Here is a 71,625-nt window from a genome sequence, read left to right on the forward strand (position 1 = left end):
AAGGGTCTCTCACTCTTTTGACTCCTCAATCACTATTTTAGCCCTTTTTCAATCCTCAATATTCACTTTTCACCTATGGATATGACTACTTTCCGTCCTAGACTTCCGGATTCCCAAAGGTGATTTAGAAAACTAGACCTTTTCCAGTGATGGTATTTGATTGTTGTGGATTGGACGTTGTTCCTTAGCTACATGGTCATCTTGCCCCCCCCCCGGTATCTAAGAACGAATTTGCTTGCGGTGCACTATTTATAAAATTTAATAAAGGAAAAGGGTCAAATATACCCCTCTATTTTGTTTAATTGCTTGGTTTGAGCAGACCAGAGAATTGACTATTTTTTTTTTAAACGGATAATAAGGGGATTTGTCATTTTCCATCGAAAATAGGGGTAGGAGAGCTTAAGGTACCTTGATATATGACATAGGACACTCTGCCTGCATCCAAAATTCGACCATGTTGTCTAGATTTCCATTTCTTGAGTTCCTTCCAAATTCGGAGTGTGTTGTGTAGATTTCGATGTTTTAAGTTCCACTTTAATTAGGAAATAACACCTGTTTTCCTCTCTAACGTAGCGGATGTGTCCGTTCATCATATTGACAAGTTTCCGGAAAACATTTAAAGCGATTCCTTCTTATGTTGTCCATCTATTTCTTCCTCCAGACATATCATCGATTAGAGCAAACGAGTAGTCTTTGGCGAGAATGAGCCATTCTAGAGAATAAAGTGTGTTAACTTTACATTAGCATTTATCAACAACAAGCCATTACAATACATACATATAGTTATTACTAGAACCGGGGAGGAAGTAATGTGCATTTAACGGACCTTTCGGCTATAGGGAAACAACACAAAGAAACAAAGAGGCAAGTATCAACATACATATATTATGGGGCTTATTGTTTGCACTAGCAAATACAAAGGGTAGTTATAGTAGAATTTTGAAGAAAACTATAAACTTTTAGGGGTTTGCGATGCCTTTTGGGTACTTCTCTCTTTTCCTTTGGTACTCAAACCGATTGCACTCCTTTGAAAAGCCATTTCTTAACAGTTAATGAGTAGTAGCTACTCAAAACTGTGATACTGTGTCCAAACATAGCTTATCAAAGGAAGAACTATCAAGAGAGGCCAAACAAGTAGGAAACGAGTAAATTGCATAACCTAGAAAACTTGAAGAAAATTGCTTTATAGTTCAAATGACACAAATTAATATAAGCCATGATAAGGGAAGAGCCAATCAAGATCATGTAGAAGAAGCATTACCCGTCCTCTATACCTCCAAAGTCAATATTGTCAATAACAGACAGTATTTGTCCCGCATTAGCAGGTCCCCGCACTCTGAGGAGTATGATATTGACTGCCTAACCTAATGCAATCATTAGTGGCTGCTACCACAACTCGATAATTTAGGCAGTGTGAGCAGGACCAAACCTTAGGAGCATATTCATCTGCAAGAGTAACTTCTTCTTCCAGCTAGATGCTCCTCAATGAAGGAGCTCCGACATCAACTGAAATGCTATTCCTTCGGGGAAGGATCGTATCTGATTCGCTTACAAGCTCTTTTATTCTATTGAGACAACTCCAAAAAATTCTATCAACAAAATTTCTATTTTAAATCAAAGCATCCCTACTAATGTTGAGTTAGGGGTTGAAAAAAGTAGAAGACCCCACTGAAATTATGATGGCTACTGAATCTGTTTTGTTTTTTTTTCTTTTTTTCTTTGACTTAAGATGTTTAACTGAAAAATACTTCCTGGTTTTGTCCTGATATGTTGCAATCAACTGTAAGCTATGTTAAATTTGAAACACAGATGATGCTATTCCATTCCAGATTTGATATTTATACTGAATAACTTTTGATTCTTTTGGTAAATGTAAATTCATGATAATAAGTAGTAATAATTCTAAAGACCTGCAATTTTGTCTTTTCTGAGCTTTAAAGTGTTGATTTAAGTCTGGCTTTAGACAATACACTCAAGACATAGTACTTTGCACAATTACTTTTCTTCGAGCTAATACTCACTTTTTTCCTTTTTTTAAAAACGTTTGTAGATTTGCCCAAATGACTACTAAACTTAATATAACTTCATTTTCTCTTTCAAGGATTATAATCGTTTCTTGATGTTGGATGCACAAAACTGTTTAAAGTAAGAAAGGCGTTCCAAATAAGGAGTCAGCATTGTACATGTAAGCTTCTAACTTAACAATGATTTGCTCTTCTTTATATTGAGTTGTGTTCATGTTGATGACACATTTATATGTCTTCTATGTGCATGTATTATGATCCATCTATATTCTTCTTTCTATCATGTCACTTACATTTATACTTGTGTGCTCTTTATGCCTACAGAACAAAATTCACTATATCACTTAAAGATTTAAGAATAGTTTGAAAAATCTCTTTTCTCAAAGAAAGGTAGTTTTGATGGAACGTGGAAAACAAAATAAGCACTCTGCCTCAGTTACAAATAGAAACATCAAACGACGTGAAAAATACAATAACATGACAATTGAGGAAAAAGAAGCTTTAACATTACAACCTAAATCCAAATACCAAGAATCAAAAAGACGTAGACTTCTTGAAAATGCAACTTCCCATAGCCCAATTGGGATGCCGCTGTACACCTATGAAAAAGGTGAGTTTATAATATATTAGTCATGTCTTTGGCTAATATTTGGTCTTGATTAATAAGCATCTTTTTTATTTTTATTTTAGGCTCCACTTCAAATGCATTTGATGAGCAGCCACAATCAAATTATGTCCAACAAAAAAAAAGTTCCAAACTGTAAATTTTGTTCTGCAAAGAGATTTGAATATGAACCACTGCGTTTTGTTGTGCACTTGTCAAAGCTATCTTCACATAAGATGCCAACAAAATTATGGAATCTATGTTTTGGAGATAATGAACAATCCAAACACTTTCGGACATATATAAGAACGTATAATAACCTATTCGCATTTACATCACTTGGTGCAAAGTATGATAAAGATTTGGCTAAAAGAAATTGTGGTGTATATACCTTTAAAGTTCAAGGACAAATGTATCATTTGATAAATGATTTGTATCCTCAAGATGGAAAACCAAAAAACCTATAATTGTACTTCTACGATAATAGTAACGAATCAGCATATAGGATGGCTTGTTCCAACAAAGTTCATGAATCAGTAGTGAAGGAACTGATGGACATATTATCAAATAATCCATATTCTATCTTTCTTCCATCTTTGGTAAATATTTCAAACCTGAAGAATTTCATATCGGTCTTAGATGTGATGCGGGTTTAGACCAACGAGTATATAACCTGCCTACCTCCTCTGAAGTTGCAGCAATATGGGTTGAAGAAAATGATGGTAGTGCTATTCGGGCACCTCACATTCAAATCTATACTCACAGCAATTCTACAAAAAGAGTAAATTATTATTATGGATGTTATGATGCTTTACAATATCCGTTACTGTTTCCATACGGTCAAAGTGGATGGCATTGTGGTATTAAGAAAATTTGTGGGATAGAGAACATTTGTAGACATCCTAGAACTTATGAAAATGAAGAGATACCAAACATACGAAACATTTGCTCTCTTGACGGATATCTTGAAATAGAGGATGATATTCTGAACAAGGGAAAGCGAAAACGGAATACGGTGTCCGTTCATGAATATTATTGTTACAAACTGCAAATGAGAAATGATGAAGAAGATGAAATCTTACACCTTTGGAAGAATATTTCAACAATATTCGGTTGACGAATATATAAAACTTGAAACACAAAGATTGGATTTTTATTCATTTAATCAGGATTTATTCAGAACGGATGTACTACAAGGACTCATTGATATTTTAAGATTGGGTGAGAGAGATGCTTCAAATATCGGTAAGAGAAGATTTATCTCAAATATTTTCATTTGAGGCCCTAGAGATATGCGTCAACGCTACATGGATGCTATTGCATTAGTCCAGCGTTTTGGTAAACTTGATTTATTTATAACCATGACGTGTAATCCATCTTGGCCAGAAATGAAGGAATATTTAGCATCTGTTGATGAAGCACAAAATAGACCTGATCTAATTAGCAGAGTGTTTAGAGCAAAAATAGAAGAACTAAAAACGGATATCCTAAAACGAAATATTTTTGGAAAAGTTGCAGCTTTTATGTATACCGTAGAATTTCAAAAACGAGGTTTACCACTTGCTGATTTCCTTCTAATACTTACTACTGAATACAAGTTGTTAACACCGGAATCTTATGATAATATCATTAGCGCTGAATTACCTGATCAAGATACAAAACCATATTTATATTCATGTGTTCTTAAACACATGATGCATGGTCCTTGTGGTAATCTTAATCCTACAAATCCTTGCATGAAGAAGATGGGTTCTTGCAAGTTTAATTATCCAAAAAGCTTTGTCGATCATACTTCAAAAAGAGCTGATTCTTATCCAATTTATAGAAGACGAAATACAGTAATAACAATAAAGATAAGAGATCACTACTTGGATAATTCGTGGGTTGTTCCATACAACCCTTTTTTACTTGGAAAATTTAATTGTCATATGAATGTTGAAGTATGCTCTGACATTAAAGTTGTAAAGTATCTATATAAATATATTTGTAAAGGACATGATAAAATTTATTTTTTGTACATGCTAATGAGAAAAACGTAGAAATTGATGAAATAAAAAATATCGATGTTTAGATGGGTATCACCACCGGAAGTTACATGGCGCTTGTTTGGTTTCTCTATCAGTGAAATGTCACCAAGTGTGTGTTCCTTACAAATTCATCTTGAGGGACAACAGTATGTTTCATTTAAAAACAATGCTAATATACGTGTAGTTGTAAATAATCCGATGATTAAGTTGACCATGCTAACTGAATTTTTTTACATGAATAAAACTAACATAGATGCTATAGAACTTAATTTGTTGTATAAAGAATTTCCTGAATATTTTGTGTGGTCGCCTAAAGACAGGAAGTGGTCACGCCGACAAAAAGGGCATACTATTGGACGTGTTGTAATGTGTCATCCTACAGAAAGTGAACGCTATTATCTAAGATTGTTGTTAATGAATGTTAGAGGACCGAAATCATATGAAGATTTACGAATTGTTGATGGAGTACTATGTAGTAGCTTTAGAATGTCGAAAAGCGAGGTCTTCTACATTGTGATAACAATTTGATTGAATGCATGTTAGAAGCAACAAGTTATCAAATGCCACATAGTTTAAGAAGCTTGTTTGCTACATTATTAGTATATTGTAATCTAGTGAACCCAAGAGAATTGTGGGAACAATTGAACAACCCATGTCTGAAGATTACAAGTTACTACCCAATATTGGAAGAAACGAAATTCGATTTCAAGTTTTAAGTCATATTAATGACATATTGCATTATATGGGAGCTGACATAAACGAATTTAAACTTGTTCAGCAAACAATCCGACCTTCCAAAACAGCAAAAGAGGCAAAGGAAGTTCATTTTGAGAGAACAATCGTCGTTAGTGAAGAAGACATCTCACAATGCAAAAAGCTTAATAGGGATCAACTTAAAGCTTATAATATAATTATTGAGAGAATATTTTCACATAGAGCGGGAGCATTTTTCATTGATGGTCCAGGAGGAACAGGAAAAACATTCTTATATCGTGCTTTACTCGCAACTATACGGTCTAAAGGATATATAGCATTGGCAACAACTACGGCGTGTGGTACTTCCATTCTTCCTGGTGGACGAACTGCACATTCACGCTTTAAAATTCCAATAAATGTGGATGATATGTTTAGTTGCAATATTAGCCAAAGTGCACTAGCATGCTTAATTAGAGATGCAAAATTAATCGTATGGGATAAAGTGTCAATGGCAAAAAAAAAAAAAAATGATTGAAGCTTTTGATTTACTCTTAAAAGACCTCATGGATACAAATATACGTTTTGGTGGAAAAGTTGTGGTTTTTGGAGGTGATTTCAGACAAACGCTTCCTATTGTGCGAAACGGAAAAAAAGAAGATTTTATTAATGAAAGTTTATTATATTCTGACATTTGGGAAGAACTTGAAAGATTGCCCTTATCCGAAAATATGAGAGCAAAAGCAGATCCTCAATTCTGTGATTATTTAATGAGAATTGGAAATAGACAAGAGAAAGACAATTCTACAAATAAGATTGAAATTCCAGATTCTTTTATTATTCCTTTTACAACTGAAAGAGAATCTTTAGATAAATTGTTCACAATAACGTATCCAAATATGCACACATTTTTCTCAATAACATCTTCCTCAAATTTCCGTGTTATTCTAACAACAAAAAATGATTTCATAAACGAAATAAATGACATGCTTATAGCTAAATTTCCAGGAACATCAAAAACATTTGTCGGTATTGATGAAACCATTGAACCTAATGATCAGGTAAAATTTGAGGACCTAACATACTCTTAATCCTATTTGGCTTGCCGCTGTATAAGTTATCATTAAAAGAGAATTGTCCAATTATATTATTACGAAATCTAAATCCATGTGAGGGGTTATGTAATGGTACGCGGTTGACTTGCTGTGACTTTAAAACACATGTTATAAGTGCTAAGATTTCATCGGGTGACTTCAAAGACACACGTCTTTATCCCAAGAATACCATTAATAGCATCTCAAGATGAAAAAATGCCAGTTCCTTTCAAAAGGACACAATTTCCTATACGACTATGTTTTGCTATGACCATAAATAAAGCACAAAGTCAAACATTGGATTTTGTTGGAATTTATTTGCGAGAACCAGTCTTTTCACATGGTCACCTTTACGTTGTTTTATCAAGAGTAAAGAGTTCAAACTGTATAAAAATGCTAATTCGGCCCCCAAAAGCAACTGATCATGATGATCGCTTGACATATAATGTAGTTTATGATGACATCATTCAAAAAACAATTCTGCAAAAATAATATAGCATAACCAAGTACTGAGTTATTCTTTCTCCATTTTATTTTACATTATTTACTTTTATCACTCAGTATACTAACCATATCTTCTTTTTTCTTTTCATTGTTTTACAGTATCTATTACAGAATATGGAGTATAGACATAATATTAATGAGATAACTCCGCAAACAAGAGAGTGGACATGCAAAGTACAGCTTATTGAAAAAGCTAGAGCAAGACATAGTAAGGATGGGCGGATACGATTTCAGATCATGATTGCACAAGATGAGACAGTAATCTTGCTACTTTCATGTTTACTATTCCAATAATTTATAATTTCTTTCTTATTTTAATCTATAGTATTTTCAATATGTTTTGATGTTAGATTTGGTATTTCTTTCACATGAGAATTAGAGAGTGTTTCTTGATATATCGTGGGTATTCACAGCGTTTAATCAAGAGCTAGATAATTATTATGGAGAACAAGTTTTTGTGTTTCGATTTATATGATTTTCTTTGGAGTATTTTGGAAGATGAAGTTTGTTCGGTAACAATCTATTTGGTTATTTGTTATATATACATCTCTCCTTACCCTTGAATTGTTAAAAATTGCTTCATCTTATTTGTTTTTGATAAAAAAGTTTAACTAAGCATGGATATTAAGAAATATATAATTTATTAGTAATAATTAAATTTCATATAAGTATATTTTCAATATATAAAAAAAAATATCATTTGCGGAGCCCTTATTAATAATCTTTCTTTTACTGGTGTTTCCTTATTAATAATCTTTCTTTTATTGGTGTTTTTACCGCTCCGAAGCTATTTTGCGTATGCTGTTGTGAATATTTTGTCTTGTGGGACATAAAAGCCAACATAGTTTAGTGTTTCATTACCATTCATTTTCTTGTGTCAAGTTTGCTGTTATTAGCATGTCATGCTATGCACATCCTCCTACTATGTACATGATAGCTTTTGTCCACTAAAATTAGGCTTAAGCAGATGAAAGAAATGATGTAAACATTTTCCATTCTTTGAAAGATGTTTCCTATAATTTTATTCCAACTTTATTGCCCATTAGAATCTTCGTACCAATCCGTCGATAAGGATGCATTAGCTTTCTTTTAGGTCGAGGAGAAGAAATCTCAATGGATTTCATGTATTGTATCACCATTAGTTGATTTACAAACAACCGAATCAAGAAAACGTTGAACATCAATAACCAATATAAAATTGATTTGACTCTTATTAATGTTGGATAGATGCCTTTAAACATAAACATACACTTACTTTAGAAGGCGGCATATAGATAAAATGGGATAAGATAAGTAAACCTTTTAGAAAAACTTATGAGCATGGCTTCGAAAAGCTTTGGTGCCCATGTGTTGTGAATTTTAAATAATCCATTCATTTTATTAGATGTTTACCTCTTATGCGTTACCATGCCCTACCATGAATCTTTAATATCTATTTAACTGATTATTTGTAAATACAGGAAGAACAAGTTGCAATTGTTTTGTATGGAAATGACATAGGAAAATATGAAAAGAAGTTATATCACATATTTGATATCAAAAAAAGTTAGACCACCTCTACCCTATGGAATTCCGTCAATAGGTTTGAATGGGTTCTAGATAGATTTTCTTATTGAACAAGTAAAGGGAGACAATGTAGGATCCACCATTGCTTCCAACAAGATTTTGTTGATATCTTTATCGAACTGGACCAAGATCCACGGCATGTGGAATTTGGTAAGTGAGTACTTTTCGTGTATTTTAAGTATACTTATATGTCGTTTCATGAAATAGTATTCACGGCACCTAAAAACGTTGACATACTTCCGTTGTTGTGAGTTGTGGTGCAATAAAGATTGTTGGCGTCCATGGAAACAAATGTCAACAAATCATTGTCATGGATACAAAGTAAGTCCACTAACATTAAAAATAATTAATTTCATCATAGTTCTTATTTCTAGTATCATTAATGTTATATCCCGCATTTCTGTACATTGGGACAATCTGGATTAATTGTGATAAATTGGGGACAAAACCATTCCGGGATACAAAGTCGGGATTTTTGACCTTCGATTTTATTTTGAAACATAAGTTGTGCATGAATTTGTTGGTATGGAACAATTAGGAAAATTTGGGACCAAAATTGGAATAAATGGAACTTGCAAATCATGCAATTTGTATGCATTTGGCCGTGTGGTTTTTGGGATTGGCCCACCCATTTTGTGTTCATTTTTAATTGGAACAACACATGGTGTGGGCCAAGGTACTTGAATAAGTCTTATACTTGCATAAAAGATGACTACTAGTTCATTATATTCATCACTTAGAAAAAAAATAAGATCAAGAAGTGAAGAGAAGGGAGGCTCTCGATTACCCTTGGAAATTTCAACTTTCATTCAAGCCCTTCTAAAATTATTTTGTTGATGCAAACCCACTATTTTGAGGTCCCTAAGTAGCGTGGAAGCATTGTTCGGGTCATCCAAACACCCGTTGTGTAGATCGCAAACCCTAGGCAAGTTGGGGAGTTGAAGAAGAAAGGTGAGATTTCATTATGTTTTATGTGTTATAAAGGTTGTATGTATGTTGTAGTATGTTAATATGGATGAAAATCATGAAAAATAGTATGTTGGAAGTGAGTGGTGTGCATGGGTTCTAGCCGTGCGAAGTGGGTGTGTGTTGTGTTGTGTTGAAGCTATGAATTAATGTCTAGTTAGTATATTATGATCATTGTAAGGTGAAGAACGATTGAGAATCATCCTTATATATATATGTGTAGTGTTGGTCGAAAATGGGTCATGTTATATGACAAAGAACGCCTTAATGTCGCTTAATGTTTTAGTCGTCGTCGTCGTTATGAATCTTATGTTGGAAATGAATGTTTAATGACTCAAATTGATGTGGTAGTTGTTGCGGACTGATTTGGAGGTTTTTGTACCTTTAATGTAATTTGTATGTTGATGAGAATAGCATTGTAGAATGTGAATTGTTGATGCAATCATGGTTTGGAAATGAGGAATGGTGATAGGGGTGTCTCGGGTTTGCGTGAATTCGGGTAAATAGGAGCAATTTTTGGATTGTTGGAAATGTTATATGAATTGCTTAGAATGTCTTTAAATATGGTTGGTATGGGTTCGGGTTAATATTTGAATGTATAAGTATCGATGTTGGCTTGAAGGTAAGCCGTTGAATTGAATTTATGAATGTTGTTGAATGATGGAAAAGAGAGTTATTATTGTCGTATTGCCTTCCGGATTGGTTTTTGATGTTGCTAGGTTGGTTGTTGTTGTTGATTGATTTGGCCGAGTTAAATTCTCGGGGTAGCCTAATTATAGGGGAAATGCTGTCGAAATTTCTGTAGACAAGCATTTTTTCCAACTTGTATTCTTAAGGCTTACAAATGACATTTGGTAATTGTGACCAATTGCAGATTTTGGAGGAAACGGGAGTTGAATTTAGATAAGCCTAAGAAGCGAATAAGGTATGTGAAGCTTGCTCTTTCCTTCCCTTGACATGTCCTAGGTATGTTAGGCTAAGATACGAGCTTTGGGGACGACTCTACTCCTCGGAATCCGAGCTTCATTTTGCCCTTTCTCATTTAGTAGAATTGAATTAAGCATGTCTGTTTGTTGAAACATTTGTTCAAACATCCGTAGTTCGCCCAAATGATATTGGAGGGCCTAGAATCCTTTGTATATGACCTCGTAAGGCCTAACGACCATAGTTTGGGGTACGCCGCCTCAATTTGACCGAGGTGGGGCTCGCGCATTCGGGATCTCCCTATGTCGCTTTCGTTTGGTATATTTGCGAGATTTTGAAAGAGAACTTTTGACCATCGCTCCGATTACTATAAAATAGTTATTTTAACTACTTTATTGAGTTTGATAATACATTTTGACACATAAGAACGATTTCGAAGGTTGTAACTTTTGTATACTAATTAGATAAATCTGAAACTTGTTTCTGCATTTTCCGATGTTAGCAAATATATTTGGTCATCGGATTTTGAAAGGTAACTTAATTATTTATTTGCTCATATGCATGTGATTTTGATACGGGATTATGATTTCTGAAGTTCGGTTTGATATGTTTTCGAGTGACATTCGGAGAAAATTTGATTTGACTATTTTCTTGGTTTGGAAATAATAATACGCTTTGGTTATTCTATTGGGTTTGTAATAATGATTTGTATGCCGGTACGTGATATTACCGTATGGGTATTCGGCCGCGGTATGTTACGTGATATAGCCGTTGGTATTTGGCCGCGGTATGCTATGTGATATTTCTTGTTGGGTATTTGGCCGCGGTATGTTATCATATTGCCGTGGGTATTTGGCGGTATGTTATGTGATATGATAGTGCATTTTGGATTTTGACCGCGGTATATGGTGTGATACTGAGTTCTATAAATACTTTGTTATTCTTGAGGAAAAAAATAATAATAATAACATGATAAATAAACATTTTGGTATTTTTGGATATGTACTTACTTTCCGTACTTCCGTTTCGATTATGACCCAGATTTGATTATTGTATATTTCTGCTTTGCATACTCAGTACATATTCGTGCGACCCCTTTCTTCGGGGGGCTGCGTTTCATGCCCCAAGCACGGACGTCCGGTTCGACGATCCGCCGGTCTAGGACACCCATTCTGCAGTTGGATTGCTCCCTTTATTTAGGAGCCCACATCTTGGTATATACTCGTCCGTTGTATATGTATGAGTTTGTTCAGGGGTACGGCGAGGCCCTATCCCGTCATATGATTTTGTCCTTCTGTTTAGAGGTCTGTGGATATATACGTGTGGGTTGTGCCCAGTCTGTTCGGTTAGACTTGTGTGATATGTGTTTTAGGCGATTCTGTTCGCCATGGCAGCCTTGTCGACTTGCATATATATAAATGTCGATCTGTTGGCCCTGTGTGGCCTTTGTTGGTATTTTCTGCGTCCAGGGTTATTTTGGATAGTCAGAAAAACAAAGAAAAACTCTGCCGAAATTTTTCCGGAAATAATATAAGTTGAAACATAGCTATTTTATAGTAATCGGAGCGATATATCGGCGTTTGTGTACGCAATAGTTTGACACTATATATGATATTTGTATACGTGTAGATCATTTAATATGATTCCGTTGAATATGTGTGTTCGGGTGCCCAGTTCGGGCGCTAGTCGCGGCCTACGGGGTTGGGTCGCGACAATTAAAATACTGCATCACCTGAAACTGCATTTGGAATACAGCTTTGATCTTCTCCTGAAAATTAATTTGTTTGTCCTTTCTTTGCTATCTGAGAAAGCTGCCTACTTCACTTTAACCTGTTACAGATTAAAAAATAAAGTTAAAAGATATTAATAATTTTTTTTTACCATGGTCGTGATCGACAGAAACTTCATGCATGGTCTTAAGATTGCTAGAGTCTAAAAGAACACAGAAGAGCTTCAAAAAAATATAATGCATGAAGGTAAATTTGAAAGAATGAATGAGATTAGAGTTGTTTTTCAAAAATACAGACAGATTTGATGTTCCCTTCCAGTAATGATTCCCCTTTAATTCATGGGGTTACTATATTTTCTTGTTCCAGAACTTTTCCTTAAATAGCTACAAGAGGATCTGCTAACGAAGGCGCTGAAAAGAAAATAAAAGAAAGAAGAAAGGGGAAATGAAGAAATCCCAGAGTAAAAAACAATAGATAGCAAATTATGCGGATCTTCATCTTAATGAAGAACTAAGGCAATCCTAATAAAGAACTAAGGCAACAGGATCTTCATCTTGTGAGATATCAGCTTTCTACAAATAAAATGTCCCGCTAATTCTTTTTTCACACCATCTAAGACCTTTATGATGGATAATGGTGTAACGTTAGGGAAATAATTTTCACCTAAATGAACAAGATTTCATCTTTATGAATTTTTTGTTAGTTTTTATGAGTAACAAATTTTCGAAACACCGGATAGGGAATGGATATAGAGGATTTATATAAGGTATCAACTAATAAATTTCCAACTAATGAACAAGATTTCATTTTTCTAAAATGTTGGAAATTTTTCTCCCTTACCCTTTTTGTTTATAGGTTGAAGGCCTGTTGTAGTATTGTTCTTCACTTTTCAACTAATGACTTGGCATGTTGCAGTAGGTTAACACTCAATGTGAAAAGATAATCAATTTTCTAAATCCTGAATTGGAAATGGATATAGAGGATTTATACAAACAAACTAAACTAATTTAGGATTTGAGGCATATTTATTCATTTATAAATTTCTAGCTAAATGAACAAGATAGTCATCTGATTTTTTGATAGTTTTTCTCTTTTATCCTTAAACTTAATAGCTTGATACTCCGTTGTTAACTAATACAGGACTACAATAATTTGTATGATAGGCAAGTTAAAAATTAAAGTTAAAAGATATTAATAAATGTTTTACTAGGTTCGTGATCCACAGAAACTTTATGCATGGTCTGAAAATTGCTAGAGTCTAAAAGAACACAGAATAGCTTCAAGAAAATATAATGCATGGAGGTAAATTTGGAAGAATAAATGATATTAGAGTTGTTTCTCCAAAATACAGGCAGATTTTATATTCCGTTATATATATGATTCTATTTAATTCATAGGGTTGCTATATTTTCTTGTTCCAGAAATCATAGAGTAGAAAACAATAGATAACAGATTATGCAAATCTTCATCTTAATGAAGAACTAAAGCATCTTAATGAAGAACTAAGGCAACAGGATCTTCATCTTGAGAGAATACCAGCTTTCTACAGATAAAATGTCCCGCTAATTCTTTTTTCACACCATCTAAGACCTTTATGATGGATAATGGTGTAACGTTAGGGAAATGAACAAGATAAATTTAATAGCTTGATGTTCTGTTACATATTGTTCTATTCGTAGCTTCACTTGTTAACTAATACAGGACTGCAGTAGTTTGTATGGTAGGCATCTATAAACGGTGTGTGACTTGCTCCTTCAGGATGATCAGTAAATTAGTAGAATAAATTTTTTTCCATTAAGGTCAAACTATTTTTCGTCTTCATTTTCCTTTGTTCTACTGTCATTAGTGAATTGAGATGCCACCTCTGCATCTCAAATGAATGGTATTTTTCATTCTGTTTTAAGCTTTTTCTTGTTTAAGCTGAAAAGCTCAGATATAGTTTATAGTTACATAAACGTTGTTTGGATTATAATCCTATTGACTTCTTAGCCTATACCATCCTTGTGTTTGTTGCATAACAAAGTAACAACAATACTCTCTTTTTTTATTCTCTCATTCTTGCAACTGTGATCTATAAATGCGGTTTTCCATGTGATATAACTTGGCATCCCTGCTTCTTCTCTACAGTATGCACCATTGTATTTTTACCTTGTGGGAGGATTTTGCTGAGATTGATGGAAGCGACCTAGCTGCACAAATTGAAGAACATCCAGTAATCCTAGCAAAACGAATTGCACGGTCTTCATATCTTTGGTATGAACTAGATTTTAATTTTTCCTGTGTCTATTAAAAACATTATTTTTTTTTACTTAGACTATGTGCAACACAGGAACATCCTTGACAACAAGATATAATTCTGTAATATTGATAAATCCATCCTATCCACAGGCTGCAGAATTGATGAACTGGTATGACATAAATATGTGACAAATAGTACAATCATATACAAAAAGCTAACTGTGTATATGACCCAAAATAATATAACTATGTTCATTTACAGGGCAAAAGAGAATGAAGAAATGTCGAGCACATATACGCAAAGAAGTTCTCTAGAAACAGCTTCATCACCAATTTTTATATCACTAAATGATGAGGCTATACCTATAGGAGATATCCAAGCACAACCAGCGGTATATGTCCAACAAATGCTACTATATATTTTGATGCGATACCATTACCAGCAAAACAACTAATCTTATGCACTTCTCTTTTTTGAATAGATGCAATCTTTTCACGTTGAAGGTAAAATATCGTTCTTTGGATGATGAGCAGCTGTTTTATGAGTTAATGTGTTCAAAATGCAAGAACTTTGTTAGGACCAAAATAATGAAGGCTATTGACTGTGTAAACTGTGATCAGCAAGCAATGTTAACACCCAGGTAACCAAGCGTTCCATAATCCAAATTTGTTTTCTCATATAATTTATGAATATAAAATAACATGTAATAATATTATATAACAGGTGCCGCTTTCAAGTCCAAATTGCAGATGGAAGTGGATCGACAATTGCAACATTAGTAGGTGAACTTGGAGAGAATCTTCTTTCAATGAAAGCTGAACAAATCTATGAAACAATTAACATAAAGGTACAAATCAATTAGAATTCTTTCTTAAGTAACTTCTGGACAATAAATTTTCTAGACCATCTTAAGTTTATAATTGTTTTCTGTTTCTTTTAGTGAGCTTGCTGGCTATGTTTTTTTAATGTGGATATTACCTTGACTGGTGTTGCAATGTCTGATTTATCTGCTGATGATTTGTAAATACCTAGCATTAAAGAACGGTTTATGTAAGATTTTTGGAATTTCCAAGTGGTTATTTGGTTGGGATTTACGATTAAGGTTAATGTGAGTCTAATTTTTAACAGGTCTTGAGTAGTAGGTATGATTAGTAGAGTTGTTCAATCTGTAATGAACATAATGAAGGACTATCCACTAAAAATTGAAATGATTAGAATAGTAATGAATTTGATCCGAGAAAAGTGGAATGAATTTAGAGGATTAATATAGTATATCCTAACTATTTGGAATTTAGCATAGTTGATTGATAGTGAATGAATGAATTGTTGTTTGGGGAATTGGGATTACTAAAGACCTACTGAAACCAATAAGGAATCTGAGGAAAAGTATGCCTGCATTTTAATCCATGATTTTTTTAGAAATGCTCCTCAATTTATCACTTTACCTCACTCTCAGGTCAACTATTTTCATTTTGTATTAGGAATTTTCTAACGTGTGGATTTAACGTTTATAGTATAGAATTTTTTTTGTGGTAAGATGCTCGGTTGTGGCTTAACAAGAGAGGAGCAGTGAGGTTCGTGCCTCTCATTACTTGTATAACTGGTTTTTCTTTTTGAGAAAGGTAATAATTATTGCGTATTTGAAAAACACATAACTGGTGTTTTTGGTCTTCACCAATTTTGGTCATAGAGGTCGAAATTCTTGATGTCACTAAATATTTTGTGTTATTCTTGATAAGGTATAGTACTTTATTAAAAGAACAGTACGAAGAAGGGTTAATTTCAAAAGTCTGCTCTTCTGTTATCGTGAACATGAATTAAATTCTATTCTACTTTTTTATTCTTAATAGCAGCTCCCGTTGAACCATCTTTAAGACCACCAAGCTCATAGATTAGCCTTTTTTTCAGCTTAAGAGAATATCTGTTACTACCCTTTGCAAGAAAATAATAGATTAAAAGCTTTTCTTGGTTTTGTTTGGCACAATTTTCTTGTGCTTCCAGTGGTAGGTCATTTAAGGTGTCAACAGAGATGCTATTATCCATTTTAACGTACTCAGTAGTTTGTCCGTTGGTCAAGCAAATGCTTTTTTTTTAACCTCTCACGCGTGGGTTGTGTATTGGAGCATTCTCTAGATTGTATTTTTTACTAGAAGTAATCATGCAACTTCTAGCTGAGGTGTAGCTATGCGTGGTTTTGTGAATAACTCTCTTTGGTGATTGATACAGTTAAGTACAGGGATTTCAAATCATTTTCAGCACCTGAAGTCCATAGTCCAAAATATTTCTTTTCTTCTCCTTCTTAAGTTCTAGTTCTTAGCTTTTCTTATTTGCTGGTTCTTATATTGCTGCTTTGTGCATGGAGCTAGATTCAATTATATCAGTACTGGATTGAATCTTGTTTGTGGGAAAATTGTGTCTTCTTGTTCTTGCATTTTACATCTATCGATGACTATATGTGGTGAAAATAAAGTATCCATCTTTTTGCTCATTATGCCTATGGTTTTTAGAAGAATGGTTTTGTTTGTGGGAAAATCTTTAAATCTCTGCCATGTTTGTTCTATTTCACCTATCTACGTTTGATACTAATCACATATCCCTTATTTCTATTTGTAGTTCATTATGACTGTGGCGAGCTTGTACATAGGTCTTTTGCTGGCTTGTACATACCAAACTTTTGATGGCCCAGACGGTCATGAATCAGCAGTCAAAATATACAGGACTATCCATGCTTATAGCTTTTACTCTTAGTTTTGCCCACTGTGAAAATTCTTAGGAGTCCTGTAACTATAATCTAAATTGCTTGTTCAAAAATGCAATGTAAATATAATCTACTTTTTGGTTTGAATTAGATTGTGATTAGATAGCTTCACTACTTTAACCTCTTCTTATAATTCTTCCTCCGGTGACATAAGTGATACACTTTGGATATGTTTAATAATCCAAAGTGTGGTAAAAAATATTGATACAAATCTTTATATTTTGAGTTTGGGCCCGGGCTTAGCACGAGCCAGCCATAACTAGTATATATATATATATATACTACTCCAATGAATGCTCTGAATTGAAATGGAATTTATGTTCCTCCAATAATGAGTCCGGAGCCAAAATGACTTCTTTTTACAGCCATTACACCAAAATGGCATGCCTTTTTTTTTTTAAACCCAAATGGGTATTTCGTGCAATGTTGCACGAAATGCAACAAATTTTGTTTTTTTTTTTGGGAAGGAAAATATTAAAGGAAAATGGTTATTTTAAGTTATTTTAAGTTTTTAACCGTTAAAAACTTAAAATAACCATTTTCCTTTAATATTTTCCTTCCCCAACGTCTCTCTCTCTCTATTCTCTTCCTATTTATACACCACAACCCCTTCTCCTCCACCATATATTAGAAATTTCAAGAATTCCTCCATTAAATTTCTTCTCTTTGCCATCAATTTTCTTCCTTTCCATTAATCTTTGAACCAATGATTTATAATACTAGACTTGTTTGAAATCTTTAAATTTTGCCCTTCGGTGACACCCATAGGTTCGATTCGAACCCACGTGCGATCAAAATTTTTTTTAAAAAAAATTCGCAAGGCAAGTTTAAATTTCGCTATGCCGGACCCGGCATACTTTTGTTAAGGAATTACCAAAGTTATGCCGGACCCGGCATACTTATGCCTTGTGGGCAGACTTGGCATAAGTATGCCGGGTCCGGCATAATAACCTGATAATTCCTTCACAAAGTTATGCGGGTCCGGATACAAGTTTGCCCATTAAAAGTATGCCCCCATCGGCATAAATTTGTTAACGAATTATCAAACTTATGCCGATGGGGGCATACTTATGCCTTATGGGCCGACTTTGCCTTGAAGCATATATATGTATTTGTCATTCCAAACTAATTATGGGTTGCATTGTATAGCAGTATGTTAATTGTTAAACACCACAGAGGCACGAACCCATTGTCATTAACGTGAGATACTAACTACTATTCGCTTAATTCGAACAATTTATTGTTAGGTTTTGAAGTATATATACGAAGATCCACACGAATCTGCAGAATATTGATTTGTTAATTTCTTTGGGATATAACTTAATTACCACAAACTGTTTGTCATGGACGCAAAGTTTTATGGTTACTTTAAATTTAATAGCTCAGATTCAAAAAAATCTAGTACTCTATATTCCGTTAAGTTGGACATATCGCTTGGGTTGCTTGTCTCAAGCTGAATTCATACTTATGTTAATTGTTGTTAATTTGTAAACTGAGATTAAGCATGTGAGTTGGAACAATATCTGCATAAGAAGATTAAAATGCAAGCTCGATCTGAGGCATACTTTCTTAGAAATGCAAAGTCAATATCTTTAGGGGGCAGACTTTTAGTTATATTTAGTTATGCCGGATCCGGCAGACTTTTAGTTGTGTTTAACTAAAAGTCTGCCGGAGGGGGCAGACTTTTAGTTATGTTTAGTTATGCCGGGTCCGGCATAACTTTGATAATTCCTTCACAAAGTTATGCCGGGTCCAGCATACAAGTTTGCCCATTAAAAGTATGCCCCCATCGGCATAAATTTGTTAACGAATTATCAAACTTATGCCGATGGGGGCATACTTATGCCTTATGGGCAGACTTTGCCTTGAAGCATATATATATTTATTTGTCATTCCAAACTAATTATGGGTTGCATTGTATAGCGAGTATGTTAATTGTTAAACACCACGTAGGCACGAACCCATTGTCATTAACGTGAGATACTAACTACTATTCGCTTAATTCGAACAATTTATTGTTAGGTTTTGAAGTATATATACGAGGATCCACACGAATCTGCAGAATATTGATTTGTTAATTTCTTTGGGATATAACTTAATTACCACAAACTCTTCGTCATGGACGCAAAGTTTTATGGTTACTTTAAATTTAATAGCTGATTCGAAAAAATCTAGTACTCTATATTCCGTTAAGTTGGACATATCGCTTGGGTTGCTTGTCTCAAGCTGAATTCATACTTATGTTAATTGTTGTTAATTTGTAAACTGAGATTAAGCATGTGAGTTGGAACAATATGCATAAGAAGATTAAAATGCAAGCTCGATACGAGGCATACTTTCTTATAAATGCAAGCTGAATATCTTTGGAGGGGAGACTTTTAGTTATATTTAGTTATGCCGGATCCGGCAGACTTTTAGTTGTGTTTAACTAAAAGTCCGCGGGCGTACTTTTAGTTATGTTTAGTTATGCTGGTCCGGCATAACTTTGAAATGAAACGATGCTTTCACCACAAGGATAGTTGTATTTCTGTTCTTTCACATTTATGGCATTGCTAAAAAGAAGACGATTAATGTTGCACGAAATGCAACAAATTTTTTTTTTTTTTAATTTCTGTTTTTTATATTAAAAACGAAATTAAAAAAAAAAACAAAATTTGTTGCATTTCGTGCAACATTGCACGAAATACCCATTTGGGTTTAAAAAAAAAAGGCATGCCATTTTGGTGTAATGGCTGTAAAAAGAAGCCATTTTGGCTCCGGACTCCTCCAATAATATTGCCGCTTTTTGGATGATTCTTTATGTTAAGGCTATTAATATAATTGAATTGGTTTGGCATATCCGGGATCAGACTATAGTGGGTTTCAGACGATTCATTAAGTATTAATGATTATTGAATCAGTTGGGTATGAATACGGGAAAAATGGTTTTATTTCTACATTTAATTTGATAGCTTTGATCTTTTCCTCACTTGTGGTCTTTCCATTGGAATGACGAAAAAAATATTATTTGATGCACTGCATAGTATGCACATCAAGAATATTAAAATCCTATGAAATGATAGGAGTGGGGTTTATTAATTTCCTTTTGAAGAAATATGTGGTATATGAAATTATTCATCAAACAACTGCCTGTTATACACCACAGTTCAATGAAAATGCGGAAAGAAAGAATTGAATATTAAAGGAGATGATGAATATCTTGTTAGTAAGTTTTCCAGTCTACCCCAGAACTTGTGGGGGAAGCTATTTTAATGGCGAGTCGAATACTCAATCGAGTACCCGGTCCATAGCAAAACACACTCCATTCCATATGAAATATGGGAAGGAAGAAAACCCAATTTGAAATACTTTGAAGTGTGGGGGTGTTTGAAAAAGGTGCAGGTTCCTAAACCTAAGAGGATAAAAATAGGACAAAAAACTTTTGATTGTGTTTTCATTAGATATGCCACCAATAGTAAAGCATATCGATTTTTGTTGTACAAATCAGAAAATCTTGACATTCATATCAATATATGATAATAGAATCAGATTGAAACTATTAATCCGTATAAAGGGGAATGTGAGTCATTTGGCGAAGGATCTAAATGACCCGGGAATAATCAAAGGAAAATACACCAACTAACGAAAGTCCAAGGCGTAGCAAACATCAAAGGACGTCTACATCCTTTGGATCAGATTTTCTGATATTTTTGTTGGAAAATGAGCCTCAAAAGCTGAAAGAGGCTATGACTTCTTCAGAATCTCAATTTTGGAAAGAGGCTATCAATACTGAGATAGAATCCATATTGAACAACCATATGTGGGAATTTGTTGATTTTCGTCCAGGAAACAAACCTTTAGGTTCTAAATGGATTTTCAAAAAGAAAATGAAAGATGATGGCACTATTGATAAATATAAGGCAAGACTTGTTGTCAAAGGGTTTAGACAACGAGAAGGTCTCGATTACTTTGATACGTACTCGTCGGTAATAAGGATCACATCCATTGGGGTGTTAATAGCATTAATGGCCGTGTACGGTCATGAAATCCATCAAATGAATGTGAAAACAACCTTCTTAAATGGAGATTTGGACGAAGAAATCTACATGTAACAACCCGAAGGGTTTGCAGTTCAGGGAAAAGAGACGAAGGTGTGTCGACTTGTTAAATCTCTTTATGGACTAGAACAACCACCCAAACAATGGCATGAAAAATTTGACAAAACGATGTTGACCAGTGGACAAGATTAATGAGTGTGATAAATGTGTTTACATTAAGAACACTTCGAATCATATAGTCATTATTTGTTTGTATGTTGATGATATGTTGGTAATGAGTAAAGGCATTGGTGACATAAATGCCACTACTTGTATGCTAGCTAGAAAATTTGATATGAAAGACCGAGGAGTTACCGACTTAATTTTAGGAATTAAGATCCATAAGACTCCTCAAGGTCTAGCACTGTCTCGGTCTCATTACATTGAAAGATTACTTGAGAAGTTCAAGTATTTGGATTTCAAACTGCAAAAACTCCAACTGACGTAAACCTTGCTCTTGCAAAGAACAAAGGTGAAATGAGTGTCAATTGGACTATGCTAGGGTATTAGGAAGTTTAATGTACATCATGAACTGTACGCGACTAGATATAGCTTGTGCATCATAAACTAAGTCGGTACACGAGTAATCTAATCAAACACATTGGATGGCAATGAAACGAGTTCTTGGATATTAAAAACATACCCAAAACTTTGCCTTGCATTACACTGAATATTCTGCAGTTATTGAAGGATACAATGATGCAAATTGGATCACCGGATCAACAGAATCCAAATCCACAAGTGGATATGTATTCACGATTGGTGGAGGAGTGGTGTCATGGAAGTCGTCCAAACAGACATGTATTGCTCACTCTATAATGGAGTGTGAGTTCATATCTTTAGACAAAGCCGGTGAAGAAGCTGAATGGCTCCGAAATTTCTTGGAAGATATTGCTTTCTGGCCCAAACTTGTAGCACCTATATGCATACATTGTGATAGCCAAGCAGCAATAGGAAGGGCATGGAGCGTTATGTATAACGGGAAATCCCGTCACATACAACAGAGATGCAATACCGTTCGACGACAACTCTCTAGTGGAGTTATCACAATTGACTATGTAAAGTCAAGAGATAACATGTCGAATCCACTTACAAAAGGCCTAGCTAGAGAGGCAGTTGAAAGATCATCGAGGGGAATGGGTTTAAGACCTAGGACAAGTCATCATGGCGGTAACTATACCTAGTAGACTGGAGATCCCAAGAGCTAGGTTCAAAGAGATCAAACAAAGTTATGAATGACGGTTCAACATTGTCAAATAAATCAACCTATTCTCATGATGAAGACAATGTTCAGAAACAAGGATAAAGCATTAAGGCTTCTAACAAGTTAATAAAGTTAAAGCTTTTTAATGGTTTCTAAGTTTGGCAGGTATGACCAGATAGTGTATCTACGGGATAATACCTTTTATCTACGGGATAATACGTTTAGGAATCACCTATGTGAGTGTGAAGTGTAAGCCGCTTCAAGGAGTATGTTAGGTAAAGGCCCATGCTCTACACACTCATGAAACCAGGCGGTGTTCATGGCTGAAACGAACACAACAGTGAGAACCAAAGACGGTTAAAGGGTTAATTGTGTGACATGTGGTTGTCTAGGTATACACCAAAGCTCAACGATTCAAAAATATCAAATCTCCCGATTGACCGAGTATATCCGACATATGTTCACTACGGAAAGTTCAAAGGGAAACCTACTTATCCAGATGCAATTCACTCTTGCTTTTGATCACACAGTTTTTATGCATGTTTTAATTATAGAATCATTCCCCATTCATGTGGGGGATTGTTAGGATTTTGAGGTGTGAATGGGAATGAGAAAAGGTACCTTTTGGAGTGCGCACCAAAAAGGTGCCTTTTGGATTGCACCTCTCCATCTCACCCTTTCATTATCTATAAATTCAAAGGCTTTGCCTCAGAATTAAAAACACCAAAAAAAAAAAAAAATGAAATCTTTCTCCCTCTAAATTGTTCTATGCATTTGTTTTCAAAACAAAACTATAAGAGTCGTGTGATTTGTTGTCGAATTTGCGTTCGACAAAGTTGATGGGGTTTGAGATACCGCTACGTCATCAACAAGTATATCCATTTTATCCTGGGAGGAAGTAATCCATAACGTCGGGTACTTGAGGGGATTAAATTCCTTAAGGACACACAGTGAGTTCTGTGGACTCGGCTATTGTGTTTGTCATTTTCTTTTCTCGGTTTTGTTGAAATATTATTTCGTTGTTTGAACATTGTTTTACTAACGACGTTTATTGTTTTGAGTACAATTTGATTAACACTGGACACTCATCGATCCGTCTTAAACCTTTAAGCTAATGGTCGATATTACTTGATAATGCGAACCATTGTAAGTGTAGGTCTTTGAACTTTCCAAATAGCATAGGGCGTCTGTCCCGTTCCGACTAAGCGTATTTACCATCTAGATTAATGTTAACTCGTTGTAACAAGTTATTTGTCATTTTTGTTCAGACTTCACTTTGTTATAGTCTTATAAATAGGTATCTGTAATTGTTTGATAAATTATTTACCAGTACAAAGAATGATCTCAAATTTTATGATCTGCGGTTGGCGTCTTCAATGTCGATTTTTATTGTCTTTTCCCCATTGTTCGTTTGACATCTGCGCGACCAATTTGCGTAAAACGTAATTTGGCTATACCTATTTTTTTTTTCCAGTGAGAATAGCTCGAGAAATGATGTCTCTAATCCCACAAGCTCATCTTTCATAAACGCAGTACAGGAATTAAGATTAACTTCGTTGACTCGTTTATCTACTTTGCTTTACTAATAAAAATGGTAAAAGATTTGCCTGGACAAGATCATTAGAATAGAATGCATCAGACATTTTCTTTATTCTATTGTTTCATGCAAAGCCGTGTCCAGAAGCACCACGTATTTGCCAAGCCCAAGGAATGAAAAGAACAAAACTATGATAAATACCACAACAATACATGAATTAATAACAAAAATTGCATAAGGAAATCAATAACATCACACATGTACACCCCTCGGGGTCACAAATTGCCCATGAAGAATCTCGTCTTGCACTTGGTATAAATGACAGATTTGTTCACGAAAAAGAATGTCGTTATTGTGTACATCTTAACTAATTAAGTTTTCCTCATCCTTGTGGGGCTAATTCTTCTTTTTTTAGGGCCCTGCACTGCTGGGACTCGGTCATGCATCAAGGTACATTTCTTACACTCAACCGACTGTCCATAACATTAAGTCAACTGGCACTTTTACAACCCCGATGAAGATTGGATACCCGAATTACTTATAAAGGAAATTATACTTTGCAGCTGAATGTTTGTCTCTTCAAGATTCACATAATTACCAATACAAAAATGGGGTCAAACAATGCTGCAAATTATAACTCTCCTGGAAAGATCATATGGATATTCTCAACAATCACTTCCCTATGAGTTTGTAGTAGGCGTAGAGACCAGAGCCAACAAATCCCAGAAGCTGCCCAAGGACGTTCAACTGAAAGAATATCCATCCACAGTGATTAGCAGACAACACAGAACAGCAATCACAGAAACAGAAATAATACACTCACCAAATCAAATGGAAGCCCGCCAAATATGAACCATCCTAGAGAGATTGTGAAAAGATCCTGCTTAAAGGAAGAAAAATTATATTACTGATAGAGAATAATCAACTTCTGAAATTTAACTTCTTACTCAAGCATACTTAACAAGTTAAATGGAAGTCTCGCAAGCATAGGACCTTGGTTGGAAAGTGGACTCTAGAGCCACTTAGAAAAGCCCGACTGATCTCTTCTGAGAAAAACCATAAAGGTGGTTCATCTTCAAGAGAATCCTACATTTGCAAATGCAGTGATAGACAGCCTGGCCAGTAGGGTGAATAACTCTCCCTTTTTAAAATTTCATATGGGAAATTATGTATATTTCCTCTTAACAGTGCCACCCAGCTGTCTCACTATAACTACAGGGAGTAGATGAGAAATTGAGGGATTATACGGAACCACAGGGAAAAGAGGTTGTGGGCAGTAGAACCCAAAAGGACTCTGAATCATGTTTATTGGCCCCACAGCGTTTGGTTTGGATCACTTTTTCTTCTCTTCTTTAGAGGAGGGTGAGGAAGGGAAGGAGAAGAGGGGCAGAGGTTAGTAGACCCCCTCCTTAGTTTGCTACCCAACTTTGACCGAAAGTGCAATCTGGCATTTCGTCGTAAAGGAGCTCAGATATTTCAGCATCACAAACTCAAGGATATCCTATCAAATTTACATCAGCTCCACTAAAGGGGCATGTAGCTTCATGCTCAACTCCATCTATTAAGAAATGAGAACTTTTGACAAAGGACATGGGCTTTTTCTTTCAGTACGTTGTGAGAACTATATCTGCAAGTTATCAGTAATTGTAGCCTAGTGATATGAGGCTATTCCATGGGCGGAGCCACCTTAGGTGAAGGGTGGTGTGGTGCACACCCTTCGTCAGAAAATTATGCAGTGTACATAGGTTAAATGTTAGCTATTATGAGTATATACTTAATTTTGCACACCCTTAATACAAGTGAGAAGAAAATTTGCACACCATTCGCCAAATTCCTAGCTCCACCACTGGGCTATTCTATAAGTTGCTTCCGAGGAATAAGGTGATAAGTTCAAGTGATTTTGTTTTCTTTTTTTCATAACTTTGGGTGTATTGGACATTGGCTGGTGGTAAGTTGAGATTACGGCAGTCCCAAATAGTTTCAACAGCACAACACCCAAACCCATACATTAGAAGTTTATATCCTGTTCAGCTTGGTCTTTGGTCTGCATATGACATGTATGTCTACCATTAAAATTCCAAGGATTCAATTCAAATGAGAAATTATAAGACCTCAGTACTCTTTGATTCTTAAAAAAGAAATCAACGATTAACGTGAGAAGGAGAATATTTACATGCAACCGCACACATGAGACGAAACGAGCACTGGCTTGCTGGTACTATATCTCAAGATGAAGGTATGATGGACCAAATGCAAGAAAGAAGCAGAGATAAGGAAGCAATTTCACAGAAAAATCATGAGGAAGAAAAATATGAAGGCGGAAAACCAGATGCTCGAGAGAACGCCAAGGAGAAATACGCAGAAGGAAAAACTGCAGTGAGCATATTGGCACATCAGATGTCCGAGAAAATACCAAAGTAGGAGAAAAGAATGCTTGGACTTTGAATGCTCGAAAGAATGCCTAGCAAGTATGCTCCCGCTGAGAACCAACAAAAAACAACAGCAGAAGCTATTAAAGGAACTAAACAAGCCTCTACAGATCAAGAGAAAGGACAGACTGAGAATCAGCAGCAGCGAACATAGAATGAAGTAAATAGTCATTGGGGAAACTGGCAAACCTTGTGAGCTACTAGACAAGCCCCCAGACAGCTATACAATAAATCCAAACGTAATCGACTCTATTCACATAGAGTCCGGTCAAAATCAACAGAAATGGCAAAAGCGGAAGGTAAACAAGGAACATCATTATTTAAGAAAGAAAGGGAATTATTACCCCATAAACTAGATCCATCAACTATAAAAAGATAATGAAGAAAGGGAGTGGGAAGCAGAGGATGAAGACTCAAAAGACAAAGGGACACAAGACTTAATGGCAACATTTGAGAATAAGCCATTGAGATTACAATAGGAACACGAGTCGTATTATGTGCGGGAATATATGCAGGATTTGACCATAAAGGGTCATTTGTCCACCAAGAGATGCCTCAAAATTAGGGAAAGAGGGGAATTAGAATCTGCTTACCTTCTTTGACTAGATAAGGTAACAAGAAGTCCATACAGTTCTATCTAGATCACTTCGGGTGACTAGTGGAGTATTTGATAAGGACTTCAGTTGACAAGATAGAGACGTGCATTTTCCATTTTATAGTACGTAGTGCCAAAGTATTCTAACCATAAAACTTTCCTCAATTGTCATTTTGTAAATAGGAGTCCTCCTTATACACTATTGGAAAGAATTTAGTATTGCAAAATATATATTATAGGATCAAATAATAAAGGAGTGGGCATGTCCAATCTTCGCTTTGCCTAAGGAGGTTAGGCATACATCTCTTTTTTTCTTACTTATCAAAAGAAAGGCATATGCTCCCCTCTTCCATTTTATAACTGTTCTATTTGTTTTCAATGAACACATGGGGGTTAGAGCCTAATCCTCCACCTATTTAGGTGGATTTATTTAACAAAAAGAATTCCTATAGAAATGTAAGGTTCACTGAGATATCTTTTACCCTTCTCATGTGGGTTATTAGCACCCTCTGCTGCGACAAGCCTTATGAGGGCCCTAGGCATTTTAGGAATGAATGATCTCCACGAACTGAATAACACAATCACTTGCAATCTTGCACTCTATTCAACTCCAATTGCAACAAAGCAATGCATTTGACTACCTGAATTATGGACTTGGGTTCCTCCACAAACATCGTCTGCCATTTAAGAAAATACTTTGTACTTTCTCCAATTGGAGTTTTGACCTAGTGAGGTAAATCAGAAAGTTTAATAGGATAATCAGATTCATCAGAGAACAAACCTTCAAGTTACCACATATTGTCTGTGTGACAGCTGAATTCAGGGTTGTGTTGAGAAATATAGAGTAGTTCAAGAAAAATGCCAATATGCAAGACATTAGCATTACAACCTGTTCATTTACAAAGTACCAAGAGTCAAAACACAGCAATATGACATCCCATTCAGAGAATTCTAAGTAGCAGTTAGATGTCCAGTAATAGTTGGAAGGAACCATGTGACAGTATGCTAAGTATGAAGAAAATGGGGCATATATACATTGAAACCAACATTACTGTTTGGAGCAGGATTCACTCTCTTCACTTTTCCTTTTTATCCGGGGGCAGCAAAAATACTGTCCCAGGAGGTGGGGAGATTGGGGATGGGAAAGAACACCTTATGAGTTTGAGCTCCTCCAGAGAACAAAGCAAATTTGAGTATCATATTATTATGTGGTGCAAGAAGAGATAACGACATAGTAAGGTACCATACACCAAGTTAATCATTAAACTTACCAGGAAACCTGGTGAAAATAAGTAAGGGAAATCCATTGTCAGTGCCAGGTCACCTCGAATAAGAGACCAAACAAGTAAGAAAGGTCCACAGACGATTCCTGTTAAGAGGCAAAAGAATCAAAAAAATAATAATCAGATACAAGAACTATAATGAATGACAAGGATGAGTAAAACAGAATAAGAACAATACCATTGCACCACATTAGGCCAAAGCTATTGAGGCCACTTGATTTTCCTGGATAGATGGAATTATTAGAAAGGACCAAAAAAGATATCAATCTGAAAAGATTACATGACAAGAAAAAAACAACACTACCAATACGCGCTATGGTGGCAAGGTATATTGCCGTTGTGATGTTGGATAAGAAGACAACAGCATAGCCGTAAAAGTCAAATGACAAGTCCCGAGCTCCAGCAACAAAAGCACCGAACACGATTATCACCACACTGGTAATGTTAGGCAACATTTTGTTAGAAGAATGAGCAAGAAATATCACACAGTATTACTTAATCTATGTGCTTGAATGATGTGTAGTTAACAGAGCCCTTATCAGAAGAAGAAAGAATAGAACTTACGGAAAGGTAGGCAAACAATGAATTATCTTCTTATTGGTCAATTTAGAAGCGTAAAAGGATAATCAAAGGGTCATCTGGTCACCAGGATATTCGGTATTATTGTTGTCTGTTAATTAATTAACATGATTTTAGGAGATTTTATTTTTTCCTTGTCCAAGCATAACTACAGGAATAGAATATTTCCTTTTTTGTAACTGAATGTCTTTCCTTAATCAGTTACGGTTCACTTGTATAAATACCCCTTCTCGTGGGATGTAAACACATACTGAAATACAAAAAAAAAGCCTTTTCTTCTTTCTCAAATTCTACAATTGTTTTACACCGCATGTTGTTGGCACTTTGTTTCTGATATAAGCAATACCAGTATGTTTAATACTGACAAAATCAGTATTCTATATCAGATCCAACATGAGATAAATTATATCGGTATTAACTTTATGGGGGTAAAACACCTAAAAGACAAACATATCCCATTTTTTGATGCAATGAACCAAACATCTGCTGAAACAAGCATATACACTACATAATCCAGTGATTATAAATCCCCGTATTCTTTGGATTATTAATCCCTGCATAACTTTGTCCGCGAACCAAAAGACCCTTTTGGTTAATAGCCTCTAAAACTAACTACTAGAAATATAACAGAACCGAGACAGAAAAAAAAAAACTTTCTATTTATTCTAACTGCTTTCAGAAGAGCACAAATGAAGCAACAGAATATAGCCATGTATTTGGCTCTCATGTATCCATACCATTAGGCTATTTAAGGTTATTAGATTAAGCAATCAGTTTTCAACTTTATGCATTTTGTCAGATCTCATTTTACCAGAGTAATAAGCCTTGTTTCAACTTTAAGCAAATAAAGTCGAAGAAATTTTCATTTTCCCGGAGTTATTAGTTTCGTCCAGAACCAGAATAAGGAACAAGTGAAATTAATCCGGCTCCTCTAGTCACTATTTCCATATTATATTTTTCTTCTTTATGGAAAACTGTATAGTTCTTGAGCAAGTCAACCATTGGTGAACCAGAAGATATAATAAGAAAAACTGGTAAGCAAACTTTAATTCATAAATTGAGAACACGACAGAGAACAGAATGAATAAGAAGTGAAACATTAATCTAAATATTCTCTATTGTACAGACTTTGAGATGTAAGTTTCCAATATTATTTCCTCATTTTCCAAATCCCGATAAAGAACTTTTCTTTGTTGTCTATCTCAAGATCCCATAGTAGGAAATCCTTACCTTCCAATAATAGGACGACTGTACTTCTGACTTGCAAGAATGGATTCCACAATCATTGTAAATACAACAGTTGTCCTCCTAAGGGTTGTGTACATGGGTACATTTACACCCCGAACAGACTCCATCGTGACTAGCTTTCAAGGAGAACCAGAGACCACATAAAATCTTTTGGTGAGATGCGAACTCCTGACCTTTGAGGAAATAATATACATAAAAGTACAATACTAAATGAATACTAAATGAAACAATTACCATGTAGAGAAGATAGGTCACAGCAACAGGTAAAGTATCAATCAGTGTCTTCAGTGGCACAAACGTTTTAAAATTGTCAGGCGTAGACAGAGATTCACTCAAATGAAAAGAAATGAGCTTCAGCCGTCTTAAGAGATAAAGAAAACAACACGAACATATTATCTGCAAATGACACGAGGTTAAATATATATCAATTCGGTGATGCCAACTGTTACAAAGAACTGCTTTTGAAAAGCACAGAAGCAACTCCTGTCAAGCACAAGTTTCTTAACTCATATGGAAACATAAAAACGTTATATGGAGATATTAATAATGTAAAATATTATATCTGGTACACTGTTTAAAACTTAAGAAATAAGCCAGAGATTTTGCATGATGAATGGACAGTCTATTTAAAGGTCATGAAGACAAATTGCTTTAGAATAAATGTCAGTAACCAGCCCAGGAAAATGAACAAATAGCGTGGTACAATGCTGAGACCGCCAGGCATCCCTGCTAAAAACAGAGTCTCTATGTACCTGACAGAGTGTGATGACATTTGCAGATGGGAAGTTGTATGAAGAAAGAGCTGCTTTATTGAACAATACCAAGAGAACTGCAAGTCAAAATCAGGTAATTTGGTAAGCATCAGGCAATGCCATAAAACGACTATGGCGAGCTTCTCAAAAAGAACATGATGAAACGCCCTTGAATGCAAACAGTAAACCACAAGGAAATATAAATTATGGAGAACTAAAAGGTCTTTTATAAACAATAAGGAACAAACCAACTTAAGGACTACGATGCTTAGAAAGGTGAAGCAAAGGGTTAGAGCAAAGAAAAGAAAGTTCCAATATTCCTCCCAAATGACCTCACAGAATCAAAATTCAAGATTGACAACTATACTTCAGCAATTGACTTTCAATTTGAGACTCTTCTATGTCAACTGATGCTTAATGGAACCGCGCATCATTCCAAGTCATCAATGACTATGCATTAAGTTCTTGTCATTGGGGTCACATTATTAAGTGTTTAGTTTCTCGACTAAATGTCCTAAAGGCTAAAATATAGACTAATTTACAATCTCTTTTAGAATGGACTGGAGTCTACTGACCCCAATGAACATGAATTAACATTGACAGTGAACAAAGATTACCATCCAGAAATGGACATTAAAGCACAAGGCGACGACATGCAATGGGGTATTCATTGAGTCTTTATTTCGGCATTCTAATATTTTCAGTCAAGAATCGAAGAAAAACGTATCCCTAATTTTTTGGATGTTGGAAAATGGAGTCACTAGCCAAAACTGAAACTTTTTTGGATTATCATATTCAAGTGTGTGACAAAGAACAGCTAATATTTTGCAAAAAGTTCTACAATATCATTAATATAATGGCATTTACACATGGATTTAGCAACAAAGAAAAGAAAAAGAAAAACATGTTAATTTCCCACTACGCTAGAGTAGCATATATGGACAATAGTCATACAAAGACACAAATACAGTCTGTTTGTCTGAATCAGGAAGCATAAGATATGGGAAAGATACAATACATTACTTTTATACATTTACTACTGATTAATCGCTTATAATGTCTAGAAGGACAACTCCAATGGGCATAAATGCTATACTTCCAAATAATACAAGTGTCCATCTTAAGTTAATTATTTAACGGTAAGTTTGACCTTCCTTTATCCACTTACTTTTATCCCTTTGAATTCATCCATTTATAACACGAGCGACCTTGGACTTGGCAAAAAGCAAAGCAAAAGAAAAGTGAAGCCTTCAAACATGTTAATTATTTGACAAGATAAGACATTTTAAGGATTTGTGAATAGACACCATTACATATATAAAGTGCCCAAGATAATCAACACATTTTTGTGTGTAAAACTGCTAAATAATCAAAAGGATAAAGCAGAGGGTCTAAATCCAACAGTGCCAAGATTAAATGAACATGTTAATGAACAATTGATGCAATATAAAGACAGTGGCATTTAGATGGTATAAACGAATTGTGTAAAAAACATTTTTCCCATCTAATCCCCGAACATCCCCCACTATATAATGAAGGGTAAATTCATCCAAAAAGAACATCTGATCATGCCATCAAAAGCTGAGCAAGTCAAGCATGATGAATTTTGATATATAGGAGGAACGGAGAAATACTCCCTTTGTTTTAGATGTGTCTTACTTTACTTTTTAGTATGTTTGAAAAGAATGCCACTTTCTATATTTAGTAACTCTTTAATTCCGACATCTCGCATGACATATTTAAGACCACAAGATTCAAAGAGCATTTTGGTACATTATACACATCTTTAGTTTGAGACCACAAGGTCCAGTAACATTCCTTATTTTCTTAAACTCCGTATCCAGTCAAACTAAGACATGTAAAATTAAACGGAGCCACGGAGGAAGTACTTGAAAAGAATCTAAATGAATGGCAGTGTTTTTTTTAATGAGTTAGTCAATACCTAAGGCATTTGATGTGTAAGGCACATAAAGCTTGTATTTCATAGATTTTGCGCTACCAATCCAATTTAATAACAGTGAAATATTTACACATTGAATACATGGATGAATGGTTTGCTCTTGAAGATTGAAGCATTGCACCCAAGCCTTCAGATGCGAAATGGATTGCACACCACACCATCAGAATATTCATTGACTGACAAGCATGAATTGATCATTCTACAATAAACTTGGTATGTGCACGTCATTCCATTTGCTTATGAATGATTTATTGTTTTATGTCTTCTTAAAAACTTGAAAGGAGGGCCAGTAAAAAGAATAAAGTTTCAATGCAAATATAAAACAAAAGAAGTTTTGTTAAAGAGAGAGCAGAATAGGTGACATTGCATCTTTTTAGCAAAATTTGATTTATGTCACGTGTCCTTTGTTTAATTTGCCACAGATCTGCATACTAAGGTGCGGAAAGTATGATTTATGGAGACTACAACCAACTAGCAAAGTTGCCATGATTAGCTTCTACATGAGTCAACAATTATTACGTTCAACCTAACCAAATCTAAGTCCCACCAATAGTAATTATAACTAGTTCAACAAATATCACTCTCATTAACACGACTAAAGCAATAATCACAAAATCGGGAAGAGAACTTGCTATCAATAACACCAAACATGATTCAAGAGCTCAACTTTTTTAACACAATTAGGAAAGGAAACATCTTATAATTACTTCATTCCATGACGAATCACTCAACTCTCCAACAAATAAAAAAAAATTTAAAAAAAAAGCCTTTTTAATTAAATCGAACAGATTTGCTAGCTCTAATGATTGCAATACTAGTTTTTTCAAAGTGATGGAGAAGTTCAAAATTCAACCGATTAACTAACGAACGCCGTAAAACACTCAGTTCAACAAATAAGGTCAGAATTTGAATCAAACGTGATGAACAAATAATAGAACTCTATTCCTAGCTCTAGAAATTGCAATTTCAACAAGTTTCAAAGAATAGGGAGGATATTAGAGTTGAAGAGACAATTAGAGAACATGAGCAGAATATGGAAAAGGCAAAGAGGAACAGATACACGCTAATAAAGAGAAAGAGGAAATTTATTTATACCAGCACAGGACATGTAAGAGATAGCAGCATAAGCACCGCGTTTAGTCATAGCCGATCCTTTGAACAGCTTCTCCTCCGTCGGTGGTGAATCGATCGACGTAGTCGTCATTGGTAGTAACGGACTACTGTTCTTCGTTGAAGCCATCATTTACACCAAATTCAGATCTCTCTCTCTCTCTCTTCTCTGTGATGAATCACTGTATCTTTTCAACACCTTCTTGCAACTTCAATACCTTCTTCCCTTCTGATCATTCTTTAAATATTTAAACTCTTTTCAAACTCCGACATATTTTCCCTTTTTGAAGTTTCCACAGATTCAACAGCAGCCCTTTTATTTAATTATTTTCCTTTTTTTTTTTTTCGGCTCGTTCTATTGGGTTTCCGAAGAAGCTTCCTTTTTCCCGGTTATGGGATTTTTTTTATAATTTTTGAGAGAGATTATCAATACTGATAAGTTTGTCCATAAGATTTCTATTCAAGAAAGAAAAGGAAATGACCTGTTGGCATTATATACGGCTCATTATTTATTTTGTATTTTTGCTTCATCATTTATTTTACCTAAACCCGTCAACCAGTTCGGGTTAACCTGTTCAAACCGGTAAAACTGAAATCGGAACTAATTAACCGGTTCCGGTTAACCGTATATTAACTACCGGTTCCGGTTTCTATTTTTTTGGAACCGGAACCGGTTAAATCGGAATCGGACCGGTTAAACCAGTCGATTTAAAAAAAAAAAAAATTGTAGCCGTTGGGCTGCTAATTTGGACCGTTGGGCAACGGTCCATTTGCAAAAATGGCCGTTGCCAAACGGTCCCAAACCCATTCCCCCCCCCCCCCAACCCCCAAACTTTTTTTTTTAACACTTTAAACCATCCCCACCCCTATATAAACCCTTCTCCATTTCCATTTTAATCCACACCAATTCACTCTTCTCTTTCTCTCAAATCTCAATCTCTCAATTATAGTTACTTTGCAACAATTAGTCACTTTAAATTTCTCTCAAATAAATATTATAAAGTCTTATTATAGTTTCAATTATTAATTTTGCAATTATAATATTGTCGGTGGAGTTGGTGATTTTGCAACAATTCGAAGTAGCTTTGGTGGATTTACAATTCTAGCCGCCTTCACTTTGTTGGAAATTAGTCCGGCAATTTGGTACCTTCGTTCCAACTCTATCTTTATTTTTCGCAATTTAATTTACGCAATTTAATTTATTGCAATTTATTTTTTTGTGATTTATTTGAGTGTGATTTAAATTAATTCTATTTAATAATGGCGAAGAGATTTAGACGTGGTGTCGATAGTAGTGGTATTGTTAGGGGTGGGCTTAATGAGGAAATATTTGTGGAAGAAACACCTAATTTAGGTATTGATGTTGGTGGAAATAATCTACTTTTAGGTCATGAGACAATGCAACAATATTATACCGACACTTTTAATGAAATTGATGATGATGATGATGATGAAACACAAGCTCCCGAAAATCTCATAGGAGATACATGTCCTGCATAATCACATACACAAGACAAACCGCCTAGAACTCGTAAGCCAACCGCTAAAATTTGGAAATTTATGACTAAGGATAGGGAAAGCCAAACAGTTAAATGTACCCTATGTGGACAAATATTTGCTTTTAGGCAAGAAACTAGTAAGGGTAGTGGAACGGGTACACTAAATGGTCATATGAGAAAGAAACATATGGATGTTGGGGAGAGCAAACGGGTTCAAATATGGGGTATTCAAATGACAATAGACCCACGAACCGGTAAAATTTTTAAGTATGATAAGAAAAAAGAGCGTGTAGAAATAGCTAAAATGGTAGCTTATGATTGTTTACCATTTTCCTTTCCTTCGGGTTTGGGGTTTGTTACTTGCATTCAACGTTGTTATAATCCGTTATTTGAGGGTATTCCTAGAAGTACTTGTAGACCGGATGTTATAGATTTGTATAAAAAAAATATAGATTTTATTTGCGCTATGTATTTAATTCTTTAAATTGTAATGTTTCTCTTACCGCTGATTTGGGTCTTAGTCTTAACAAGTTAGATTTTTTTGCTATTACATGTCGTTGGGTTTATGACAATTGGGTTATGCAAAAAAGAATTATATCTTTTTTATATGATGAAGGAAAAGGTTGTCACGATGAAAATTTTTTAGCGGATTCAATGTCTACCATTATGAGATTTTTTAACATTTATAGAAAAACACTTTGTATTGCTTTAGATAATGCTTCTAATAATACAAAGGCGATTGGTCTTTTAAAAAGAGAATTAAACCCTCCGCTAAAAAATATTTTTCATATGAGATGTAGTTGTCACATTTTAAACTTAATTGTTAAAGATGGTCTTGTGTGTTTTGACGATTCTATTCAAAAAGTTAGAAATACGGTTGCGTTTCTTTTTTGTAATGCTAATAGGGGAAGACTTAGAGATTTTAAGAATGCTTGTGTGGAAAATAACCTTAGACCTAGGAAAATTCAAGTAGAAATTGAGACTAGGTGGAACTACACTTATATTATGCTACAACAAGCATATGAGTATAGGATTCCCATACAACAAGTTCACAACAAATATAATATTAATAATGATGATTGGTTAAATTTTACGCATTGGGAAGATGTTAAGGAATGTGTTGAACTCTTAGATTTATAATGCGACTCTTGCTTTTTCTAAACAATTCTATCCCACGGTAACCGAAATTTTAGCCTACTTAGCGGAAATAGCTAGAGTTTTACAAGAGTATAAATATAAACCCGGTTATCAAGCGGATATTTTTGATATGACAACAAAATTTAAGAAGTATTTTTTTTCCATCCCAACTTTATTTATATTGGGTTCTCTTTTAAATCCTTGTTTAAAAGTGTCTTATACTAAAGCATTGGTTAGTCAAATTTATACATTTTTAGAAATTGAAGCGGGAGTTCAACCATCTTTAGCTGAAGCCGAACTCGCTATCGATGATGAGTTTAGAATTTTTTTTACTCATTATTCTAATTTGGAAGAACATGCTACACCCGTTGCTCCACGCCCTACTACTTCTCAAAGTAGCAAAAAGGGCTTGTCGGGTTTGTCGCATTTAAAAGTTTTACATTCACAGCCAACTCCTTCTTGTAGTGCAAACTTTGATGAATATAACTTTTATTTGATGCAGCCAAATGTGGATATCAAGGAACTAGATGAGTTGGACGTCTTAGCATGGTGGAAGAAATACAAGGCAAGTCATCTGATACTCTCAAGAATGGCTCGAGATATCCTTATGGTTCAAGTATCAATCGTGGCTTCGGAGAGTGCATTTAGCCAAGGAAGACAACAAATTGGAGACCATAGACACTCATTATCCGGCTTTAGCTTGCAAGTACTAGTGTGCATTCGCGATTGGATTAGATCGGAGCGACGCAATCAAAACTTAGTAACGGAGGAAGGCGAAGAGGAAGATATTGAAGATTTGATAGCAAGTGGACCGGACCAAATGGAAGACTTTGAAGATATCTCCATGACCGAATATGATATGGGGGAAATTAACCAAATGATTGAGAATTGGTGATTTTATTATTCTACTATTTCTTTGCAGCTCATGTATTATTTGCAAGTTAAAAAAAAACTACAACTTGCAAATAAATGTTATCCAAGAATGAATAAAATATATGGCTCATTGAGCTTTCTTCTATTTACTTGTGTTCATATTTTTACTTATATTAAGTTAGGAATATACCTAAAATATACTAAGAATATACTTATAGTATACATCTACTTAAATTAAAAACTAGAAAGTTATATACTTGAAAAATAACTAAAATATAGTAAGAATATACTTATAATATATAGTATACATATAATAACATATATATATATATATATATATATATATATATATATATATATATATATATATATATATATATATACGTATATATTGTATATGTTTACTTTCTTTGTTAGCACGTTAGTCGATAAATATATAAACTTTACTTATAAACTTATATAACATATGTAAATATATCTACAATATACTAATAAATACTATAATATATATATATACTATACAAAAACAAAAACAAAAAAGAGGTTTTGGACGTGTTTGAACCGGACCGGTTCCGGTTTTTTAACCGGAAACCGGCCGGTTTGTTAACCGGTTACCGGTCCGCTCTGGTTCAAACCGGTTAACAGGTTTAATTATACTCGTTTTAACTTATCCTCATCATTTATACCCCGTAAAAATTGAATCTAAGCCTCTTATGTAAATCGAAATTTTCATCCAATCCTCATTATATCGATACGATTGTGTTAGGACTAATTTTGTGAATTTAAAATATGAATTATTTTCTTTTATGAAAAAAAGAATTTACTTTGGAAGTAAGGAATGTAGAAGCTAAGAAAGGCTGCCTAAGGTTTCAAATCAAATTAATATGCAGAAAAAGAGTTTTTAGCCTAAAATAGTGTTTTGATTGACTTTATAGCAGGTTAATTAAAATTGTGTGGCCATGTAGTTAGGTTTTCCGTCTTAAAAGTAAAAGAGCAAAGAGAAAATTAAAAATTCTTTAGCTAATGTCGCAGTTGTAGTCAAATGCTACCAACTTCTCATTGGTCCACTTGATACAGAAAATTCTAATCCTTCGATGGTCCACTTGCTTCAAATTAGAACTAGCTAAAATCCTAGATGTTATTAGTAAAAAAATCACACCCGAACTGTTTTGATCATCGCTATTGTACTTATTAACTTAGGGTAACGTTATGGCCAAATGGTAGTTGGCCATCTAATTTACAAATATGTCCACAGTCTTTAGGTAGTATTAGTAATAAATATTTTCACAGTAAGTGTTCTATTTCTTCTGTCTCCCATACCATTTTGTCGTGGTGTTCCCGGAGTAGATAACTGAGACGTTATTCCACAATCTGATAAGTATTTAATGAATTCTACAGAAAGGTATTCACCATCGCGATCAGATCGTAGCGATTTGATATGTTTATCATGCCGTTTATCCGTTTCTATCTTAAATTCATTGAATTTCTCAAAGTACTCAGACTTACGACAGAACAAATAAATACATCCGCTTTCGAGTAGTCATATATGAAAGTCACGAAATACTCAAAACCACCATTTGCTTGTATTTTTATAAGCCCACACAAATCAAAATGAATTAATTTCTGTCACGACCCAAAATTTCATTTGTGTCGTGAGGGCTTCCAACCCAACCTTTAGGCAAAACTCCAAATCCATACAAGTTAACATAAGTAAATGCGAAAATAAAGTCAAACAACCCAAGGTACTTAAGTCTTAATAATACATAGATAGAAAATAAGTCTAAGTCTGAAATCGCTCCCCAAAACCTGGAAGTCACAAGTACAGAGCTACTAATCCTAATACAAAGCTGAAAAATACATAATATTGTCTGAAGTAATGAAAGAAAGGAAATAAAGATAAGAAGGAGTCAGGCGGCGTGGAACCATCATCGGTTCACCCTAAAACTCCGAGAAACGCTCCAAAGGATATACAAGCCTCCACTCGTACCCCGAACCGTACCTGCACACAAAAGGTGCAACAAGTATAGAGTGAGTACGGGAAGCACGTGTACCAGCAATATTGTTAACCAACCATAAACTATAGTGATGATGAGGGCTGGTACTTCTGTTACTTCTCTTCTTTCTTAGTTAGTCTCAAAATCACAGTTTATAAGCATACAATAAGTAGACAAGAATCACACGTTATAATCGGATCTAGAAGTCCATTCCTTTTAGAATAACCGTGAAAGTTCACCCTTTTCATTATTATAAGTCAAGAGTAAGTGTAAGATCCCATCTTTATATAGATTATGTCAAGTACGAACATAAGGATCCCGTCTTTATATCCTCTAACACACGTATGGCATGAAATCAAGTTAGACAAGCATAAGTAGCATGAGATGTAAAGAATGCATGCAATGTAAGTGAATGGAACTCAATGCAATGACCATATGCATCGGTATACACACGCTCCTGCAGTACGCTTCACGTGACCCATAGGGGACTCGCGGGGTTCATATACCCGCCGGAATACCAGATCACATTGGGTCTCGACCATCCAGCTATAATATCATCATCATCACTTCATCCATGTACTATATCCATTATCCAGCCTCCCAGGCACCAGTCTTGTATATTCAACAATAAAATGCCAATAATATCATGAAAATATGAACGAATATGCGTACACCATGTAAATGCATAATAACAATTCAATGTCATGTATATAGATGTCCTTTTCATAGTGTACACGAGAGGTGGAGTGATGAATGCAAACCAAGTCATTATTCACAATTATACAACCACCAGTGGCCATCATATCCCAAATAAACAATAATCATACCAGCCTAAATGGATTTATCCACCATTCATCATGGCCTGGAGGCTAAACACATAATCCCATCACTATTCATATTTAGTTCAAATTTTAGCTACCCATACAGATACACTTGTACCCGCACAAATGCTTGATATCTTACGAGTACAGGACCCCCAATTCCTTATTATGCCCCTTTTACTACATTAACCAATGCATACACTAAATAAAGGGTCTAGTAAGTCTCAACTTACCTGAATCCGAAGCTGAAGAGTCACTCCGGCCGTCCCCTTCTCCTGAGCTTCCGAAGGAGCCGAATATGTTCAATTACAATATCTACATGGTAATACGAGTCTAACGATACCCATAAAGTCATATAGGGAATTCAAGTTCAAAAAGTCAACCTAAAATCCCGTCTCGAACCATGAAGGTCAAAACAATAATTTAACGTGAATTCGAGTTCAACATAGTCAAAATAATATTCTACGAGGTCACACAAATCCAACCATACCCATATTGTTATACTTCAGTATGGATCACTAAAACAAACCCCCATAAAGGTAACCCCGACCCCACAAAGGTAAAACTAGAATTTAAGAATAAACTCATCTAATTTAAGCATAAAATCATCTTACTCATAGTCTATATAGTCCATATCCTAAAAATCATCAAGTTCTAACCCCAATTGATACTTCAATTTCCCAACTCCCATCAAAACCCATTTCTATGGAAACCCTCAATTTACTACTTAGGAAACATGATTAGAATCATAAATGAATGGAAGAAATCATTAATAAACACTTAGATAAAGGTTTAGAACTTACCCAATGAAGAAACTTGCAAATAGCACTTGATTTCACCTTAATTTGAGCTCTATAGCTTCTAAAGTGGGTTTGGGAAGGTGAAACACGAATAGGGGTTTTTATTCTGTCCCAAGCCTGTTGTTCTTCGCGAACGCAACACTTGACCCGGCCCAACACATAGCTATCGAGATGGGGCCATTGCGAATGCGATGGGTCAGCCAACGGGATCCAACCCCATTACCCTTACCTTATGTTGTTGTCATGTCTTCTATACATTACTTTCATGCCTTACATACTCAGTACTTTGTTCGTATTGACGCCCCTTTTTCCTGGGGGACACTGCGTTTCATGCTCGCAGGTTCAGGTAGGCAGGGTGACGGTCTGCATCAATAGGTTTCTATTCAGCTGATATTGGACACTCCACTTGTCTCGGAGCTGTTGGCGTGTTTTGGCATGGTATTTTTGGTTGTACATATGGGTTTGGCGGGGTCCTGTCCCGACCTTATTACATCATGTACTCTAGTAGAGGCTTGTAGATAGTTATGGTATAGTTGGATGCTGTAAGTCCCTCTCCGCCTATATTTTGTTGTATAGGTTTCTATGACGACCTTGTCAGCTCGTACAGTTGTGTCCAGGATGGTTGTATACGTATGTCCTTATGAACTCATTCCTTTACAGTATATTTCTCAAATGAATTAGCAGGTTGTCATTTGATTACCTTCATAGTCCCACCTGGCTTATGGTTATGTTGTGAAAGGATGTCTAGCGGTACTCGGCACGTAAAGTCTAGGTGCCTGTCATGACCCTCCAGTTTGGGTTATGACAAACTTGGTATCAGAGCTGTGCCGTCCTAGGGTTGTCTACAAGCGGTGTCTAGTAGAGTCTTGTTTATGGCTGTGTTGTGCACCACACCTATAAACAGGAGATTGCAGGGCATTTAGAATGGTTGCCTTTCTTTCTTATCTTAGATCGTGCGCTAGAGCTGTGTCGTAAGAGTTCATATTTCCAATAACGTATTTTGATTACAGAATTGCCTGTGACGAGAAAAACTTTAATTAGCCAGAGAAGCAAGATTGTGGCTGATGAGGGCACCAGAGGGGTGCCACCTATAGATGTACGCTAGGGTGAGTCCCAAAGTGAGGCCCCATCTCAGTCTTCTCAGACCCCGTTCGCTCCAGAGGGGCTCAGAGGGGCAGCAGCTACAGCACACCCAGTTTCTCCACCTGATACACCCGGTCAGGAGATGCGAGATGCTATTCAGTTATTGACTCAGTTGGTGGCCGCTCAAGCCCAGCGTTAGGGTACGGGTGTTTGTTATGCTGATAACGCTATTAGTGGCAGAGGACACGTAAAATTTTTATAGATCGGATGCAGAGGACACTGAGAGTAATGCATGTTTCTGACACTGAGTCAGTAGAGTTAGCTTTCTACCATTTTCGGGATGTTACCGTCCAGTGGTATGAGACTTGGAGTTATCCAGAGGTATGGCAGGAGTTCACAGAGGCCTTCCTTTAACACTATCTTCCAGCGGAGACCCGACGGGCTCAAGTTGATAGATTTCTAAATCTACGCCAGGGGAATATGAGTGTTCGGAAGTACAGTCTTCGCTTTGACTCACTAGCCAGGTATGCTCCCGCGGTTGTAGCTGATATAGGGGATCAGGTACACAGGTTTGTTATTGGACTTAGGCCGCATTTGATTAATGATTGCATAGCGGCCTCACTTCAGAAGGGTATGGATATCTCTCGTATTCAGGTATATGCTCAGGGCCTAGAGGAGCGGAAGCAGCAGAAGCAAGCTGATCGATAGAGTGATAGGGGCCGGGGCAAGAGAGCTAGATCTTCTATTTCCTTTGGCGAGTACTGGGGTGGTCATAGACATCGGTTTCCCAGGTGTCTCGCCTATCAAACGGTTAGGGTGCCTCTATAGCTTCTAGGATCGAGGTTTGATCGACCAACTTATTCTGGGTCAGGCCAGAGTTCCAGGGCTTCGGTTCCCAGTTCAGGGGTGATACCGGTCAGATGAGGCCATCTCTGCCACGATGTGCTCAGTGTGGTAAGTTGCACGCCGGATAGTGCCGTTTGGGTTCAGATGTGTGTATACTTGCTATTATCCAGGCCATATTATTGGAGATTGTCTGTCGAGAGGTGGTGGAGATTGTCTATGTAATATTCTCAGACATTAGTCGGCCGTAGTAGAGGCAGAGGTAGAGCGTTTAGCTCGAGCGCTCCTTTGAAGAGCATATATGCATTGGCTGGTCGGTAAGACTTCGAGTCATCACCCGATGTTATTATAGGTATACTATCGAGTTGGATAAAGTAGTCTTTGATATTATTATGGGTATGTACTGGTTGGCTTCTTATAATGCTAACGTTGATTGCATAACAAAGATGGTACCCGAGGCTAACCACCGAGCACTGCTCATTCTACTACTCATTCTGCGGTCATTCATTAGTCTCATGCTTATAATCATAGAAGAACCATTTCCACTTGAAACATATTTACCTTATATACATAAGCCCTCCGGCTATCAAAATAATATATATACATACGAGGAGAAACCGTGAGACCATACTACCCACACATACGTATCTACGAGTCTCTACTAGAGTGCTAGACGTAGGGACGGGACAGGACCCCGTCATGCCCAAAATACATGTGTATACACAAAAGAATAAGTCAATGGCACCTCCAGAACAATGGAGTGCTCTCAAGTCAGCGAATAGCTCCTACGAGTCTGGATCACCTCCCTGTCTACCTGTAGGCATGAACACAGCGTCCAAAGAAAACGGACATCAGTACGAACATTGTACTGAGTATGTAAGGCATGAATGAAATGAACATAATAGAGAAATCATAAGACATAAGATGAAGATATAACCTGCGTAACTTTTAAGGGTGGATACATTTCACACATCTATCGTATATTATCGTAGTACATGTATCATCATAGCGCATACATCATTGTATCATATATATATATATATATATATCATCATCGTTAACCCGCATCCGGGTAACCTTCATATGCCGCCCACTAGTGGTGTCATGCTCGGCCCTCTAGGCTCGGTGTAAACATAACAGCCCGCCTTAGCGGTGACATGCCAGGCCATTTAGGCACAGTGGAATCGTATGCAGCACCGCCCGCGGTGACATGCCGGCCAACTAGGCACGGTGGAATCGTATCGTCATATAGTCAACATAAACTTATCATTATCTCATAGGCATAACATAACCTTATCATAACTTAGCATCATTAGTCATACATTAAAGCTTGAAGGTAACCATGGCTATGTCGGGGTGACATGAGGTCGTGAACCCCCGACTACGTTATGGAGTGATCATAATCGTCATATCTCACCTTGGAGGGACTAACATTTTAAGGTGAGTGCACACAAGAAAAAGCATCAATGGAACTATACTTAGGGTCATTAACCTCATGGACATCGTACCTCACTTTAAGGTTCTTTGTACTTAAACTCATCATCATCATTATCATGCTCGTATCGTATCTCTTTTCTTTAGCTCATACATATATAGCTTGTTACAGTCATAGACTCATAGTTTCCTTTATTTAGGAAGATTATGGGAAAATAGGAGGATTCATGCCATAGGAGGATTCATGCCATAGAAGTCATGCCTTAGAAGGAAGGGATTAGACTTACATACCTCTTTCGTTTAGCTATTCTATCGTTTGATCGTTTTCCTTCGATGCTCGCGTTTCTACCTTCAAGAGAATTCGCATCAACATTAGCTAATCGATTATATGAACGTGCTTACTAATGCTAGAGAAAATTGGGCAGCATTTCTTTTGTTTATACAACTTTCCTCATCTTACATATCAACTCCCAAACATCCATAACAACATTCACAATATTATAAGCAACAATCATCATTTATCTACATTATCCACATTTCTCAATTTCACTTCAATTTCTCCATAATCATGGTCATAGTTCACTATTGCGTTTTCTCACATATAATAGTTATGCCATGATCTAAATGTCACTTATAGCATACTTACAATCATAACATATCAATATTCATGATTCACTCCAAACTACTACTCAAAATCTCATTATCCCTATCTTTGTGACCCATTTTCTATCTCCTTCCATAATCTAAGTCTTTCAACCTCTCATTACCTTAAGCTACCTGAAAAGATCATAAAGATTACCTTAGATAGTGTAGGAATAAGACTTGAGTGGAAATACTCCTCTTACACCAAAACCCTAGTTCACTTCCATTGGAATTTCTTGGCTTGGATGAACTTCAATGAGTTTCATACACTTAATTTTGTTGGTTTGATGAAGTTGATCACCAATCTCTCTTGGGTTCTTATGGATGAAGAGTGGAGAGCTCTCTAGAATGTTCTTGAAATGTAAAGTGAGGAAATGAAATAAATTGGATAGGTTGGGTCCTTATATCATTTTTAAAAATCTGTCCTGACCAGATTCTACGGACCAACATACTGGCCGTATAAATTATACTGGCCGTATGTTTGGCCGTAGATCTGGTCCAGTGAAGGACAAATTCTGGTCACAATATATTGCCTAACATACAGCCAGTATGTTTTATACGGCTTGTATGTTGGGCCGTATAATGCCCAGCTCTCCGAAATTCATTCTCGTCGACTCATTTGACCTTCAATCCTTATGGAACCTTCTTGACACTTGTTTAACACCTCATTGCCAATCTAAGGGTAGTTATAACTCTTCTCCAAAACATCATTAAGCTCTCATTAATTCGATACTCGTAAATCTTTCCCGACACACAACATATACCTTGCTTTCCTTAACAACTCCCGTGTCCTACCTCGAATGTCTTTGAAATTTCATTTAGAATCATCAAATGTTATTTCTTACTTACCAAGACATCGTATACTTTGTGCCCTTCGTTAGTCTATTCACTGTACGTTAACGGGAAATTTTCGAGGTGTAACAGGTTGGTACTTCTGTTACTCCTCTTCTTTCTTAGTTAGTCTCAAAATCACAGTTTATAAGCATACAATAAGTAGACAAGAATCACACGTAATAATCGGATCTAGAAGTCCATTCCTTTTTAGAATAACCGTGAAAGTTCACCCTTTTCATTATTATAAGTCAAGAGTAAGTGTAAGATCCCATCTTTATATAGATTATGTCAAGTACGAACATAAGGATCCCATCTTTATATCCTCTAACACACATATGGCATGAAATCAAGTTAGACAAGCATAAGTAGCATGAGATGTAAAGAATGCATGCAATGTAAGTGAATGGAACTCAATGCAATGACCATATGCATCGGTATACACACGCTCCTGCAGTACGCTTCACGTGACCCATAGGGGACTCATGAGGTTCATATACCCACCCGGAATACCAGATCACATCGGGTCTCAGCCATCCGGTTATAATATCATCATCATCACTTCATCCATGTACTATATCCATTATCCAGCCTCCCAGGCACCAGTCTTGTATATTCAACAATAAAATGCCAATAATATCATGAAAATATGAACGGATATGCGTACACCATGTAAATGCATAATAACAATTCAATGTCATGTATATAAATGTCATTTTCATAGTGTACACGAGAGGTGGAGTGATGAATGCAAACCAAGTCATTATTCACAATTATACAACCACCAGTGGCCATCATATCCCAAATAAACAATAAACATACCGAATTAAATGGATTTATCCACCATTCATCATGGCCTGGAGGCTAAACACATAATCCCATCACAATTCATATTTAGTTCAAATTTTAGTTACCCATACAGATACACTTGTACCCGCACAAGTGCTTGCTATCTCACGAGTACAGGACCCCCAATTTCCTATTACGCCCCTTTTACTATATTAACCAATGCATACACTAAATAAAAGGTCTAGTAAGTCTCAACTTACCTGAATCTGAAGCTGAAGAGTCACTCCAGCTGTCCTCTTCCCCTGAGCTTCCAAAGGAGCCGAATATGTTCAATTATAATAGCTACATGGTAATACGAGTCTAACGATACCCATAAAGTCATATAGGGAATTCAGGTTCAAAAAGTCAACCTAAAATCCCGTCTCGAACCATGAAGGTCAAAACAATAATTTAACGTGAATTCGGGTTCAACATAGTCAAAATAATATTCTACGAGGTCACACAAATCCAACCATACCCATATTGTTATACTTCAGTATGGATCACTAAAACAAACCCCCATGAAGGTAACCCGGACCCCACAACGGTAAAACTAGAATTTAAGCATAAAATCATCTAATTTAAGCATAAAATCATCTTACTCATAGTCTATATAGTCCATATCCTAAAAATCATCAAGTTCTAACCCCAATTAATACTTCAATTTCCCAACTCCCATCAAAACCCATTTCTATGGAAACCCTCAATTTACTACTTAGGAAACATGATTAGAATCATAAATGAATGGAAGAAATCATTAATAAACACTTAGATAAAGGTTTAGAATTTACCCAATGAAGAAACTTGCAAATAGCACTTGATTTCAGCTTAATTTGAGCTCTATAGCTTTTAAAGTGGGTTTGGGAAGGTGAAACACGAATAGGGTTTTTTATTCTGTCCCAAGCCTGTTGTTCTTCGCGAACGCGACCCTTGACCCGGCCCAACTCATAGCTATCACGACGGGGCCATTGCAAATGCGATGGGTCAGCCAACCTGATCCAACCCCATTACCCTTACCTTATGTTGCTCTTATGTCTTATATACATTACTTTCATGCCTTACATACCCAGTACTTTGTTCGTATTGATGCCCCTTTTTCCTGGGGGACGCTGCGTTTCATGCTCGCAGGTTCGGTAAGGCGGGGAGTGACGTCTGCATCAATAGGTTTCTATTCGGTGATATTGGACACTCGGCTTGTCTCGGAGGCATTGGTGTGTTTTGGCATGGTATTTTTGGTTGTACATATGGGTTTGGCGGGGTCCTGTCCCGACCTTATTACATCATGTACTCTAGTAGAGGCTTGTAGATAGTTATGGTATAGTTGGATCGTAAGTCCCTCCGCCTATATTTTGTTGTATAGGTTTCTATGACGACCGTGTCGGCTCGTACAGTTGTGTCCAGGATGGTTGTATATGTATGTCCTTATGAACTCATTCCTTTACAGTATATTTCTCAAATGAATTAGCAGGTTGTCATTTGATGACCCTCATGGTCCCACCTGGCTTATGGTTATGTTGTGAAAGGATGTCTAGCGGTACTTGGCACGTAAAGTCCAGGTGCTTGTCATGACCCTCCAGTTTGGGTTGTGACAAACCTGGTATCAGAGCTGTTCCGTCCTAGGGTTATCTACAAGCGGTGTCTAGTAGAGTCTTGTTTATGGATGTGTTGTGCACCACACCTATAAACAGGAGGTTGCAGGGCATTTAGAATGGTTGCCTTTCTTTCTTATCTTAGATCGTGCGCTAGAGCTGTGTCGTAAGAGTTCATCTTTCCAATAACGTGTTTTGATTACAGAATTGCCTGTGACGAGGAAAGCTTTAATTAGCCAGAGAAGCAAGATTGTGGTAGATGAGGGTTCCAGGGGGGGGGGGGGTGCCACCTATAGATGTACGCTAGGGTGAGTCCCAAAGTGAGGCCCCATCTCAGTCTTCTCAGACCCCGTTCGCTCCAGAGGGGCTCGGAGAACGGCTACGCACGCCAGTTCCTGCCCTGATACACCCGGTCAGAAGATGCGAGATGCTATTCAGTTATTGACTCAGTTGGTGGCCGCTCAAGCCCAGCATTAGGGTACGGGTGTTTATTATGCTGATAACGCTATTAGTGGCAGAAGACACGTAAAATTTTTATAGATCGGATGCAGAGGACAACGAGTAATGCATGTTTCTGACACTGAGTCAGTAGAGTTAGCTTTCTACCATTTTCGGGATGTTACCGTCCAGTGGTATGAGACATGGAGTTATTCAGAGGTACGACAGGAGTTCACAGAGGCCTTCCTTCACCACTATCTTCCAGCGGAGACCCGACGGGCTCGAGTTGATAGATTTCTAAATCTATGCCAGGGGAATATGAGTGTTCGGAAGTACAATCTTCGCTTTGACTCACTAGCCAGGTATGCTCCCACTGTTGTAGCTGATATTGGGGATCAGGTACACCAGTTTGTTGTTGGACTTAGGCCGCATTTGATTTATGATTGTATAGCGGCCTCACTTCAGAAGGGTATGGATATCTCTCGTATTCAGGCATATGCTCAAGGCCTAGAGGAGCGGAAGCGTGAGGGCGGGCGATCGAGAGCGTGATAGGGGCAAGGCAAGAGAGCTAGACGCCTGACTCGCTGGCGATGCGGGGTGGTCATAGACATCAGTTTTCTAGGTGTCTAGCCTATCCAGTGGTTAGGGTGCCTCTATAGATTCTAGGATCGAGGTTTAATCGACCAACTTATTCTGGGTTAGATTAGAGTTCTAGGGCTTCGGTTCCCAGTTCAGGGGTGATACCGGTCAGATGAGGCTATCTCTGCCACGATGTGCTCAGTGTGGTAAGTTGCACGCCGGATAGTGCCGTTTGGGTTCGGATGTGTGTATACTTGCTATTATCCGGGCCATATTATTGGAGATTGTACGTCGAGAGGTGGTGGAGATTGTACGTGCAAGATTCTCAGACATTAGTCGGCCGTAGTAGAGGCAGAGGTAGAGCGTCTAGCTCGAGTGCTCCTTTGAAGAGCATATATGCATTGGCTGGTCAGTAAGACTTCGAGTCATCACCCGATGTTATTATAGGTATACTATCAGTGTCCTCCCATGATGTGTATGCATATATAGATCCAGGTTCTACTTTACCATACGTCACTCCTTTTATTGCTGGTAAGTTTGGGATAGAACCTGAGATAATTAGGCTTTTTGAGGTGTCTAGACTTGTTGGAGACCCGGTGATAGCTAGACGAGTATACAGGAATTGTGTACTTATAATTTGCAATCGTTATACCATACAAGACTTGATCGAGTTGGATAAAGTAGACTTTGATATTATTATGGGTATGTACTGGTTGGCTTCTTATGATGCTAACGTTGATTGCCGAACAAAGATGGTTTGGTTTCAGTTTCCAGGAGAGGAAGTTCTGGAATGGAAAATAATATAGCTTCGTCGAGAGGTAGGTTTATTTCCTACCTCAAGCTAAGGAAGATGATCGTAAAGGGTTGTATTTATCGTATTGCTAGAGTCCAGAACGCTGAAGCGGAACCACCGACCCTTTAGTCTGATCCAGTGGTTAATGAATTCCTAGATGTATTTTCAGACGAACTTCTAAGCGTCCCGCCAAAATGGAAGATTGATTTTGCTATCGATGTACTGCCAGATACTTAGCCGATATTTATTCTCCCTTATAAGATGGCCCCTGCTGAGTTGAAGGAATTGAAAGAGCAGTTGAAAGATTTGCTCGAGAAGGGCTTTATTAGGCCTAGTACGCTGCCGTGGGGAGTAATAGTGTTATTTGTAAGGAAGAAAGATGGCTCGTTGTGAATGTGTATAGATTACAGACATCAGAATAAGGTGACGATAAAGAACAAGTATCCGCTCCCGACGATTGATGATTTATTTGATCAGTTGTAGGGTGCTAGATGCTTTTCGAATATAGACTTGAGGTCAGGTTTTCATCAGGTCAGGATCAAAGAGAATGATATTCCAAAGACAGCATTTAGGACCAGATATGGTCACTTCGAGTTTCTTGTGATGTCTTTTGGGTTGACTAATGCACCAACAATATTTATGGATTTGATGAACAACATATTTAGACCCTTCTTAGATATGTTCGTGATTGTGTTTATCAATGATATTCTAGTCTACTCTCTATCATAGACTGAGCATGCGGATCATCTGCGTCTTTGTACTCAGAGTTCTTCAAGATCAGAAGTTATATGTGCAGTTCTCTAAATGTGAATTCTGGATGAAATCCGTGGCTTTCCTCGAACATATTGTATCAGATGAAGGCATCAGGGTTGATACTCAGAAGATAGAGGCCATGAAGACTTGGCCTAGACCCATGACACCAACGGAGGTTCGTAATTTTCTGGGGTTGGCAGGATATTACAGGAGATTTGTGGAGGGATTCTCTTGTCACGACCCAACTAGGGCCATGACGGTCACCCGGGGCTAACCACCGAGCACCACTCATTCTATTACTCACCTATTTTCATTCATATTTCTTATGCTCATAATCATAGAAAACTATTTTCGTTTGAAACATATTTACTTTATATACATGAGCCCTTCGGCTATCAAAATAATACATATACATATATAGACATACAATAAGAACTGTGAGACCATACTACCCACACTACGCATCTACTAGCCTCTACTGGAGTGCTAGACATAGAGACGGGACAGGACCCCGTCATGCCCAAAGTATATATATACGAAAAGAATAATCAATGGCACTTCCGAAGCAATGGAGTGCTCTCAATCAGCTAATAGCTCCTACGAGTCTGGGTCGCCTCCCTATCTACCTGTGGGCATGAACACAACGTCCAAAGAAAACGGACGTCAGTACAAACATTGTACTGAGTATGTAAGGCATCAACAATAATAATACATCAATGAAATGAGGAGGCATCAAATGAGGAGCAATCTGTAATTGACTGTGAATCATAAAAGAAATAATGCATGCTGGCTTACTTCATAATCATTATCATATCATGTATGCATATATGTATAAGCTGCCCGACCATATAGGTACGGTGTGATAATCATTAGCATTAGCCTGCGTCTAGGCCTCCCGCGTCCGGGGTACCATATCATGCCGCCCACTAGTGGTGTCTGCCCATGCCATCTGGCCATGGTGTATATCTTTGCCCGCCTTAGCGGTGACTGCCCGGCCATATAAGCGCGGTGTAACATCATCATCATATACTCATCATAACTCATCCTAATACATGCATGGAAACTCAAAGACAACTATACTTTATCAGGGTGACATAAGGTCGTGAACCCCCGATTACATTATGGAGCATTAATAACCATTCTGCCTCACCTTGAAGGAATTAGCATAAGGTGAGTGTATATAATGATCAATATCAATAGATTATAGATAGCATCATTAGCTTGATAGGAACATCATATCACGGGTTCTGGAATCTTTAGGCTTAAGCTTATCATCATCATTATCTTACTCATAATGTATCTTTTATCTCATATGGCTATTCATGAACAAGGACTCTTAGTTTTCTTGAAGATAGGAAATTCATGAAGAAGGAGGAAATTCATGCCATAAGATTCATGCCTTAGAAAGAAAGGACTAGCCTCACATACCTTTGTCGTTTAACTATTATATTGCTTGCTCGTTCTCCTTTAATGCACACGTTCTACCTTCAAGAGAATTCATATCGACATTAGCTAAACAATTACAAGAACGTGCTTTCTAAAGCTAGAGAAAATTGGACAGCATTTTCTTTGTTTATACGACTTCCTCCATATTCCATATCAACTCCCAAACATTCATAACAACAATCACAATATCATAACAACAATCATCATTCATTTGCATTATTCACATTTAGCAATTTCACTTCAATTTCTTCATAATCATGATCATAGTTCACTATCGCGTTCTTTCACATACAAGACTTATTCCATGTTCTGAATGTCATTCATAACCTACTTACAGTCACAACATGTCCATTTTCATGATTCGTTCCAACTACTACTCAACAATGACACTATTCCCACATTTATGACCCATTTTCTATATTCTTCTATAATCCAAGTGTTTCAACTTCTCAAAACCTTAAAAAACATGAGAATACCATAAAACTTACCTTAGATAGTGTAGGAACAAGCCTTGAGTGGAGATACTCTTCTTGCACCAAAACCCTAATTCACTTCTCTTGGGATTCCTTGACTTAGATGACTTTAATGTGTTTCTAGCTCTTGATTTTTGTTGGTTTGATGAAGTTGATCATCAATTTCCTTTGTGTTCTTGTGGATGAAGAGTGGAGAATGTTCTAGAGGTTTCTTGAGTTGTGTAGGAGAGAAATGAAATGAAATGAAATGATAGAGAGGTCCCTTATATGATTTTAAAATCTGTCCCGACCATGATCTACGGACCAACATACGGTCCGTATAACTTATACTGGCCGTATGTCTGGCCGTAGATCTGGTCCAGAGAGACATACCATTCTGGGCTGATTATACGGCTAGACATACGGCCAGTATAATTTATACGGCCAGTATGTTGGGCCGTATAATGCCCAGTGGTTCCGAAATTATTCTCGTTGACTCGTTTGATCTCCGATCCTTATGGAACCTTCTTAACACTTGTTTAATACCTCAATACCAATCTAAGGGATGTTACAACTCTTCCCCAAAGCATCATTAAAACATCATTAACTCGATACTCATAAATCTTGCCCGACACACAACATATGACTTGCTTTCCTTAATAACTTTCTTGCCTTATCTTAAACGTCTTTGAAATCTCGTTTAGAATCATCAAATGCTATTTCTTACTTATCAAAACATCGCATACTCCGTACCCTTCGTTAGTCTACTCACTGTACGTTAACGGGAAATTTTTCGAGGTGTAACATTTTTTCCCCTTTAGGAACATTCGTCCTCGAATGTTAAGTCATCGGGGATTCTATAAAAATTTCGCCAGAGTTTTCCCTATAATATGGCACTACCATCCTGTCACAACAACCCATAATAACATTGCCTCACAGGGCCACAACACAATAGCAATATAAATTGGCCACACACGACCTATATGCATAAAAAGAAAACATACATACCTCATAATCTCGATGTCTCATCATGGATCCCTCCCGGGGGCTGAAACAAGTGTGGGTATGTGGATTTCATCTTCTCTTCCACCTCCCAATTCATCTCTTCTCAATTGTTATTTCGCCACAAGACTTTAACTGAAGCCACTTCCTTATTTCGGAGTCTCCGTACTTGCCTATCTGATATAGCAATGGGCACCTCTTCATAAACTAGCTTCTCTGTCACTTGGACATCATTTACTGGAACAATCCTCGTAGGATCTCCAACACACTTGTGGAGCATTGAGACATGGAAAAAAGGATGGACTAATTCAAGTTCTGGAGGTAAGTCCAATTCATAAGCTACTTCACCCACCTTGCGGATGATCTTATAGGGTCCGATATATCGAGGACTTAACTTTCCGTTCTTACCAAATCTCATCACACCTTTCATTGGCGATACCTTCAAAAATACCCAATCATCAACTTGAAATTCTAAATCTCGCCGGCAGTTGTCCGCATAAGATTTTTGGCGACTTTGGGCTGTCAACAATCGATCTCGGATCACCTTGACTTTTTCTACAACTTGTTGAATCAACTCAGGGCCTATTAGTTGTACTTCTCCTATTTCAAACCATCCAATTGGAGATCTGCACTTCTTTCCATTTAAAGCTTCATACGAAGCCATTTGTATCTTTGGAATGGTAGCTATTATTATATGCAAACTCAATTAGGGGTAAATGGTCATCCGAACTACCACCAAAATCCAGCACACATGCTCGTAGCATATCCTCCAAGGTCTGAATGGTACGCTCAGCTTGTCCATCAGTTTGTGGATGAAATGCCGTGCTGAGCCTTACTTGAGTACCCAAACCTTCTTGGAAAGATTTTCAGAACTTGGCTGTAAATTGCGCTTCTCTGTCTGTAATAATGGATATCGGAATACCATGGAGTCGCACAATCTCCTTGAGATACAACCTGGCATAATCTTCTACTGAGTATGTGGTTCTGACAGGAAGAAAATGAGCTGCTTTCGTGAGTCTGTCCATTATCACCCATATAGAATCATACTTGCCTCGGGAACAAGGTAATCTCACAATAAAATCCATATTGATCACTTCCCATTTCCAAGTAGGAATTTCCATGGCTTGCAATAATCCACTTGGCTTTTAATGTTCGATCTTTACTTGCTGGCAATTTGGACATTGGATGACAAATTCTGCTATGTCTCTTTTCATGCCATCCCACCAATATATCAATTTGAGATCATGATACATCTTGGTTGCTCCTGGATGAATAGAATACCGGGAATAATGAGCTTCTTCAAGAATTCGATGACGCAACTCTGCAACATTCGGAACATATAGCCTGTCTCAGTATCTAAGGATTCCATCTATAGAAATTTCAAATGGAGACTACTCTTTTTCATGAAATGTGTCTCTATAATAGCTTAGCTGAGGATCTTTATATTGACGCTCTTTTACTTCTATGTTCAAGGACGAAACTGTAGGATTATTAACACTGACTCCTGCATCACCTGAATCAATTAGACGTACTCCAAGATTAGCTAGTTGGTGGAGTTCATGAACTAATTCTTTCTTCTCCGAAGGGACTTCACATAGGCTAGCCATTGATCGGCGGCTAAGCGCATCAACTACTACATTTGTTTTCCCGGGGTGGTATAAAATATTCACATCGTAATCTTTCAATAATTCCAACCACCGCCTCTGCCGCAGATTCAACTCTTTCTGTTTAAAAATGTATTGAAGACTCTTGTGATCTGTATAGATATCAACATGAATACCATACAAGTAATGTCTCCACATCTTCAATGCATGAATAACTGCAGCTAATTCAAGATCATGAGTTGGGTAGTTCTTTTCATGTTTCCGCAGCTGTCTCGAAGCATAAGCAATAACTCTACCATGCTGCATCAATACACATTCTAGCCCAACACCAGAAGCGTCACAATATACTACATAACCATCCGGCCCTTCTGGAAGTGTTAAGACTGGAGCTGAGGTCAACTTGTTCTTCAACTTTGGAAGCTACGCTCACAAGCATCATTCCACTGAAATTTAGCTGACTTCTGGGTTAACTTGGTCAATGGCGATGAAATAGATGAAAAGCCCTCTACAAATCTTCTATAATAACCTGCCAATCCCAGAAAGCTACGAACTTCTGTAGACGTCGTAGGCTTTGGCCAAGTCTTCACAGCCTTAATTTTCTGGGTATCAACTCTAATGCCATCATCTGAAATAACGTGACCCAAAAATGTCACACAATTCAGCCAAAACTCGCATTTTGAAAATTTCGCGTACAATTCTCGAGTTTGAAGAATTCCAAGAACAATGCGTAAATGACCTGCATGTTCTGATTCTGTGCGAGAGAATACCAGAATATCATCAATGAATACTATTATGAATAGATCCAAGAGAGGCCTAAATACATTATTCATCAGATTCATGAACACTGCCAGGGCATTAGTTAACCCAAATGACATCACCCGAAATTCATAATGGCCATATCTCGTTCTGAAAGCTGTTTTGGGAATATCTTCTTCTTTAACTCTCACTTGATGATAACCCGACCTCAAGTCTATTTTAGAGAACCACTTGGCACCCTGTAGCTGATCAAATAAATCATCAATTCTCGGAAGAGGATATTTGTTCTTTATCGTCACCTTATTCAACTGCCTGTAATCAATACACATTCGTAGGGAGCCATCTTTCTTTCTTACAAATAGGACAGGCTGTTACACCTCGGGAATTTCCCCTTAGCGTACAGTGAATGGACCAACGAAGGTCAAGATGTATACGAGGTTTAGATAAGTAAGAAATAGCATTTGATGATCCTAATTAAGATTTCCAAAGACATTCGGATTGAAGAAAAAAAGTTGTTAAAGAAAGCGAGTTATAAGTTAGTGTGTCGGGCAAAATGTTGAGTATTGAGTTAATGATTCCTTAAGGACGTTTTGAAGAAGAGTTATAACGTCCCTTAGATTGCTAATAAAGTGATAAACAAGTGTTAAGAAGGTTCCATAAGGATTGGAGATCAAACGAAACGACGGGAACCATTCCGGTGGAACTGTGAGTTCCACGACCATGTTCCACGGACAGCATCATGATCCACGGACCGTGGATGTGTCCGTGGAACAGCCAGCAGAGAAGGTGGCTGGCTGGTCATGAACCACGACCAGTTCCACGGCCAACACTGGGTTCCACGGACCGTGGAACAGTCCGTGGAAGTCCCGCCGACTGAAATTGTTTCAAGTCTTTAAATGTGATCCCACTTCATTTATTTCATTTCCATCAACCTTCTTCATCTCTCAAGACCTATATTTCATCCATAAGAAAACAAAGGAAATAAAGGATCAACAACAAGAAATCAAGTGAATCAAGTGAAGGAAACTTCATTAAAGTCATTCAACTCAAGAAATCTCAAGAAAGGAAAAATAGGGTTTTGGTGGAAAAGGTGAATTGTCATCCAAGGCTTATTCCTCTATCATTTAAGGTAAGTTTTATGGTCTTCCTATGTTGTTTGAAGTATTAATAAGTTGAAACACATGGATGGTAGAAGAGTATAGAAAATGGGTCTTAAATGGGTGAATAATGTCATTGTGGAATAGTAGTTGGAGTGAATCATGAAAATGAATGTGTTGAGATTATAAATACGTTATAAATGATATTTAGAGCATGAAATAAGTATGGTATGTGAAAGTATGCGATAATAGACTTTGGTCATGATTTTGGAGAATTGGAGTGAAATTGTGAAATGTGAATAAAGTAAATGAATGACGATTGTTGCTAACGATAGTGTGATTGTTGTTACGAATGTTGGGAGTTGATATGGAATATAGCGGAGAGTAGTATAAACAAAGGAAACGCTGCCCAATTTTCTTTAGTTTTAAGAAGCACGTTCTTGTAATTACGTAGCTAATGACAATACGAACTCTCTTGAAGGTAAAGACGCAAGCATTAAAGGAGAACGAGCAAGCGATAGAATAGTTACGCGACAAAGGTATGTGAGGCTTAACCCTTCTTTCTAAGGCATGAATCTTATGCATTATTTTCCTTCCTCTTCATGAATTTCCTACATTCCAAAAGACTAAAGGCCTATGTTCATGTATGGTCGTACGAGATAAGAAATGCGCTACGAACACGAAGATGATAACGCTAAGCTTAAGCCTAAAGATTCTAGAGATTACGATATGATGTACCTATGAAGCTAATGATGTCGATTGTGATCCGTTAATGTCTTTGTGACACCTCGAAATTTTTCCGTACTTGAGTGACGAGTAGAACGATGAAGAGCTTGAGTATATGATGTGTTGTTAAGTCGGGAATGGCCAATCATGAATTTTGTGGAAATAATAAAGTTGCGAAAATTTCCCGGCCCAGTGGTCGTATAGTGCACAATACGGCCCGTAAAGTGATTTACGGACCGTATAGTGCGATCGTCCTCCAAGCAGTCAAAATCTCAACTTTCTGTTTTTCTTAAGCTTAAATACGTGCATGGAGGACGGACCGTAAACCAGAATACGGTCCGTATAGGGTGCTTTACGACCACTGTTCATCCCGACAATAATTCATTAAAGATCAGATTTTGGGATTTTTAAAAGGGACTTAAGCTCATTTCATTTCATTCTTCTTCAAGACACCTCAAGAGACTTCTAGAAAACTCCCAATATTTCCTCCACAAGAATTCAACAAAAAATCAAAGGAAACATCAAGATCAACACCACCAATTGGTGAAATTAAGTGCAAGAACACATCAAGGGACCATCTAAGCCAAGAAATTCCAAAGAAGGTGGAACTAGGGTTTTGGCTAATTGAAGTATTTCAACTTAAGACTTGTTCAACCATTATCCAAGGTAAGTTTCATGAACTTTACATGCTATTTGAAGTATTATTGAGTTAAGATTCATGGATTGTAGAAGAGTACAACAAATCGGTCATTAAATGGATGAATAATGTCATTAGTGATTAGTAGTGGATTGAATCATGGAAATGAATATGTTGATGATATAAATATGTTGTAAATGACCTATAGAACATGAAATGAGCATTGGATATGAAAGAATACAACGATGGATTTTTAGTCATGATTATGGGAAATTGAGGTGAAATTATGGAATGCGAATCATGTGAATGAACTACGATTGTTGTTAATGTTATTGTGGTGATCATTATGAATGTTGGGAGTTAATATGGAATATGGCGGAAAGTAGTATAAACAAAGGAAATGCTGTCCGATTTTCTTTAGCCTTAAGAAGTGCGTTCTTGTAATTGATTAGCTAATGACGATACGAACCCTCTTGAAGGTAAAGACGTAAGCATTGAAGGAGGACGAGCGCGATAGAGTAGCTAAACGGCCAAGGTATGTGAGGCTAGTCTTTTCTTCCAAGGCATGAGTCCTATGGCATGAATTTCCTTCTTCACTATGAATGTTCCTATCTCTAAGAAAGTAAAGATCCTCATTCATGAATAGCTATACGAGATAAGACATACGAGATGAATACGATGATTATGATAGTAAGCTAAAGTCTAGAAATGCTATAGCCTATGATATGATGCTCCTAAGAAGTTAATGATGTAATATATGTAATCTAATGATATTAATCATTGTGCACACTCACCTTATGCTTGTTCCTTCAAGGTGAGGCAGAATACGTAAGAATGCTCATAACGACATCGGGGGTCCACGACCTTACGTCACCCCGATAAAGTATGATTAGCTAAGAGTCCCTATGCATGTACTGTAATAAGTATATGATGTCAAGCATACTATGATAAGCATGTTATGATAAGCATGATGTAATGAGCATATGATGATATCACATACGCTTATGATACACACCATGGCCAAATGGCATTATGATAGTGGGCGGCATGAGATAATATGAGCATATTGATGATGCTAATGATATTGATTATTACACCGCGCCTATATGGTCGGGCGGTTACTACGATTACGTATATATGATATGATGATGAGTACGAAAGTAAGTCGGCATGCATGATCATCCTTATGATTCGATCGATTCTGATTGCTCCTTGTTTTATGCCTCCTCGGTTATTGATGCTTCATTATTGTTTATGCTTCACATACTCGCATACAATATTCGTTCGACGTCCTTTTTCTTCGGATTGTGTTCATGCCCACGAGTAGACGAGGAGGTGGCATGAGTAGGATAGCGTTGATTTGAGAGTACTCCATATTCCGGAAGTGCCACAGATTTCTCTTTTGGTATATATATCTGTATATTCATGTTTTTGGGTATGACGGGGTCCTATCCCGTCCAGATGTCTAGTATTCCAGTAGAGGCTCATAGATGCGCAGTGTGGGTAGTCTAGTCCCATGGCTTTTATGTATATGCATGTATATATTATTTTGGATAGCCGAAGGGCTTATGTTTATAAAAGAAAATGTATTTATATATGATTATGAGCATATAGTATGAATAATAAGATAGCGTAAGTGAGTGGTGTTCGGTGGTTAGCCCGGATACCCGTCGCGGCCCGTAGCTCTATGAGTGGTATCGAGCGAGGTTCGGTCTAGGAAGTGTCTACGAGCCGTGTCTAGTCGAGTCTTGTTTAAGGTGTGTTGCGCGCCACGCTAATAAAAGGAGGCTTTGGCATTTAGGAAAAATGACCATCTTTCTTCATATGAGATCGTGCGATAGAGCCGAGTATAAGATTTAATCCTCCCTAATGAGTATGTTGTGATTTCAGAAATGCCGCCAAAAGCTAAAGCCGCCCAGAAGGGCAATGTTATGCCCCGCATTTTTCGCGTTCGGATAACTTGGGATAATTGCGACAAGTTAAGGACAATGTAATGAATTGATCTTGTTTGGTTCATGAGTTGGTTACAAAAAAAAAATTAATTAAAATTAGATGTGGAAATATCGGAAAAGACGGAGGGCAAAATTGGAATGTCGAAAAATGGTTTCATGAATCACCAAAAATATGGACTAATAATTGGGCTTGGAGAAATTAACAAAAAAAAGAAAAAAACAAACAAGCCTAGCCCAAGGAGAGGCCCAACCGGCCATGGGGTGAAAAAAAGAAAGAAAATGGGCTAAGCCCATGAAAGTTAAATTTGATAATATAAAGAAAAATAAGGGGGCCAAATGAATATTCAAGAAAGTTCAAGAAAAAGTGAGAAAAGAAGAAAGAAAGAAGAAGGAGAACAACAACCATGGCATTCGGCCATGGTCCCCTAATTGTCCCTTCAAATTTTGCTTCTAATAATTATTTTCTTGTTGTATTCCTACTAATTCAAGTATATACAATATATAATTATTTCGGAAGATAAGTCGTCCGTTTCGTCGTTTGGGCAATTTGGTGAAATGAAGAAGTTGGAAGAAAAAGGTATGATTCAATCCTCTTTCATATGTTATAAAGGCTTTGTTGATGTCGTAGAACGTAGGAATGCATAGAATTCATGAAATTATGGAAGTTTGCATGGTATTGGTATATGTATATGTGTGGCCGTGTGTATGAGTCCATGTATGGGTGAAGTGAGTTGAAGTTTATGTTGTATTATAGTGTGGTCATTATGGCAATTGTATTGGAAATGAAAGTTGAACGAAAATTGGACGAATGTGGCAATTTGCATGTGGGCCGTGGGAACTATAGTGAAGAATCAATGATGGATTTGCTTTGTTTAATATGCCAATTGTGTTGTTGTGATTTTTACAATGTAAATGAAGGTTATATGGGTTAAGTTTGCATGAAAATGGAATGTAGAGAAATAAGGCACGTTAGTGTAATTTTATGGTATTAAGATAATGAAGTTGTCAAAGTGTGAATTATGGTTGTTAGTGATGAAGTAGTAAGTAGAAAATGTGTTGGGATGGTTTTGTTTCATATAAGAGAATTTTGGATGGAATAAAGGAATTGATGAAATTGTTGAATATTGGATATGTAGCGTGAGATGCTCTTAGTTTATGTTTGAATGATCTTAATTTAGTGAATGAATATGTAAACGATGATATTGGTTCGAATGTGCGCTATTGGATTGGAAGTTGACATACTATGTAGTAAGAAAGACTACTTATGTTGGAATGCGTTTGGATTGGTTGTTTACACTGTTGTTGGTATAGTTGTTGTTATTTTGGCCGAGTTTCATTCTCGGGTTGTTCTTGATTGAAATTGGCCGAGTGTAAATCTCGGGGATGTCATATTTATAGGGGAGATGCTGCCGAAATTTCGGTAGGCAAATACTAAACCAAAGTTGGAATTTTCAAGCCTCATGAATAGTAACTGGTAAAGGTGACCATTTGCAGATTTCTGACGAAACGGGACTTGAGTTTAAGCGAGCGCAAGTCATCCGTAAGGTATGTAAAGCTCTCCTATTCTTTTTCTTGGCATGTCTTAGATGTTCTAGGCTTGAAGTTGGACCTCGGGGACAACTCTACTCCTCGGAATCCACGTTCAAAAACGCCCCTTTTTCATTCAGTAAAATTGAATTGAATGTTGTGCAAATAGTTAGAAAAATTGTTTAAGCCTCTAGAACCTGTACAAACGCAATCCAATCATCTTAATATCCTTGTAAGCGACGTTATGAAGTTTAACCTACGTGATTTACATATGCCACCTCATTTGGTTGAGGTGGGCCCACTTTGTCCGAACCTTTCTTAACAGCCTACTAAAGCCACCCTTGAATATGAAACTACGGAAAACTTTTGACTACTTTTCTAAGTTTTAACGAATAGCTGCTATAAATATCTTATTGAGTTTTATGACCTACTTTGGGATTTGAAACTACCTCAGAAAGACTATTTTTGACACAAATCATTCTGATGTCTGAAAGACTTATGTTCTGATTATTGCCAAATGTCCGCTATAAGTTCCGCCATCTGAGCTAGGCTATAGAGTCTCGTATATGTTTTACGTTTTGATATACACAAACGATTCTTAAGATTCTATTTTGATAAGACTCCTCCATGACCTTAAAAAGGTATGTGCTATGCCTCTTAGGATCCCTTTTTCATGATATGTCATTTGATTATTCCGTCCGATCTCTCGTATGTGCTTGTATGTTTTATATTGCATAAGTTTCTCACTACTCCACTCGTGGACGCCTCAATGCTTCCTTCACCGAGCCGGGCCGGGATATGTTATCACGCGTATTCCTTGCATTGTTCGCCGTGCCTCGGTGTGAGGGCGTGTGTATATATGTACATGGGTTGTGGAGTATGATGTGCCATGTACACACTCTGATATGATATGATATGATATGGCCATCTGATATGCTATGATATGCGCGCATTTCGGATTTGATATGATTTGTTGTGGCGCCAGCGTCAGGGGGCGACCACTTTCTATTCGCCGAGTCCCATGATGGGCACCGGCTATGGCATGTTTTCTGTTATGCATTTGCTTCTGATTTATGAGTAAGCATTTCTGATACTCCGGCCATTGCATTTATGTTCTGTACCCTCTGTTCAGTTATGATTCCGTTTAGTATGATTCTGTTCAGTTACGATTTTTGTTTGTTGGTCTTTATGCTTTACATACTCAGTACATATTCCGTACTGACCCCCTGTTCTTCGGGGGCTGCGTTTCATGCCGCGCAGGTACACCCAGATGAGTACAGGCTTTGTAGGAGATGTTCCAGCGGCGTTGGCCGACTCCATTTGCTCCCGGAGGGCCAGCCGAGTCGGTTTATGCATATTATGTGTTCGATTATCGATAGAGACTTTGCGGACGAGTGTGTGGGTTCGGGATGTCGGTTCGAGCGGCTCCACCGGCCGCCATGTTATTACGTATTATGCCAAAATTTTCATATGATTATTACATATTCGTCGGTTTGTACACTACTCGGATATTTCCAGAACATTTGTTGTATTTGTCATTTTTGTCTGATTAATAGTCCGGAAGTTCATGTATGTAATAAGAGTCAGTGGGTTCGCTCGGCTCCGAATGTGGGGTCGGGTGCCCATCACACCCTAATAAAAATCAGGGTGTGACAGGCAAGACTACGACAAAGAGGCGGGCAGAAAGAGAGCCGCCTATGAATGTTGATGAAGGAGAGTCACATCATGAGGCCTTATCTAATGCCTCCACTACTCCTCCTAGTACGAAGGGGCTTATATTCCAGTTCCTCTTTTCCGGCTACGTCGGGTCAACAAGTGACCGAGGCTATTAATTTGCGCGCGGTTGGTTGCCGCTCGTGCACAACGGCAAAATACGGGCCGAGTGATCGTTCGGCTAGTACTAGAGCCGCGCGATTTATGTATGAGCCTAAATCCTCCGAATTCTTTGGGTCAAATGGATGAAGATCCACAAGGCTTCATTGATGAGATGCTAAGAACATTGCGAATTATTCATGCTTCCGAGCCTGAGTCAGTAGAGTTGGCATCATATAGACTCCGAGATGTGGCAGTTTTATGGTACAACAATTGGATAGCATCGAGGCAAGAAAATGCGCCTCCTCCCGTGTGGCAAGAGTTCGTTGATGCCTTCATTCGCCATTATTTGCCACCCGAGGTCCGCCGAGCTAGAGCGGATAGATTTCATGAATTTGAAGCAAGGAAATATGAGCGCCGAGAATATAGTCTTCAATTTAATTCCTTGGCTAGGTATGCCCCGACGATGGTGGCCGACATGGGTGACCGGGTGTATAGATTCGTGAGTGGCTTAGGGCCACATTTATTCAAAGATTGCCTAACGGCTTCATTACAAGACGGGATGGACATTTCCCGAATTCAAGCTCATGCCCAAAATCTTGAAGGGCAACAACCTCCACAAAGAGATGAACGTGATGTTGATAGAGGGCCGAGCAAAAGAGCTAGATCTATGGGCACAGGCCGTGATTATAGAGGGGGATCGAGGCAGACATTTTTTAGGCACTCAAGTCGGTCGGCGACTAGTGCACCTCCCCGTATGCGGACGAGAAGATTTGATCGCTCTTTCCGATCGGGACGGGGCCGAGTTCGAGGGCCCCTGGTTCACAATTCGGGGGTGATCACGGTCGGAGGAGACCTCCGATGCCGCGATGATTATCGGTGCGGTAGATTACATTACGGGCCGGTGCGCGAATGGGTTCGGACGCTTGTTATACTTGCGGCCGGGTAGGGCACGTGATGAGAGATTGCCCGTCGACGAGTGGCGCAGCTGGGGGCCCGGCCCACGGGATCATTAGCAGGATCTTCTTCGCCAGACATATGACAAGGCGGACTTCTCGGACCCCGAAAGCCGAGGTAGAGGCCGAGGGGGGGATGTATCTACTTCGGGTGTGCCACACAACACCGCTTATATGCATTAGCCGGAAGGCAAGATCTCGAGTCCTCCCCGAGATGTGGTCACGGGTACATTGACCGTGTTCTCTTATGATGTGTATGCATTGATAGATTCGGATCTACGTTATCATATATTACTCCATATATTGCAAATCGTATTGGGGTGAAACCGAGCCGATCAAACCTTTTGAGGTATCCACTCCGGTTGGTGATCCCGTGATAGCTAAGCAAGTATATAAAGATTGTATAATTGTGATATGTGATCGTCGGACCAATGTTGCCGATTTAGTTGAGCTAGAGATGCTAGACTTTGATGTTATAATGGGTATGGATTGGTTGGCCTCCGTTATATAATGTTGATATCCGCCGAATGAAATTGTTCGCTTTCAATTAAGGGAGAGCCCGTGCTTGAATGGAAAGGTAATACGGCAACTCCGAGGGGTAGGTTTATTTCCTACCTCAAAGCAAGAAAGATGATAGCTAAGGGCTATATTTATCATTTAGTTCGAGTTCATGATACGGAAGCGAGTCTCTACTTTCCGGTCTGTTCGGTAGTAAGTGAGTTTCCGGATGTATTTCCGGATGAGCTTCCGTGCCTTCCTACCCCGTAAAGGGAGATTGACTTCGCCATTGATGTGTTGCCGGATACCGAGCCTATCTCTATTCCTCGTTCCTTATCGAATGGCTCCGAAATTAAAAGAGTTAAAGGCACAGTTGAAAGATTTCTCTGGAAAAGGGGTTCATTAGACCCAGTTCTTCACCGTGGGGAGCACCAGTCTTATTTGTGAGAAAGAAAGATGGCTCCCTGCGAATGTGCATTGATTATAGGCAGTTGAATAAAGTGACGATAAAGAACAGGTATCCTCTCCCAAGAATAGATGATTTATTTGATCAGCTTCGGGGTGCCAAGTGGTTTTCAAAAATAGATCTGAGGTCGGGTTATCATCAAGTAAGAGTCAGAGAAGAAGATATTCCCAAGACCCTTTAGAACAAAATATGGCCATTATGAATTCCGAGTGATGTCGTTCTTTCGACTAATGCTCCAGCGGTGTTTATGAATTTAATGAATAATGTATTCAAGCCCCTCTTGGATCTGTTTGTGATAGTCTTCATTGATGATATTCTGGTGTACTCTCGCACAGAATCAGAACATGCAGACCACTTGCGAATTGTTCTTGGAATTCTCCGAACTCGGGAGTTGTATGCTAAATTTTCAAAGTGCAAGTTTTGGCTAAATTTCCGTGACATTCTTGGGCCATGTGATTTCGGATGATGGCATTAGAGTTGATACTCGAAAATAGAAAATTTTGTGAAGACTTGGCCAAGGCCTACGACGCCTACGCTGAAGTTCGTAGTTTTTCGGGATTGGCGAGGTGCTATTATAGAAGATTTGTAGAGGGCTTTTCATCTATTCGGCCCCACCGACAAAGCTAACCCGAAGTCGGTAAAATTTCGGTGGAATGACGCTTGTGAGCGTAGCTTCCAAGAGTTGAAAGACGAGACTCACCTCGGCTCCGTTTTTAACACTTCGGAAGGGCCGGATGGCTATGTTATATATTGTGATGCTTCGGTGTCGGGCTAGGATGTGTGTTAATGCGCACGGAAGAGCCATTGCTTATGCCTCGAGGCAGCTGCGAAAGCATGAAAAGAACTACCCGACTCATGATTTAGAATTAGCCGCAGTTATTCATGCCTTGAAAATGTGGAGACATTATTTGTACGGTGTGCATGTTGATATCTATACAGATCACAAGAGCCTCCAATATATTTTCAAACAAAAGGAGTTGAATCTGCGACAGAGGCGGTGGTTAGAATTATTGAAGGACTATGATGTTGATATTCTGTACCACCCCGAAAAGCTAATGTAGTAGCTGATGCACTTAGCCGCCGACCAATGGGCAGTTCATGTGGAGTTCCTCAGAAAAGAAAGAAATGGTTCATGAGCTCCATCGCCTAGCTAACCTTGGAGTGCGAATAATTGATTCAGGCGATGCAGGAGTTAGAATCAATAATCCCACAGTTTCGTCCTTGGATTCAGAAATAAAAGAGCGACAATACGAGGATCCCAAATTAGAGTATTATAAAGGTGTGAAATTTCCAAAAGAAAGGTCACCATTTGAAGTTTCGACAGATGGGGTTCTCAGGTACCAGAATAGGCTATGTGTCCCGGATGTGGCAAAATTTCGTCGCCAAATCTTAGAAGAAGCTCATTGCTCCCGGTATTCCATCCACCCCGAGCGACAAAAATGTATCATGATCTTAAATCGATGTATTGGTGGGATGGCATGAAAAGAGACATAGCGAAATTTGTGGCCAAATGCCGAATTGTCGGCAAGTGAAGATAGAACATCGAAGCCGGGAGGGTTATTACAAGCAATGGAAATTCCTACATGGAAATGGGAAGTGATCAATATGGATTTCATTGTAGGATTGCCCGTTCCGAGGCAAGTATGATTATATGGGTGATAGTGGACGGACTCACAAAGCGGCTCATTTTCTCCCGGTCGAACCACGCACTCGGCGAGAAGACTATGCGAGACCGTATCTCAAGGAAATTGTGCGACTTCATGGTATTCCGATATCTATTATTTCGGATAGAGGAGCACGGTTCACGACCCAAGTTGGAAATCCTTTCAAGAGGGCCTAGGTACTCAAGTAAGGCTTAGTACGGCATTTCATCCGCAAAAATTTCGGACAAGCCGAGCGTACTATTCGGACCTTGGAGGATATGCTAAGGGCATGTGTTTTAGATTTTGGTGGTGGTTGGGATGACCACTTACCCCTAATAGAATTTGCCTACAATAATAGTTATCATTCTAGTATCCAAATGGCTCCGTACGAAGCTTTGTACGGAAGGAAGTGTAGATCTCCGATTGGATGGTTTGATGTCGGAGAGGTACGTTAATAGGCCCCGATGATTCGACAACAGTAGAAAAAGTCAAAATGATCCGAGATCGGTTATTGACAGCTCAAAGTCGCCAAAAGTCTTATGCGGATAACCGCCGGCGAGATTTAAAATTTCGAGTCGATGATTGGGTGTTCTTGAAGGTATCACCAATGAAAGGGGTGATGAGGTTTGGTAAGAAAGGAAAGTTGAGTCCTCGGTATGTTGGACCTTACAAAATCATCCGCAAGGTGGGTCAAGTAGCATATGAATTAGACTTGCCTGCAGAGTTTGAATTAGTTCACCCGGTATTTCATGTCTCAATGCTCCGCAAATGTGTTGGAGATCCCACAAAGATTGTACCAGTTGATGATGTTCAGATTTACGAAAAGCTAGCCTATGAAGAAGTGCCTATTGCCATATTAGACAGCAGGTGCGAAGACTTCGGAATAAAGAAACAGCTTCAGTTAAAGTTTTATGGCGAAATAACAATCGGGAAGAGATGACTTGGGAAGCGGAAGAGAAGATGAAATCCGCGTACCCGCATTTATTTCAGCCCCCGGAAGATATTTATGATGAGACATCGAGGTTATGAGGTATGTAAGCTTTACTTTTATGTATATGGGTCGTGTGTGGCCAATCTATATTGCTATTGCGTTGTAGCCCTGTGAGGCAATGATATTATGGGCTATTGTGACAGGAGGATAGTGCCATATTACAGAGGAAACTCTGGCAAAATTTTCTAGAATCCCCGAGTGTCGAACATTCGAGGACGAATGTTCCAAAAGGGGGGAAGAATGTGACACCTCGAAATTTTTCCGTACTTGAGTGACGAGTAGAAAGATGAAGAGCTTGAGTATATGATGTGTTGTTAAGTCGGGAATGGCCAATCATGAATTTTGTGAAAATAATAAAGTTGCGAAAATTTCCCAGCCAGTGGTCGTATAGTGCACAATACGGCCCGTAAAGTGATTTACGGACCGTATAGTGCGATCGTCCTCCTAGCGATCAAAATCTCAACTTTTTGTTTTTCTTAAGCTTAAATACGTGCATGGAGGACGGACCGTAACTGCCAGAATACGGTCCGTATAGGGTGCTTTACGACCACTGTTCATCCCGACAATAATTCATTAAAGATCAGATTTTGGGATTTTTTAAAAGGGACTTAAGCTCATTTCATTTCATTCTTCTTCAAGACACCTCAAGAGACTTCTAGAAAACTCCCAATATTTCCTCCACAAGAATTCAACAAAAATCAAAGGAAACATCAAGATCAACACCACCAATTGGTGAAATTAAGTGCAAGAACACATCAAGGGACCATCTAAGCCAAGAAATTCCAAAGAAGGTGGAACTAGGGTTTTGGCTAATTGAAGTATTTCAACATAAGACTTGTTCAACCATCATCCAAGGTAAGTTTCATGAACTTTACATGCTATTTGAAGTATTATTGAGTTAAGATTCATGGATTGTAGAAGAGTACAACAAATCGGTCATTAAATGGATGAATAATGTTATTAGTGATTAGTAGTGGATTGAATCATGGAAATGAATATGTTGATGATATAAATATGTTGTAAATGACCTATAGAACATGAAATGAGCATTGGATACGAAAGAATACGACGATGGATTTTTAGTCATGATTATGGGAAATTGAGGTGAAATTATGGAATGCGAATCATGTGAATGAACTACGATTGTTGTTAATGTTGTTATGGTGATCATTATGAATGTTGGGAGTTGATATGGAATATGGCGGAAAGTAGTATAAACAAAAGAGAGCGTTGTCCGATTTTCTTTAGCCTTAAGAAGTGCGTTCTTGTAATTGATTAGCTAATGACGATACGAACCCTCTTGAAGGTAAAGCAAGCATTGAAGGAGGACGAGCCAGCGATAGAGTAGCTAAACGGACAAGGTATGTGAGGCTAGTCTTTTCTTCCAAGGCATGAGTCCTATGGCATGAATTTCCTTCTTTACTATGAATGTTCCTATCTCTAAGAAAGTAAAGATCCTCATTCATGAATAGCTATACGAGATAAGACATACGAGATGAATACGATGATTATGATAGTAAGCTAAAGTCTAGAAATGCTATAGCCTATGATATGATGCTCCTAAGAAGCTAATGATGTAATATATGTAATCTAATGATATTAATCATTGTGCACACTCACCTTATGCTTGTTCCTTCAAGGTGAGGCAGAATACATAAGAATGCTCATAACGACATTGGGGGTCCACGACCTTACGTCACCCCGATAAAGTATGATTAGCTAAGAGTCCCTATGCATGTATTGTAATACGTATATGATGTCAAGCATACCATGATGAGTTATGATAAGCATACTATGATAAGCATGTTATGATAAGCATGATGTAATAAGCATATGATGATATCACACCGCGCCTATATGGCCGGGCGGTCACCGCTGCGGGCGTACTATACACACCATGGCCAAATGGCATGGGCAAACACCACTAGTGGGCGGCATGAGATAATATCCTGGACGCAGGATGCCTGGACGCAGGCTATTGATGATGCTAATGATATTGATTATTACACCGCACCTATATGGTCGGGCGGCTTATATTTATGTACGTATATATGATATGATGATGAGTATCGAAAGTAAGCAAGCATGCATGATCATCCTTATGATTCGGTCGATTACATATTGCTCTTTGTTTTATGCCTCCTCGGTTTATTGATGCTTCATTATTGTTTATGCTTCACATACTCGGTACAATATTCGTGCGACGTCACTTTCTTCGGACTCGTGTTCATGCCCGCGGGTAGACGGGGAGGTGTCCCGGACTCGTAGGAGCTAGCGGTTGATTTGAGAGTACTCCATATTCGGAAGTGCCACGCATTTCTCTTTTATATATATATATATACGTATATTCATGTTTTGGGCATGACGGGGTCTGTCCCGTCCGGATGTCTAGTATTCGAGAGGCTCGTAGATGCGCGGTGTGGGTAGTACGGTCCCATGGCTTTTATGTATATGCATGTATATATTATTTTGGATAGCCGAAGGGCTTATGTTTATAAAAGCAAATGTATTTCGAAAGATTCCGGTTTACATGATTATGACATATAGTATGAATAATAGCGTATGTGGTGAGTGGTGTTCGGTGGTTAGCCCGGATACACTGTCGCGGCCCGTAGCTCGGTCGTGGTCTTACTCACGTACACTCACCTTAAGATGTCGTCCCTCCAAGGTGAGACATAATGACTACGACTACCCATAAAGTAGTCGGGGTCCACGACCTTACGTCACCCCGACACAACTATACTTGGTTTCTAAGGTATGAATTGATGATATATGTATAACGATATTAAATTGTGATAGAGCCATTATATGTACATGAATGAATAATAGTACGATGAGTCTATGATGATGATAAATGTACATTTATGTATGATGATGTGATTCCATCGCGCCTTAATCTGGCCGGACATGTCACCGCTACGGCGGGCCGCTATGATTCTACCGCGCCCAATTGACCGGACATGTCACCGCTACGGTGGGTCGATATGATTCCACCGCGCCTAATTGGCGGGACATGTCACCGCTACTTACGGCTGCCGTTATGATTCTACCGTGCCTGTAGGTCGGACATGATCACCACTGCTGTGGGTGGCATATGATGTTACCCGACGCGGTTAACGACATGATGATGTATGATTGGTATGATGATGCATGTATGGCATGATGATGTATATGTGATATGATAAGGCAACGTTGTAAGCCATGATATACTTATGTTAGTA

At 37.6% G+C, this 71,625-nt stretch overlaps 3 protein-coding genes across 4 annotated transcripts; 2 read left to right on the top strand and 1 right to left on the bottom strand.

The window, feature by feature from the left end:
- Nucleotides 1–5,914: 5,914 nt before the first annotated feature.
- Nucleotides 5,915–8,496, top strand: LOC132043064 (uncharacterized). Its single transcript, XM_059433546.1, has 3 exons — nucleotides 5,915–6,409; nucleotides 7,046–7,204; nucleotides 8,407–8,496. The coding sequence occupies exons 1-3, from the start codon at nucleotides 5,915–5,917 to the stop codon at nucleotides 8,494–8,496; spliced, it is 744 nt and encodes a 247-aa protein (XP_059289529.1).
- A 263-nt stretch (nucleotides 8,497–8,759) lies between these two features.
- Nucleotides 8,760–15,328, top strand: LOC132043061 (replication protein A 70 kDa DNA-binding subunit B-like). The gene is made up of 6 exons (XM_059433544.1): nucleotides 8,760–8,833; nucleotides 14,260–14,380; nucleotides 14,458–14,540; nucleotides 14,633–14,762; nucleotides 14,853–15,011; nucleotides 15,095–15,328. The coding sequence occupies exons 1-5, from the start codon at nucleotides 8,823–8,825 to the stop codon at nucleotides 14,895–14,897; spliced, it is 390 nt and encodes a 129-aa protein (XP_059289527.1). The 5' UTR covers nucleotides 8,760–8,822; the 3' UTR covers nucleotides 14,898–15,011; nucleotides 15,095–15,328.
- An 8,900-nt stretch (nucleotides 15,329–24,228) lies between these two features.
- On the bottom strand, nucleotides 24,229–34,141 carry LOC132043060 (UDP-N-acetylglucosamine transporter UGNT1). Of its 2 annotated transcripts, XM_059433541.1 has the most exons (10): nucleotides 33,888–34,141; nucleotides 30,833–30,909; nucleotides 30,315–30,476; nucleotides 30,063–30,196; nucleotides 28,558–28,688; nucleotides 28,432–28,476; nucleotides 28,242–28,339; nucleotides 27,752–27,859; nucleotides 24,770–24,826; nucleotides 24,229–24,693 (listed from the first exon to the last, which is right to left on the bottom strand). In XM_059433541.1, the coding sequence occupies exons 1-10, from the start codon at nucleotides 34,033–34,035 to the stop codon at nucleotides 24,619–24,621; spliced, it is 1,035 nt and encodes a 344-aa protein (XP_059289524.1). In that variant the 5' UTR covers nucleotides 34,036–34,141; the 3' UTR covers nucleotides 24,229–24,618. The 2 variants fall into 2 exon arrangements, with proteins under 2 accessions (XP_059289524.1, XP_059289525.1); XM_059433542.1 differs by lacking the exon at nucleotides 27,752–27,859.
- Nucleotides 34,142–71,625: the final 37,484 nt, after the last annotated feature.

This window comes from Lycium ferocissimum, unplaced genomic scaffold (assembly GCF_029784015.1).
Source record: "Lycium ferocissimum isolate CSIRO_LF1 unplaced genomic scaffold, AGI_CSIRO_Lferr_CH_V1 ctg2066, whole genome shotgun sequence".
Classification (NCBI taxonomy): domain Eukaryota; kingdom Viridiplantae; phylum Streptophyta; class Magnoliopsida; order Solanales; family Solanaceae; genus Lycium; species Lycium ferocissimum.

Excerpts from the sequence above, each read along its gene's own strand:
- LOC132043064 (XM_059433546.1), top strand. The coding sequence starts at position 5,915 with ATGGATACAAATATACGTTTTGGTGGAAAAGTTGTGGTTTTTGGAGGT. Across the intron at positions 6,410-7,045 it reads CCATTGAACCTAATGATCAG|TATCTATTACAGAATATGGA; the intron begins GTAAAATTTGAG and ends ATTGTTTTACAG. Across the intron at positions 7,205-8,406 it reads TGATTGCACAAGATGAGACA|GAAGAACAAGTTGCAATTGT; the intron begins GTAATCTTGCTA and ends TTGTAAATACAG.
- LOC132043061 (XM_059433544.1), top strand. Across the intron at positions 14,541-14,632 it reads GCTGCAGAATTGATGAACTG|GGCAAAAGAGAATGAAGAAA; the intron begins GTATGACATAAA and ends GTTCATTTACAG. Across the intron at positions 14,763-14,852 it reads ATATCCAAGCACAACCAGCG|ATGCAATCTTTTCACGTTGA; the intron begins GTATATGTCCAA and ends TTTTTTGAATAG.
- LOC132043060 (XM_059433541.1), bottom strand. The coding sequence starts at position 34,035 with ATGATGGCTTCAACGAAGAACAGTAGTCCGTTACTACCAATGACGACT. Across the intron at positions 30,197-30,314 it reads TGACCTATCTTCTCTACATG|CTAGTCACGATGGAGTCTGT; the intron begins GTAATTGTTTCA and ends TCTCCTTGAAAG. Across the intron at positions 24,694-24,769 it reads GCGGGCTTCCATTTGATTTG|TTGAACGTCCTTGGGCAGCT; the intron begins GTGAGTGTATTA and ends ATATTCTTTCAG.